Here is a 72,089-nt window from a genome sequence, read left to right as displayed (position 1 = left end):
GTGCTGCCTATTTTTCACGCCAGACTTCACATGAAACTCAAACTTTTGCAACTCTGGATTTATGTGCAGATCTCCCAATAGGAGTGCACACAAGTTGCACACAATCGGGTGAGATTTTCTCTGAGTTTCAGGTTTGCACTTCCACCTGGCATTGTGTCCTTGTGCTTGTTGCTGAAAGGAGGCACACACACACACACCCAATGTGATTGAGTGACAAGACACAAAAGAAATGGATTTGAAATGCCCGCTTAAAATTCTATAGTGTCTTGGTAAAGTGCCGCCTGTAGAAAAAAAAAACACAAATCTGCCTGGTTTTGCAACACACTGATTTCAATCACGTTAAATATTTTTGATAGATCCTACAAAGCACTTCTAAAACTGTTAATAGTATAATTTAGGTATTAAATAACTCTTTCTTCCAAGTTGATTGTAAGTACTTTAAACAATTTATTTTAGGAATGCAAAAAAACAAAACAAATTGCAGCGAGAGTAAAATGAAAAAGAAAATTCTCTCGGGCAACTAGCTCCTTATACAGTTCACATACAAATGTCCATAATTCTAGCTGACTGCAGATACAACCAAAAGCAAGGCCTAAATTAAATTCCGAATGGTGGCCCACCCCTGTACATTGAATGAGGTTATAAACCCAGCCCCTGTTAATTATGGAAATGTCGCAAGCCTTTAAATGATGTACTACTCCACGTGTACACCTCTCTTATTCCACATTTGCCTTGGCAACCGTTCAACTTCCTGCGAGATTTACCATTTGAAAATCATTAAAAAAATGTACAGTAAAGGAAGATGTGGCCTAACGGCTAGAGCGACCGAGTTTGGAGCTGAGAAGCTAAGACTGGGTCACGGGGTCGACTCAACACATTCTGTTTCTGGGTGAATCTGTTAATCGCCGTCTCTAAAAGTAAAGATATTTGGCCTTGTGTAATTTAACTCGGAGCCAATGTTTATCCCTCCAGTGCCGTTCGGTCAAATTTCTGCTATAAAAAACTGCAAAAAATGGTGTACTCCGGCTATTTTGTACCCGCTGTATTTTTACTTTACTTTATTGGGTTAGAGTAAACCATAAAAGTACAACACGATGTGCAAAATAATAATTATATTCTGCAGTCAGAGGGTTCACTTAACAATTACGTGCCAATAAAAACCTTAAGTTCTGATCCACTATGTACAGGAATGTTCAGTGCCACCAATAAAATAGTCTTAAAAGTACAGCATCACACATACAAAAATACAGAGTAATAAATGACAGTTCATAAAAAGATAATAAAAATAGAATATGTTAAAAAAAGTAAAGGATTAGAAATCTAAAACAAGAATGTTTGCTTACACTGGAGAGTGAGTTTAAGAAAAGTAACATCTACTCATATCTATCTCGGGTGTGGGAAGCATCGGCAAATATAGAGGTGCAAGGATATGTCTGGTCAGCAAGTCGCCTCTAACAAGTGGGATTAATAACCTTTTAGAATAACTACGATAAAAGCTACAAAAAAATACAAACTGCCCCAGTGTTTGCAGGGAATGGTGATCATGGGGATAGACAAAAATGGCTTTAGGGTCAAACTGGTAAAAAAACAAGTCTTCCTTTGGTACCTCGATAACAAACTACTCGTATCAATTCACCCAAACCACTAGAATCAAAACCAATCACACTTTTGTAAAAAAGGAACTATAAGCCCAAACAGTGGATCAAAAAAGTGCATAAGTAGTAGGAAATTTACACATTTTATTGGATAAAATGTTCTTGTTTTTACAAGAAACTATTTTATCCAATAAAATGTGTACATTTCCTACTACTTATGCAATTTTGTGATCTACTGTTTAGGGTTATAGTTCCTTTTTTACAAAAGTGTGATTGGTTTTGATTCTAGTGTTTTGGGTGAATTGATACAAGTGGTGTTTATTTTCGAGGTACCAAAGGAAGGCTTATGTTTTACTTGTTGATAGTACCCTATTCCTTTGGTAAGGGAGAGGGGTCCCTCTCTTGATATTTTGATTTAGGGTCAAACTGACCCAAGGGAAATGAGAGCGGACTCCTAATCTGACCAAGCCTAAATCTTATCAATAAAACCATATACAAAGCATTGAGCATAATCTCACGATACGGATCCATCCCTGGTGTATTTTGAATCATCAGGTACTCTATTAGTAGGCTTCCTCAGTTCAGTCAGCTCTCTTTCCCCTCCCATGTGCTCCATAAAAATAGTTTCAACACACCTTTTGTCCCTCAAAGATAAATTGTCAGGCTTGGACAAAATAGAAGGTCTTCCTAACTTGGTACACGTGTCCTTAATATACTTTAACCAGGGGATATGGTGACCCTCATCATATAGGATAAAAGCCATGATAATCTCCTTGTTCAAAGTGGCCTTCAGGGTCTTTTATATAGGATAGTACAAGTACATTGTGGATCGCATACATCAGTGACCTGGGGAAAACACCTATGATGCACCTGTATACTCTATTTATCTCATTTTGTAGACATTTAGGGACTTTATAACCCCACAACAACCTATAGCCTACGTTTAAACAGGTATGCTCTTTCTTTTATAGCTTTCTATAAAAGGGGCAGAGGGATTTTTCCCAATTTTGAAGGCCAGGATGAATAAATAAGTGATTGAGTCACAAAATTCTAGCCTTCTTTCTTTCATGCAAGGGGTTCAAGCCCCCTGAGAGTCTAATGTAACCCCAAGTACGGCTATTGGATGCACTGGAGCATGCAAAATCGCAACTTCAAATTCTTGAAGCCACATGGCATGACAACGTTTTTGGCTAGGTTCCTGGCTAAGCCTAGGCCATCCATGAATCTAACAAAAGCATCTAAAAGAAATTGGCGACTATTAGATGTTCTCAACATTGTAACAGCATTATCTGCATATAAAAGGAAAGGGACAGGCCAGCCATTCAAGGTTGGCATGTCCCTGCCCTTACTAACTAGAGTAAAATCCAACCTGTTAATATATATTTTAAATAAAATAGATGCCAGAACATATCCCTGCCGGACACCTCATACCAGGCCAATCCTCTATGTGCAGTCACCATTGGGCCCACATCTAGCAGTACCTATAGATCTAAATGAAAGGCGTGTCAGAAAGACACCGGGCTGTTTTTGACCCCCATTGATTCTAGCATGTCCCATAATTTGGATCTAACCACACTCTCAACAGGACTATCTTTCACTATTGTAAATTTACTAATTAGCAAATGCAAATTGAGACACTGTTGCTGTGTGCTCAGTCTGGCTCTAACGCCATATTCAGGAGGGAAAATTACTTATAACAACTGGAGCTTGCATGTTCCAGTTTTTTTTGCAAACAGGGGTGATGATGGGCTAGTGCCAAGACTCAGGCAAAGCCACACTTGCAGACTGAATTAGCATAATTTGTTAGAAGGGGTGCCCATAAGTCCACCTCCTATAAATCTATAGGTACCGGATTGGGCCCTGGAGATTTCACGTATGGCTTCCTCCACTTCTTCCACAGTGAATTCGATACCAAGGGGAAACATTGGCACCCCATGCTCCGAGGCATCACTGACTATATCAGATGTTTGGTAAACATTTCTGAAATAAGTCACCCATACATCTGCAATAATGGTGGCACACACCAAATTATAGAAGGCTTTAAAAAGTTTATTATAATTAACAGTGTGCGAAAACATACCAGTATTTCTGGTCCTACGGGAGGTAGCCAAAGTGGTCCATACTTCATCCCTTAGCTCGCCCTCCTTCCTGCTAATAGCAAGCTTGTATACTCTTCTGCAGGTAGCAACTGTCTCGGAGTCCCTTGGAGTAACCCTCAAGGCACTTGGCAGACATCTATGAGCTTCCCTACATGCCTTGTCAAACCATGAGTGATCAGCCATATTGAAACTTGCTTTGGGCATTAAAAAGTAAGATTTAATATTGTGTCCCAGTGACACAATGGTATCAGAACTGCAGGGTCAGCCTGGAGTTGGATGAAGACAGTCATACAACATACAGAAATAATTGGCACAAAGCAGGACATCACTCAGATTAGCAGTCCTTCATACTAGCATTAAGCCGCCTTCCCTAGGGTGCATGTTCACACTACCTACAGAAATGTCCTGAGAGCATTCTAGAGGCATTCTAAGGTAACAGAGAGTGGATTGTAGTCACTATAAATAATGGGACAGATAGCCCTATCATCAATGCAATTAAGAAAATTCCTACTGGAAAAAATGTAATCAATTATTGATGTACCTACCTATTCCATTACAGGTAGAAATCATTAAACATTGTGGTGCAACCAGTTCAAACACAGGGCCTCATTTATGGCATTTTGGCATAGGGCAGCACTGCAAGGCACATTGCTGTACTGCCCTATGCCAAAGTGGAAGGGCCTGAATGCACCTTCTGTAAGCAATGTGGGGCATTCCTGCCCTTTCCGTCTGCGCTGCTTTGGAAACCTGGCACCATGGTGCAAGGGTGCCTCCATTGCAGGCAGGATTCTTTTTGTGCAGGAAGGGGCACCTTCAGGCACAAAAACATCCATTCAAGGCATTTTCCTCATACACATGGAAAGAGGAAAAAACAAGGAGAAATAAACATATTTCTCCACAGTATTCCTTACCTCGGGAGGCATATGGATTTGGCGCTTCCCCAGGTTTACATGTTTGTGTAAATCTGGGACAGCATCAAATTCCATGGGTGTTGCATGGGGCAACCCACAGCAACGCCCATGAAACCCACCCAGGCACAGAGTAAGGTGACGCAGAGATTTGCTCTGCGTTGCCTTAGTCATGATTTATGAGGCCACTCAAAGCCATGCAGGGTGGCTTTGTGTGTCTTCGTAAACCTTTATGTGAAACCTGCGTTACACATGTACACCTTTAGGTGGTGCAGAAGTGATGCAAGGCTCTCATAAATAAGCTCCACATTACAGAGGTCAAACTTAACCAGATAGGGGTTCAACATCATTCCTGTATGGTCCCTAGTACAAACAGGGAGAACCAAGAAGTCAGGTTTGAATATGTTTTCTTATGAGCATTCCGCCTCGTAACCGAGGTTTGCATGAAAATCCCCTGCAAGGATGATATTCATGCCAGTATCCTTATTTGTGAGCCTGTGCTCAAGATCACCAATAAAATCAAAAAGGGAATGCAAACTTAGGGTTCTCATTAGTTGAAAAAATATTGTTATAAAATTAATAAGAAAAAGACTGTAAGCTTTAGGCCATTTGACTTGCAACGCATGGATTAGCCCATTGTTCTTAGGCACGTGCATTATAGTACAATCAAGGGTGGCTTTAAACCAAATGCCTAAGCCTGCATGTGCCCTTCCCACCCAGAGGGTAAGGCAGAGATGAAGACACATATGAATACATCACAAAATATAAAATATATTCTTTGGTGCACGTCCCCTTCCGTATGACTATGTCATATGAAGTGATAAACTCAGCCCAGCTCTTCATTCGGAGTATAGTAGCAAGCCTTGCAATATTTCTCAGCAACTTAATCCTTTCATCTAGATGGGATGATACCAATTGGAGCTATGCTATGGGACAGTTATCTACCTACATAGTCATGGTATTGGCAGAAGGCCTAGTGGTCACCCTGCCAATAGTATTGATCTCACTATTGGTTTCAGCTGTGGGGAATGAGGTTGGGATTTTGTGTCAAACGTTACTGCATTCCTAGCAAAGGACAGAAAAACGATTGTTAGTGGGCATGGAGTTGGACACAGACCTCTTTCCCAAATTTCTATGAAAGCATCCTAATGGTAATTCTTTCACTTAGCTTTGCCCGCTGAGACCCAAGTAAGATGACTTTATCAATTACCCCGCAACAAAAGGGTTGGTAAAATTGACAATTCTACAATCCCCTTCATGTTCCTTTGCCATGGGTTCCACCCATTCTACTTGTGGGGCAAACAAATGTCGGAAAGTAAGCAGTATTTGCATCAGACAGGCTTTGCGTCAGACATTGGAGTGTTACCTATGAGTGAACTTATTCATGAAGTGTTCAGTACTGGAAGTCACCTGGGGTTATAACCTGGGGACGTTAGTTAGAAAAACAATATAAGGGCATACAGTAAGTGATAAATGACACACGGATGAGCTACCCCTAGTACTATCCAGGGCTGGCGTATTCCGATAATCAGGTAGATAATCAAAGGGAGAATGGATCACTTTTACTTGTAGTATCAGGGTCAAGTGTGGTAACGAATTTAAAAACCCTCATTCACATACAGGAGTGGTTGAGCGGTATATCTTGGTTTTCCGCTTCTCTTGGGATGTGTAAGCATCATCATTGGGTCTTCATTTGACAGTATGCTTTCCTCCACCTGGAGGTAGACCAACTGCTAGTATTAGTAGTGATCAGTGATAATAGGAGTAAAATTAGTTAAAATGGTTACGCGCTCCTTCCCCAAACACACTGTATTCAGTTGGAGAGGCAGCAAGGTTAAAAAAGATACGGAGGTGCAATTGTAGAAGCGTTACTATTCTACAGCACTTTATTGTCCAAGTGAAATGTTGACATGTTTCAGAACTTTTCAATGCCCAGGAGGGTCGGAAGGCTTTCTTCAGGACCTCTAGAGAGTGTCAAGATGCTAATTGTAAGCACCCTGTTAAGGTAAGAAATTAACTCACCCTTCTTCTTACTGACAGGTCAAAAGTACCCGTCTTAATCCCAATTAGGGCTTCCTTGGGGGGGGGGGGGGGGCGGGCTGAGTAACCTTGGATTCCAGATTCTCCGGCTTGTGCTCGCTCCTATGATGGTGCCCTGGTGATAATCAGCAGACTATTAGTTAGTATTCAGGACTACTACTCTGAGCCCCTCTTGTTGATGCAGGTAAGTCTATCAGAGTAGTATATAGGGACAGATCAAGGCTGTCAACAGCAAGTAACCACTGTGGCTCCGCGAGCTGTATTTCTTAATTTATGACTCCTACTGCCTGCTCGATGAAGCCATCCTGGGAAATAGTTTGCAACTTTAATTATATTTGATGTCTCCAACTTCTTACACTTAAGTTGATCAAGATCTGGGTGTATGTAGTCACAAATAAACTGTCGCCCCACTAGCTATGATAGTACAAGGCAATGGAAAGCATTATGTGTGAGCTCAACGAGGATACTAATCCCAACATATCAGGTGAAGGATAAACTTATGACATGGCCAAAAGATGCTGAAGCACGAAGGTGGGCCCAACTCCTCCAGTCAATGACGGGTGAAGTCGGGCCCGCGCTTGGTCCTACGCAGCAAGTATACAGAAAGTGCTTATAGCACTGCAGGACACCAAAGCTTTCTCCTTCCACCCTGTCCTTGTGCTCAAGGGTTTCTGGGATCAGTAGTCCCTTGTTGGAGTGCGTTAAGGGCATGCCATGCAGCAGTTAGATAGAAAAACTTTATAGCACTGCAGGACCCTGTGGCCACATCCTTTCACCCCATCCTTGCCCTCAAGGGCTTCTGAGATCAGCTTTCCTTTGCTGTAGTGCGTGATGGGCGTCCCGCACAGCAGGTAGATAGAAAGCACTTTATAGCACTGCAGGCTGCCGGGCCTCCTCCTTCCACCTCCCTCCTTCTCCTCAAGAGTTTCTAGGACCAGTAGTCGCTTGCTGGAGTGCATTATGGCCATCCACTCGTATTTATAATGAGATGAGCAACACTGCATGCATAGCGGGCACATTTTGCATATTCATGCCTTATATGCTACTCCAGTGCATTTTTTTTTCTTTAAATTCTGGGACTTGAAAACCTGTTTTATAATTAATTGAACAAGACTTAAAACAGACTGGTGCAGCACATCACACATGGGCCTGGGAAACTTGGCAGGGTTGTCAACATGTGTTTGCTTATTCTACTGTGGGGGATAGTCTCAAGAACGTGTGATAATCTTCGCAAAGTTAGCCTAACACAACTTTGCACATTGCAGTCTATTGCGGGAAAATAACACCGCGGTAACGTGGTATTCTCAAGCCGGCGGTACCATGCGATAGGCTCACGATAACGCGTCAAATGTCCGCAATAAAGTCAAGGCGACCGCAGGCAACTCCACTCACGACGACGGCTTCAGCCTCGTGGCGGGGTGAGAGGCGCTACCCTGGCAGAGACATTGGGCATTCTGGAAGAGAACCACGCCCAGGGCTACTTCCATTTTATTCACACCTCTCTGCTGGCCTGGCGTACGCAGGGCCAGCCCACTCCGCTCACGCTTACATGGGGGGACGTAACAATCTACATTCCAGCAAACTTCTCCACTGGCTGGGGTGACATGGTGTGTCCACTGTCTACTACACTCCATACACCAGTGGTGTATATCGACATGAATATGGGTGTGGTCTGCATACTGCAGTCTGGCCATCATATCCACGCCACACTTGGCACTGTGTACATTCTCATTCATGGGTCACTTGCCTCCTTCGCACATGCCTGGTTCCACCTCTCCCCACAATCTGCTATTGTGTGTCTGATGTGCCATGCCGTTGAAGGCTCATGTACATGGCTAGCCCAGGTTGCCACAGTGAGTTGTGCTGTTGTGTCTGGTGGGTGGGCATGTTGTTGGACATGTTGTATGTGAGTTTGTAACATGTGCATTCCCAGTGTTGTGAGTTGCATGGTTGTGGAGTTGAGGTGTTTGGTGTGTTCATTTGGTACTTACCAACGAGCAGTGCATTTCCATGGGTGCCATCCTGGTAGCACTGGTTGATGATGGCCTGTTGGTAGAAGTGGAATCATGCACACTGCCTGGGTAGTTGGCGACGACGTTGGTGGCAATTCCCCAGTGGTCAACTGTTGTCTACACATTGATGGAATGCGTGTGCTTTCCGTTGAGGTTATTGTGTGCAGTGTCACCAGGGGGCACAAGTAGGAAATGTATATATGTATGTATGTATTGAAAACTTATATGGCGAGAACTGTCACCCTACGGGTATCCTGGCGCTTAGACTTGAAGATAGCCACCAGAGGAGCAGGCCAGATTATCAATGGGAATGCCTAATGTTCAACCCTTGGGAACAGCCAGGTTTTCATACTCTTCCTAAAGCAGGTCAGGGAATTGGCCTGTCTAATATTCTGGGGCAACTCGTTCCATAGGCGTGCGGCAGACATACCAAAAGCTCTGCCCCCCCATCCTGGATCTCTTAAATCTGGTAATCATTAACAGATTTGCATTAGAGGAGCAAAGCTGCATTTGGGATTATACCAGGTAAACTTCTCCTGCAGTGGAACTGGGCCCAAATCATGTACTGCTCTGTACACAATACAGAGAGATTTAAAACAGACTCTTTCCTTAATAGGCAACCAGTGAAGATCTCTCAGGGCCAGTGTCATAGAAGATCTACGCTGCCTATTTAACGCCAGCTTTGCTGCCATGGACTGGACTCTCTGCAACCCCTGTAAGATATATTGTGGTGCTCCCAAATACAGGGAGTTGCAGTAGTTCAGTCTGCTCAAAATTATACTCCTTACTACAAGAGATTGAGTGTCCTTAGGCAGTAACGGAAGATTCTGCCGTAGCATGTGCAGCAGGGAAAAGCAGACGCTGGCAGTTTTGTTGGCCTGTGACTCCATTTGGAGATTATCATCCACCAAGACCCCCAAATTGTGCACCGTCTTGACTGGAGCCAGGGGTTCATCCTCGGGGGTAAGCTTGAACTCCAAAGGTAGATGTTGGTAGATGTTGAGACATTCTGGTAGTGGAACAGTATGCCACCTCATGTGTGCTGTAGATTGCCCCCAACTTGTGCGTGAATTTAGCTATGGCGTATAAGCCTTGCTTGATCTCTAGCTGTTCCTGCGCATTGTGGGGATGTATAGGTACTGGGGTACCAGGCTGATGATGGCATCCAGGACAGGTGTGAGTGACTTGGAAGGGGCTGGCTGTGAGACTCATCCGACTCTAGTGGTTGCTGGTTGGGAGGTACCAGAAGCCAAGAGGTGCAGCACAACCAGCAGCTTTGTGTGAGGTGGGATGTTGGTTGTCCGCTGTGTTGGTGCCGTCAGCCTGTTGGGCGATGATGGTCAGGATGCGTAGGATTGTTGTCCTTTTGAGCCTGTAGTGGGCAATGACATTGTCTGGTGTTAGGTCTGTGAGGCTGGTGCGTTTCCTGAGGGTCCGCTGTCTTTGTCCGCACTGCCTCTGTGGTGGTCCAGGGAGGGGTCTGTGGGGGTGGCGGTGGTGGAGGTGGGTGTTGTGGCCCTGTTGGGGCTCCAAGCTGCATGATCAGTGGCTCCATGGCATCTGTTGGTCTTCAGGTGTGGCTGTGGTCTGGGCTCCCTTGTGTGGTGCCGGTTGTCGTCTGACTTTGCACCAGTTCAGAGCAGGTGTTAATTTCCTGCTGCTAACGCACCTTATCGCCTGTTTTGTGATCTTATTGCCGATCTGGCTGGTCGTTGACAATGTTGAGGTGTGGTGTTGTCGCGGCTTTTTGCTTGGGGACGCCTTCTCTGCATCTCATTAGCGATAGTTGTCGGGGTCATCTGTGGCGATGTTTTATGAGGAGGCTATCGCCGGAAAACTGGTGATTTTGGCTGTTTGCACCAGCTTGTGAATGGGGCGATAAAGTGCAGATAACTCAGCGAGAGGTCCTTGAGAATATGCCCGTGTGTTTTTTGTTTTTTGTTCTTGTTCTACCTTTAGTAGTTTAACTTCATATTTCAATCTGACACAGTGTGTCATCATATATCAATGTAGCTTTTCCGTCAGGAGCACTCTTTTGTAATGATAATTTGCCTTGAGAGAGCCTTTCAAAGAATGCTGGAAACCAGAAACAACCAGCGAAATGTTTAGCAATGCTGTCAACACTGCAAGTTCTTTGGCATTTGTTGGAAATTACCATAATTTGTGTGACATTTCCCTAGATTTGTGCCTTCTTTCATGGAACCCGTTTTTGGTGGCCCCAGGACTTTACACCAGTTGTAAAAAGCTTGTGCTCTGCCTCTTAAACATGGTAAAATTGGTATACACCTAGTTAGCACAAGAAATGTGCTTATATGTCCATAGTATATAGTACTACGTGTACAAAGGGCCAGTAAATTAAATATTACAAGTGACCTGCAGCACTCATTGTACCACCTGCTAAATTTTCACTGAAAAACTTGTTTCCAGGCCTTCCCTGGCAGCCTGTGTGGGCAGTTTTTAACTGCTGTTTTGACCTAGCAAAATAAACCTTATCACAAGTAGGTAGAAACCTTCCTTTTTGTTACTTATAAGTCACCCCTAAGGTAGGTGCTAAATGTCTACAGGGCAGGGTGCATGGCATCTAAAATGAAGGGGTGGGTGGAATTCAAGCAGTTTGACTCCACAGAATTCCGCAGAGTTACACAAAAGCTCTATGATATTCCATGTAGTTCCCCCAAAGTGGCAGAATTAGGCATGTTGCGCTGCTTGCACTATGATTGAGTCCCAGGAGCACGTTTTGTGCTACTTAAGCTGATTTTGCTGCTGCTCCAGTAGATTCTGTAGTTGAGCAGCAGCTTTCTGACCGTGAAGGGTTTTGACTGCCAGCAACCACCCATGTTAGAAACCTTTTGCCGGATGCCCTCCTAGCAATCGGAAATCGCATTCGAAGACGGCAAATGTCACTCACTAACTTACCGTTCCGGAGATGCGCGTGAGAAACAAATCCACCATGAGGCAATTGGTGGAATTTGACCCGAACTATTGTAAAGTGAAGCACCAAAATTCCACCAATTCTGGCAGAGAAACCTAATATATTCCCCAACCCTATTAAAAAGCAGAGCATGTATAATGAAAGTTTTACATGTCTTGACAGTGAAACCCCATGAAAGTCATTATCACTGTAACAAGGCTGGTTCTCCTATAGGAAAACACTGGGTTACACCATAGCAACTTGTAATGCTTCATTTTTGTTTAGGAGCAGCCAGGCTAATGATTCAAGGACTCCTTTGATAGTAATTTAAATCCAACTTAATGGTAAAGTAGGATTTTATATTACCATTTTGAAAATTACACTTTTAGAAAGTTGAAATCTTCGTGCCTAAGCCAATTGTCCCTTTCTGCCAGTGTCCAGTGTCACCTGATGGACTAATGACTCCCTTATGATACGATGGGTATTGCTGCCAGACAGTGGGCAAAAGGCTTTGGCGAGGAGAGGAGTTTTTCTGCCTTGAGCAGGATGACCTGTGGGGGGTGTGCATAACCTCTTCCTGAGTTTCAAAGAGTGCTTGCCGTGACCCTGGCAGATGTAGCTCACCCCAAGATCTTCATCCCTTTGTTTTCTTAGTCAGCTTGGCTGCAAATGCAGTGGGAGCTGGGATCTGTCCCAGAACTGGTTTTGAGTGATTACATGGGAAGGTTTGCCCATTATTCTAGCCACACCTCTGGGTGTGTGCAGGGAGCTATGACCAGATCAAGAAGTGTTCTGTCGTGTTGGATTTAAATAGAGAGGGTTAGTCTGGGATAGCTTAAAGCACAACACACAGTAAAAGATGCAAAAGTTGGTAGGAATGCTCCTGGGCACTTTTACGCCATTGTTTAGGGAGTGTCCAGGAATTTCCCCCACCTATAGGTTGGCACTGGGCATATATGTGGCATCCTCAGTACCCTCCTCGGAAGACTTCTGGACCTGTGAAGGATCTGAAAATGGACTGCTCTGCTGTCTGAAGAACCTGAAGGAACAATGGGCCTGCTTGCCTTGAACCCAGGACCTCATAAGGGACTCCAAGGGGCAGATGACTGACTTCCCATTTGAGCTACAGGGACACAACAAGCTTCCAGGGGTCTTTCCTGGTGATACCCAGATGACAAGTTTCAACTGTACCTGCCCTGGACCCTTCTGCTGACCTCTGCTGCAGTGATACTTGAACCCCCCCAAGTGCTGTCCCTGGCTGGTGTCAATGTGGACTCCTTCTAAAGTTTCCTGAAACCTTGGACATGGAACCGTTTGCCTGATTTTTGCTCTGAGATGAAAAGGGCGACTGGGACCAACCTCCCCAACCGATCTGATGAAGGTTGTTTCGCCACTGGGACAAAGATTCAGGTTCCTCCCACTATGTTCTTCTATGCTGAGGCAAATCTGATCCTGTGGGGCTCCGCAGAGAAGATGTCCGGCCTTCTGGTGCTTTCTTCAGTAATAGCCTGCAGCCATGCCCCACTGGAAGAATTCAAGCTTGAAAAAAGTGACTAAGTCTAAAGGTCTAAAGGTAAACTCTCCACCAGACAAAGGCTTGAAAAGTGTCCGACTGGCGAGGGACCTTCTCTGAGGGTGAAATTCAAATTTCTCCCACTCTAAGGTTTCCGACCAAATGTCAACGCCTTTACTGAGACCACGGGCGGCGACTATCTGATGATGTAGAGCCCTCTTCTGCCATGGCCTACATCTTGCCCCGCTGAAACATCAGACATTAATCTTTTCACTGGGATAAACCTGCTCCCTGTATCAACCTGTGCTCCATCATGGTCGGTCTTAAATCTTATCCATGCCCTATTGAAGTGCAATCAGAGCACCACAGTTGGTGCTTAGTGCTTTTGTAGCACTATTTTGAACCTTAGACTTTTAAAGATCATAACTCCAGTTCTACTTATTGAATTTTAAATTAAAAATATTCTCTATTTTTATGAGTTGGTTTGGGATTTTTCTAGTGTTGTTTTCTCTTTATTACTGTTTGAGTACTGCATCAATAAGTTACACATTGCCTTTAAGTTAAGCCTGACTGCTTTTGTGCCTAGCTGCCAATGGGTAGAGCGCAGGTTTATTTAGTGACTTTTGTGGCTCACTCGGACAAGGATTGTGATATTATTTGAGGTGGATACTCGCCAACATGAATTTCAATTTCTTACCTCATTCCTCACCTGATAGAGTTCAAGTCTAAGCTAGTGAAATACAAGCCCCAATCCAACTTTTTTCCAGTGGGTGGTGTTTTGTGTTTCATTTGGTCATTGTAGAGAACAGGAAAGTTTCCCTTCTTAACGTGTGAGTAGTTCAACGAGTCTGGGTTTTTCGTTTACATTCTAGTTCTTTTAGTTGCAGTATTTTGGAGAGTGAAGTGATATAAATGGTTTTGCAAATTAATCAGTGCATTTAATGCAGGACTACAAAAGAAGTAGTAAAATAAGCTTTGCCAAAGAATACAACCATTATTAAACAAAGGCATACCTGTTTTAAGAATCATAAAAGTGGTGCGTCATTCGGAAAGAATGACAACCTGGATAAATGTTGCTCAATTCCCATGACAATTGATCCTAGTTCAGAATAACAGAATCCAAAGTCTAAAATGTAAAGATAGAAAATGAGAGATAAACAATCCTATAAATATATATGATTCGATAATAATAATAGAACTATAAAGGTGATATTTTGAATCTGGTGCGAACATAACTGAGATTCACACCCCTCGGCTCTGATTGGCTAAGCAAAGCCCATGAGTAGGAGCTCACGCTTTATGCATATTGATCTCTGAGTCACCCACCTGGAAGATGAAGGCGTTAACATGCAAATGAAAAGTAAGGAGACTGCCTTATCTGTGCTAAATGAAAAAACAAGCAGTGGCAGCACACAGGATTCTTCAGGTACGGTACCAGGACCAGGCTACTTCGCAGAGCTCTGAATAACACGTGTCTTGGACTTCCTGATTTTTGTCTTTCCACCCTGGGGCACTCTACTGCATCACATTCCTAATGCTCCTGATATGGGTGCCAGTAGTTTTGAATTGAAAGACGTGCACAGGTCGTAACATATCAGAATCCTATCGTGAGATGGCCATGCCAACCCGGGCGGTTAATTCGGTGCTGTGCTGCCTAGGTTGTGTCAGGGACCTACCCAATGCTGCTGGGCACACGTGGAGTCACTCTGCACTCACTGGCAGAATGCCACTCCCACCAGATATGAGTAACAGCTAGAGAATTCATCACATAAAGTGAAAAATCAGATACATTCAGCCTGTTGCAACTGACCGGTTTGTTACCCAGGAGAAATCTGGATGCCACTGCGCACTTTTTTATTGGACGAGGCTGTGCACCATTAGTCTCTGAATATTAGGAAAATCATGAATTGTATGCCGGCCGTTATGCTTGCTACTAGGATAATCCATCTGGTATGGCATTTACTTCAAAGTGGTTGGTGATGCTGCAGGTAATGTCAAGAATGGATTAGGAATCGTAAATTCAGATACAGCGCCAGTCAGTTTGAGGAAAACACATCTTGTTTCTAGGCACAAATGTCGTGACAATAAGTGACCATCCGCTCCACAAGCATCTTTTCATTTGTGTGCATCCATTCAGGTTTTAGCCTTCATCTGTTTTTTCTTAGTCTAACCCCTAGCTCAGTCAGTTTAAACAACATGTTTATAGGAACTATAACCCATCAAACATTCAAAAGGAACTTGATTAAATATCAACAATGCAATTACAAATTAATAGAATATCCAATAATCTTAAAGAGCTGATTTTTAAAGAGCATGGTTTTCTCTCCCTCCAGAAATTGCATCTCCACGTATACTGACCAGCCGTACAAGTGTAAGTAAAAGTACCATATCTTAAACATAGTGGAGAAAGTTTACAAGAAACTGACGCATTTTCATACGTCATTTTCTTTGCGCCAGCGTCAAATGTCCTTGCGCTGCCATGTATGCGCTGTATTTACAATACAGTGCTCCATGACGCAAGGATTAACAGATGCGTCAGAAATTTTGACGCATCTGTTGGCCTAAAAGTCACGGATTAATGGAGTTGTGTCATTAGCACAACACAACTTCAGCAATGTATTTTGAGGCCTATACTTACTATTGGGAACGCCGGATTCTTGTTCTATCCAATTATCTACAAGAACCCACTCAGGTCGCCAGGATCTTTTTATTTGCCAAATAGCGTAGAGGGAAGAAACACAATTATCAAATCGTATTTACCGCAATTTGACATTTCAGAAATAAAACTCATAATCTTGGAGGTTGACCTTTTATTATCAGCAAAAACATCTGAATATATAGGCACCTCAATACAAGGCACAAAAGATAAATGGGGCCTAACACAAATGCTACTCTACGAAGTATCCGCATACGACTAAAGATAAACAGGATTACAGCTTCCAAAAGCATCAAGTACCCTATAGCAATCGTGATATCAAAATTTAAAGTCATGAATCAAATCATTTCTGTCCCTACTCTTGTCAGGAGAAACACGAGCGATGCAGGGCTGGTTCCGCACCTTGTGCAAACCCCAGATAAGCGCTCCATTTGCTTTCTTTTATTATAAAAAACCCGCCCCTTTCCCGTGCTCCTGCACCTCATTATTGTGGTTATGTATCTAAAGGTGCATTTAGTTACAGGACTTGTTTTTATTTGCATTGGGGGGCTTGTTAGTATATTTGTGAATGGTAATTGCATGTGTATATTAACGAAGTCCTTCATTCATTTAGATCACATTATGCTGTAGGTTTCGCGTTATATGGCATTGAGGTAAGAGGCTTCTTATCTTTGTAATCACATTGCTCGCGTTGCTTGTTTACTCAGAGATGCTCCCTGTGCGCTCGCATTGCCCGTCTGGGCGTAACGGAGCGTGCAAGCCCAGAGGGTGTGAACGCTTGGGTGCGGTTGCCTATGTAAACCGCACCCAGCGTTCTAGAAGACGCTTTGCCTTCCGCTTGTCATCTGCTAAGGTTCGTGTTGGAGTTCTCCCTACGAGTCATACTTACCCGTCTTCAGTGCAAGTCGTCACAGTCTTCAATCTTCATTCTGGAGAGACGGTCATCAACTCACGATGGAATTCTGGCAGAAAGACAAAAGGAAAGAGATAAGTGAAATTTCAAAGTATGTTCTAGGCGCCCAACGCAAGAAAGGCCACTTGCAATTCTTATGAATACAAAGACAATTTTTGGAACCTTTTTTTTATGTAAAGGACATTACAGTTAAAAAACTTTGCGCTTGAACTTGGTATGTGTTTCTACATAGTAGGACACACAAGGAATAATGTTATCATTGATAATTTGATTTAGTGGATTTCATCATTGTATTTGAAAGTGTATTGTATGTAAACACCTGTTAAATAGCAGAAGAAAGAATGCTGGGACATTTTGGCTGGGGTATAGGAATCTATAAACATCACGCTGCGCAGTAAAGAGTGAGTACTAGAGGGACAGGGAAGTCAATCCTTGTAATTCATGTAAAGCCTGATTTTTTGAATTGTTTCGTTTATTTCTCTGTTAGTAACAGACTTTCATTCAAGACAAAGAAAGAACGCAGGAACTAAACATCACAGCCCAGTCGACTTGCCACACATCTCAACCCAGTCAATCATCCACAAGACAATACTAGGACGTGAGCCAGTCAAGAGTTGATCGCAGGTAGGCATTTCAGCATTAAAAGAAAAGACAAATGAATTAAAAGGCCCAGTGACTGAATGATGTTTTTTACTAAAACATCTGTGTAGTAGATTTAGCAGTTCTGCACTTGTATTTTACAGGTCGACAACGGAACACGTCAGCACGTCCAGTATCCGGCCCTCCTCCCAAAAGGCTGTTTTAAATCTTGTAGTATTTAAATTCATACAAGTTATAAATTAGTTATTAGGGAAGTTGGTCCCTTGCGTCCCTGCAAAATCGTACTAGGTCTCAGAAAACGTCTCAAGGTAAGGAACGACGTAGTGTCTTGACAGAAGGCAAAGCCCACGGAGACTATTTTGCCCGGACGCAATGGACCCTAACACTCAAGTGTCCTTACAGGACATAGCAGCCATATTAAACGATTTAAAAGCAGAAAATGCGGCTTTGCGCAGAGACATTTCTGTTTTACAGAGCGCTGTGCAACAGAAACCTCTGCTTAAACCAGCAACTTTTCAGAAAGCATTTTCTGATTCAGCCTCTTCTTCCTCAAGCATCCCTACACTCAGATTCAAGTGGTCACTCCGGTTCCCATCCCTCTTGCGCAACCCGAGAGATTCTATGGAGATAGCAGTAAATTCGCTATCTTTATGAACCAATGCCATTTGCATTTCTTAGCTAAGTCCACAGCCTTTCCTGATGACTCGCCAAAGGTAGCCTTTGTATTATCATATTTAGGGGGTGATGCTGCCCTTTGGTCTGTTCCTCTTGTAGAAAGTAATGATGCAGTGCTGTATAACTTCAAGAATTTTGAACGTGCAATGAAAAAGATTTTTGCAAAACATGTTTTTGTTCAGTCTGCGGACAATGAACTTTTAAATTTAAAGCAAGGGTCTTCAGATTTGCTTCATTATATTTCTGTATTCCAGAGATTGGTGTTTGAAGCTAAGTGGCCAGAAGAGAAACAAGTCTCCCTCTTTTACAGAGGTTTAAAGGATGATTTAAAGGATATTGTAACTCAAATTTTGGAACCGCCTGAGGATATTCACGAGTTTATAGATCTAGTTGTAAAATTAAACCATAGATTGTCTGAACGAAGAGGTGAGAGGCGAAAGTCTGATCACAAGATGATCCTTTTTAAGGACAAACCTATTGCTTTCAAAGAAACCCCTGCTAAAACAGAGGTTGCGGAACCTATGCAAATAGGCACAATTCGAGGCCCTCTTTCTAGAGAGGAAAAAGAAAAGAGGAGAAAATTGAATCAATGTCTTTATTGCGGCAAAAGCGGACATTTCATTAAAGAATGTCCTAATCGTCCCAATAAACCAAAGACTAAAGGTTCTGAAGTGGACCTAGCTCAAGTACAGTCGGAAAACTAGAACACTCGATAAAAGACGAGGTCACTTTGTCGAGTGATTGCTCTTGTTTGGCCTCTACCATACAGCCTATGGGATATCGTCACCTTTGTATTAAGGTTAAGTTGACCGCTTTATCCCATTCAGATTGTTCTTGGGATATTGATGCTCTCATAGATTCCGGAGCCACTGGAAATTTTATAGACACACTTTTTTTGTCTAAATTAGGCTTTAAATCTGAATACAAGAGTTGTCCAGAAATAGTGAGAGCTGTTGACGGGAAAGAACTCTCGTCCGGCCCTATTTTAAAACAGACTGAATTGTTAGACATGAGGTGTTCCCCTTTACACAAAGAAAGAATCACCTTTGATGTTATTGACGCACCACAGTTTCAGTTAATTTTGGGGATTCCCTGGCTGATTCTTCACAATCCGGTAATTGATTGGGTATTAAAGACCGTCACCTTTAAATCAGCTCAGTGTCATGATCAATGTTTCTCAGAAAGCTGTGAAGAAAACGTGGTGCAAGGATTTGATTTCATTAACAAGTCATCTAACATTTTACTCCTAGAAGGAGTCCCATCTCATTATTCCGACCTCACTGATGTCTTTGATAAGAAAAAAGCAAATACTCTCCCCCCTCACAGGGATTTTGATTGTAGGATTGATCTTCTACCTCAGTGGTTCCCAAACTGGGGTCCGGGGACCCCCAAGGGTCCGTGACACATTCCCAGGGGGTCCGCGGTCAGCAGTTTCAAAAGCACTGCAAAGTTCCTTGTATAATGAGCAGTTTTTGGGCAGCAATAAAAGTGTCATGGTAACTTCAGTGATTAATCTACATGCTTGAGAGAGATGGGGGTTTTGTCCAGTGGCAGCTTTGATTCATCTAAGGAAGTGTAGATGTTTAAAATGCCTGCTGCAAACAATGTCTACCATGCATTAAAATACCAGTATTTTGTTTTGTGCATAGCTCAGTGGGTTCCTGCTTTTGCCACGAAGATTAATTTGTTATTGTGCAGTTCACAAGTTCCAATCATAATCTAGCACAGTGAGCTATAAACTGACGTCAAAGAGCTGCATGCAAACTGCATGGTTCAAGTTAGTAAGTTATGCTTTTTCCCAGTCTTTCATGATCTCGATGCTGCTAAAAAGGTTTGCTTGGGTAGAAAAAAATCATTATTATTAAAGTCAACGCTAACCCCTGTGTTATATTCTGAATCCCGAGTTTGTGCTTCACCAGAGCAAGCACTCTTAAAAATACGCCTACCAGTATGGATGACATGCGAATCCTACACCTTGTAGTCCCCTTAGCCTTATGTAACATTTTCTATTAACTGATCTACACATGTATGATTCATTGTCTCTGTATGTGTGTGATGTAAAGTGCTCTGACACCCTACAGTGGTATGAGAGGTGCTATAAAATAAATTAAATACATGTGCTATGGTGAGATGAGAGGCACTGTTGGAGGGTAGTATTGAGGGAATCATTGAAGATTGTCAATCATTGAAAATTGTCAATCATTGAAGATTGACAAAAGATTGTTGTATCCTGGTGCATAGTAAGGTCATTATTTACTATGCTTTAAAACCTAATACAATTCAATATATAATGACAAATGTCTTGTAAAATGCACCATTTTCCCTCAAATTGTTTATGGGGAGAGCCCCTTTAAGCCCCCTTTGTAGTGGTTAGGCTCACTCGCAGCACTTGGTGTGCACTGTACAGGGACTGGTCTGACAACATTTGCCAGTGCAACGTTAGGTTTCCAGTCCAGCCTTGGCAGGAGGAGCAGTTTCGGGCAGCGAAATAAAACCAAACAATGAAAAGTTAGTCGCTAGATGCAGCACCATCCTTCTCATTAAGATTTTTTTATTTTTGCAAATATTTTTAATATAAAAATACTAAAATCTTTAGTAGTTCAAGTTCAAAACAACTTTATTTCGATTCATAACGAATCATAAAAAGCACGTAGACATAAAAAACATAATTAAGGGGTACAGTTACATCGGGTAGCAGTCACTATAAAAATAGAGCAATTAAAATATTTACAAAATTTTTTAAAAAATGCGGAAATTTATCGATAATTACATCGGGTGTTGTCAAAACTGTTAAGTTATCTATTTCCAGAACGTTTTTTAAGGCGAAAGGCAGCTACCAGAAAGTTAGCAACACTAAACATAGTTAGTGGTGAATCTAACTTTTTAAAATAAAATAGTGCAGGCTTGATTTGCACGAACCCCTTGTTCTTGAGCAATGGAACAATATACTTTTTCCTGGGCAGATCGTATATACCACAGAAGAACAAAAAATGAGCAGTGTCCTGCAGAGAAAAGCCATCACATTTACAGGCCGCTAAGTCCTCTGGCTTGGCCCATACCTTCGAGTCATTTAACAGAAAGTGAATCTGGTTAAGTCTTAGTTTGGTTAATAACCAGCGATGTAATGGAATCGACACTACTGTTAAATACGGTTCAATGGCCGGTGTAGTTTTGGAAATATAATGCTCCCTCACAGTAAATTTCGCAAGCTCACAGCTCTCCCGCTCCATTTCTCTCGCTTGGGAAAAAGTCACTTTGAACCATTCCAGGTCATTCTTAACGATGCAGTCTGGTTTATGAAAGAGATCTGGGCGGCCCAGGGAAGTTAATGTTTTTTTAATATATGCTAGCCACGGGATATTTTTCATATTGTCCAGAAGTAGGCAGTCTCTCATAATTGTGTGGTTCAGAGTTAAATTGGAATTCAGCCATGTTTTTAACCACATCAAGATAGGGGATTGTTTGTTGGTGTCACTAATGTACCCCTGGCCTAGTTCCATATGGACAGAAAAGGTGGCTGTGGATTGAGGTAATCCTAAAAGCATACGTAAAAATCTGTTTTCTTCCGTCTGTATTGGTTCTATATTGTTGGAATAACCCCAAATGGAAGCCCCGTACCTTACTACTGAGATTGATTTTGCTCTGTAGAGTGCCAGCATCGCTTCCGTTGGCTTTCCATCCAGACGACAATGGCGGCTGCTGTTCTTTTCATGGCGTTAGTTTTAATGGATATTTGAGGTGCCCATGTGCCCTTTTTGTCATATACTACCCCCAGGTAGGTGAAAGTTCTCACATAAGAAATAGAAGTATTAGCACAGTAGAAGGTCTTCAAGTCCTTATTTTTTCTGCCGCCTACAGCCATAACATGGGACTTGTCTGTGTTGATTTTTAAGTCAAGGGAGGTCATAAAGACATCGAAGGATGTCAGTAGTCTTTGTAGCCCAAGAGGAGTACGTGCCACGAGTACCGCGTCGTCCGCGTAAAGGAGGACCGGGGTGGTCAGTCCGCCAAAACGCGGGACGTCGAGTGTTGCCAGCTCCAGTGTGGATTCGAGGTGGTTGATATAGAGTGTAAATAGCATTGGGGCGAGAATACACCCCTGTCGCACCCCTCTGGTAGACTTGAATCCAGCTGTGCAGACTCCTTCCGGCATCATCCTAATGGACGCCTCTAGGTCCCGATGAGCCTCAGCCAGAAAATGAACCAAGGTAGGGTCCATCCCCAGTTCCAGGAGGATGTCCCACAGCCTGGACCTATTCACTAGGTCGAAGGCAGTGGACAAGTCCATGAACCCCAAGTAGATTGATCCACTAGATGCCACTGTGTATTTGCCTAGGATCAGATGTAAGTTGAGGCACTGGTCCTCCGTCCCTCTCCCCTTACGAAACCCGTATTGGGCATTTGATAAGATGTTATTGCTGGCAGCCCACTCGTCAATCCTTGCCAGTATCACTTTCCCCAAGATTTTGAAAGACGAGTCGATTAGTGAGATGGGGCGGTAGCACCTCGGGTCTCCCCTCTGGCCTTTCTTGAAGATTGGAATGATGGTGGCATGTGACCAGGAGACAGGCAAGCTATGTTTCATGGCGGCATTGAAGACGTTGGTCAAGATGTTAGCCCAGAAAGAGACATTTGCCTTGAACATATCTGCTGGGACGCCATCTGGGCCTGGCGCTTTCTTCCCTACTGTGTTGGTTATGGCTTTTTCAACTTCTTCCGTATTAAAGGAGAGTGCTGGCTTAGGGGAGTTAGAATTGAGGATAGTAGGTGTTTCGCATATTTGATCACTCCCCTAGATGATTTTGAAATGAGCTAGCCAGTCCTCCTCACTGATGTTGGCCTCTAGGGTATCATTAGCTTCTCCAGAGAACAGGGGATTGTTTATAATGGCCCAGAAGCTGGAGCTATCTCTTAAGGTGGCCTTTTCCATTAGTGAGGACCAGGCATCCTTTTTAAGAACTTCTTTACGTTCATGAATAATATTATAGTATTCTTGTCTTAGTCTGGCAACTTCCCCTCTGTCCCTTGGTGATTTTTTTAGTTCATTCAGGAGGCGAGTGTGTGCTTTCGAGCAGGCTTTGTTGAAACAGCCCTTGGTCAGTTGAGTCTTTTTCCTGGATTTAACTGTAAGTTCATCAGAAATTACAACACACAAAGTATCAAAGGCGGTGATTACATCCTCCCCCTGTTTGGAGTTGTCTTGGCAAATGTCTAATTCATTGCGGGCTTTGCTGCTTAGAGTCTTGAAGAACTCAGTTGGAACTACTTTGGACCACTTCAGCCTTCTACCTTGGTCCGTGGGCCGCACGGCCAGCTCAGGCATTTTGATTGTCCCCTCCTTGAGTAGGCCCGCAGAACTGGCAAGCTCAAGGATGACTGGGTTATGGTCACTAAACGCAGCCACAACTGCATTGTAAAAGACGACCCAACTTAATAATCCAGGGGAAACAAAGATGTAATCAATGATCGATTCGGAATTTCTAGCACTGTATGTCATAACCCTTTCACTGTAGGCGTTAAACCCCGGTTCGTATAGGTCCACGTCCACAAGGAGGTTTTCTAGTGCCAGTCCTTTAGTATTGTGTTCAAAGTGTTGGTAATCGCCTGAGGTAGGGCAGTCAGTGTCTTCAATGTGGCAGGAAAGCCTGCAGAGATGTGTGTTAAAATCCCCCATAATTATAGTGTGCAACAAAGTGGTTTGGCGTTCTTTAAAATTAATCAGAAAAGACTGTAGAGAACAGAGATGCTCAGTGGAGTGTCCGTCTGCTACAGAGTTATAAAAATTTATAAGAATATATTTATGACCATTGGCTAAGCTGATCTCTAGACACAAGAAATTGGGGGAGTTAGTGGTTATTTGTTTAATGGTTCCCGCCAATTGGACAGTAATCAAGATCATAAGGCCCCCTTTGTCCCTTCCACTGGAAGATCCAGTAGCTGGGACAAAGTAAGATGTAAACCCAGGAACCCAGAAATCGCCATTGCAGTCCCAGGTTTCTTGTAGGGCTATAATGTCATGTTGGTTCAGAAGGTTCAGCCAGACACTGTCCTCCCTTTTTGAGCGAAGGCCGGCTATGTTCCAGCTTATGAGTTTAGGCCTTCTGTTGGGAGCTCCTAGAGGGGGACAGTTCCCTGTAGGTTGTCTGGGCATAGGGGTATTGGTGACTGGGCGTCAATCTTGTTCATCCGCCTGAGTCAAGGGCATGAATCTATTATGCAGGGTTAAAGTGCTATTGAGGGACATTGGAATGTGTGTGACCGCCTTATGATTACTCAACCTATTAATCGTGGACCAGCTATAGTCTGGTTCTGGTTGAGTATTATCGAGATGGGAGGGCAAGCTAGGTGTCCTATCGAATCCCCTGCCTTGGTCATAACCCAAGTTCGAAAAAGGGTGAGGTCTAGGTTTGGGATAGAAGAAGCCCAGGGGTACGGCACGGGGCCCAGCAATTAAGCCCTCTAAGGGTGAAGCATCCCAGAGTAATCTACGGGCCTCTCCCGGATTATTGAAGTTGATTATCAAGCAGTCTCCCTCAGTTGTTTTATTGGTTCGCCCGATCCAGCCCACCCGCCGAACAGAGATAATGGCATTGGAAACTTCGTTGTCTCCTGAGCAGGTCGAATTTGCCCAAGATTTAGCCCTGGCTAGCAATTGGGGCAGAGGTTAATAAAAGGTTGACGAACAGGTTTGGGTGGGCTAGGTAGGTTCTGTTGACCTGTAGTAGCAGGAGCTGCAGGCTTATTTGTTACTCCTGTTATACTAGGGATGTCTTTCGTGGTAGTTGCTGGTCTAGAGGACGAGTTGGATGCAACACTCCTGGCAACTGAGAAATCTTCCCTTGGTCTTTTAGTACCAAAGTTTGGTTGAGGACATTTAGAACCTAGGTCCGCCGGTGTATTGCCTTTAAAAACAAAAGTTGCTGGGTCGGCTATTTTGTGGTGTTCGTTTAGTCGTTCACATTTCCTTAAGATGCCATCGACGCACTGATGTAAGACGTCTATGATGTCTGAGGCTATTTTTGTAAGTGTGGGCTCTATCTTGTCAGTGATTGCTTTTTCCACCATGTCTCTGATAGCCTTTTCAAGTGAACCCACTGTGCCCTTTCCTCCCTTGAGATTCTGCGTATTCCTTTTTTTATACTGTCTTTTTGCCTGCTTTGTGCTTGATGTTCTGCGTACTCGAGCTGAGCTAGGAGGTTTGGGGGTAGCCCCATTAGAGTCAGCAGTAGTAGGGTGAGGAGGTAACGCAGACACCTCGGGCGGGGCGATAACAATTTTTGGTTCAAGGGGAACAGATGTGATACCGAGTTGTGGATGGCTTGTACTCTCCTTGCTGTTCAGCGATGGTTCTAGCCCCAATTTGCGTTCGGTTCTTGCAATTTCGGTAGTCAACTTCCCCACCTCCGAGGTTAGAAAAGAGAGAATGCTATTAGATTTCCTGGGGACTTTCTCCTTGGGTGTACCACCCACAGTGGGGGAGGGTAGCTTTCTCTTACCCATTTGAGCCTGAGTCCTGGATCCTGGGCGTAAGGTGGGTGGCCCGTCCCGTCCCTCGTCGTCCCTAGACGGCCACAGATGGCCCGCCCTCTGCCCGGGCTCCGCCCGGCTCCGTCCGCGTGCGTCCGCGACGCGGAGGAAGCTGTTCCCTTTTATGAGCCTCCTGGCGCTTTCCCACAGGAAGAGGAAGCGGTGATGAAGCAGAGCAAGCTGGGAGCTGTAGTCCAGTCACAGCGTCAGGAACCCAGCGGCGCTGCGTGGTTGAGCCTGGCAGGTTAGTGCAGCGTGCAGCATGCAGTGTAGCGTTATGACCCCTCCTGGAGCTGGTATGCGCTAGCGGTGTCCCCCGCTCCTCTGTGGGAGCTGTTCCCTTTTATGAGCCTCCTGGCGCTTTCCCACAGGAAGAGGAAGCGGTGATGAAGCAGAGCAAGCTGGGAGCTGTAGTCCAGTCACAGCGTCAGGAACCCAGCGGCGCTGCGTGGTTGAGCCTGGCAGGTTAGTGCAGCGTGCAGCATGCAGTGTAGCGCTATGACCCCTCCTGGAGCCGGTATGCGCTAGCGGTGTCCCCCGCTCCTCTGTGGGAGCTGTTCCCTTTTATGAGCCTCCTGGCGCTTTCCCACAGGAAGAGAAAGCGGTGATGAAGCAGAGCAAGCTGGGAGCTGTAGTCCAGTCACAGCGTCAGGAACCCAGCGGTGCTGCGTGGTTGAGCCTGGCAGGTTAGTGCAGCGTGCAGCATTTAGTGTAGCGCTATGACCCCTCCTGGAGCCGGTATGCGCTAGCGGTGTCCCCCGCTCCTCTGTGGGAGCTGTTCCCTTTTATGAGCCTCCTGGCGCTTTCCTACAGGAAGAGGAAGCGGTGATGAAGCAGAGCAAGCTGGGAGCTGTAGTCCAGTCACAGCGTCAGGAACCCAGCGGCGCTGCGTGGTTGAGCCTGGCAGGTTAGTGCAGCGTGCAGCATGCAGTGTAGCGCTATGACCCCTCCTGGAGCCGGTATGCGCTAGTCTAGTCTAGTTTTTGTTTGATGTGCACACGTGTGTTTATTTTTTTCGAATTACAGATTTAATGATTGACATTTAAATCATAAAATTGCTTGGGCGTCCCCGGCTTCCAGCAGTGACTCAATGGGGGTCCTCAGGAGTGAAAAGTTTGGGAACCACTGTTCTACCTGGAGCAACTTTACCATGCAGTAGAATTTATGCTCTTACAGAGAAGGAAAACGAACACTTGCGGCAATATCTAGATGAATATTTAGCCAATGGGTTCATTCGCCATTCTAAATCTCCTGTATCTTCAGCTCTATTTTTCATTCTGAAGAAAGGGGGGGAGTTGCGCACGTGCATCGACTATCGAGCACTGAATAACATCACAATTAAGAATCGGTATCCTTTGCCTCTTATTCCTACATTGTTGGATCAAGTAAAACAAGCAACCATTTATACTAAACTGGATTTGCGCGGAGCGTACCATCTTGTAAGAGTTCGAAAGGGCGATGAATGGAAGACTGCGTTTCGCACCAAATTTGGCCTATTTGAATATCAAGTAATGCCCTTCGGACTCTGTAACGCTCCAGCTGCATTCCAGTTTTTTATAAATGAGGTCTTGCATGAGCTTATAGATGTTTGTTGTGTTGTCTACATTGATGACATCCTCATTTATTCTAACTCCACAGAAGAACATGTAAAACAAGTTTGTGCCATTCTCCAAAAATTGCTTGCAAATTCCTTGTATGTAAAGTTGGAAAAGAGTCTGTTCCATGTTTCTAGGGTGGACTTTCTAGGGTATAACATTAGTCCCTCTGGTATCGAAATGGATCCAAAGAAAATTGAGGCAGTATGGTCTTGGCCAAGTCCAACTACGGTTAAACAAGTGCAAAGTTTTTTAGGCTTTGCGAATATTTACCGTAGATTTATTCAGAACTTTTCTCAAATAATCACTCCTATAACAAGATTGTTAAGGAAGGGTGTAACATTTGATTGGTCAGCTTCTGCAGAAGAAGCATTTCAAAGCTTAAAAGAGAAATTTACGTCAGCTCCAATACTAAGTCATCCCGATTCTACACAGCCCTTTATAGTAGAAGCGGATGCTTCCCAGTTTGCTCTTGGAGGAGTGTTGTCCCAACACGATCAAGAATCCGGACAGATGCATCCAATTGCTTATTATTCCAGAAAGCTTGCATCTGCAGAACAAAATTATGCCATAGCTGATAAAGAATTATTGGCAATAAAAGCAGTTTTTGTGGAATGGCGCCATTACTTGTTAGGAGCTCGTCATCCAATCACGATATACTCTGATCATAGAAACTTACAAGCTTTAAGATCTGTAAAAGCTTTGTCTGCTAGACAATTATGATGGTCTCTATTTTTTAATGATTATAACTTTGTAATCACATATCGACCAGGGAAAGAAAATCAGAAAGCTGATGCTTTATCTCGCATCGGTGAAAATGAGATTGAAAACAAGAATGTTGTTAAACCAGTAATACCTACAACCTGTTTTCAGGCTAGTATTGTGGCATGTGACCTAGTTACAGAAGTAAGAAAGGTTTTTGAATCCAAGGAGTTGAAGGAATGGAAGAAAGACTATCCTTTAGCTCAGGAACGTGATAACTTATTGTATGTCCATGATCAACTTGTGGTACCTTCCCCAGATGTTCAACAATCTGTAATGAAGATACATCATGAAACCCTTTTAGCAGCTCATCCTGGAATTGCCAAAACATATGAGCTTATCAAAAGAAAATTTTGGTGGCCTTCCATGTTCAAGGATATACAAACTTTTGTTGAGACATGTAGCGTGTGCTGTCAAAACAAGAGTTCTCATCAAGCTCCAAGTGGACTTTTAAGACCACTACCAATTCCACCCCAACCCTGGCACACTATTTCTTTAGATTTTGTGGTTGAACTTCCTAAAACTAAAGAGGGGTTTTCCATCATTTTAACTATAGTAGACCAGTTTTCTCGTATGGCCCATTTCATTCCTTTGAAGAAATTACCGACGGCAATGGAATTGGCACAAGTGCTTATGTCAAATATAATTCGGCTACATGGAATTCCTTCGGTGGTTATTTCCGATAGGGGGTCCCAATTTATTTCTCACGTCTGGCAGAAGTTAAGTGAGTTCTTGAACATGGAAGTGCGATTATCCTCCAGTTATCACCCTCAAACTGATGGGTTAACTGAACGCACAAATCAAACCATAGAACAACTTCTTCGTTGTACTATAGGTTCTTTTGATGATGACTGGTCAACCCTATTATGTGCTTTAGAATTCGCTTACAACAATACAGAACATTCATCTCTTCAAATGTCTCCATTTTTTTGTACTTACGGTTTCCATCCCAAAAACATTCCTGAAGATATAATCATGTCTGACACTGTACCATCTATTCACGACTATATAACTAAACTAACCTCCATTCATTCGCAAGCTCAGGATCATTTGGCAAGAGCAAAAGAAAGTCAAAAAGAAGCAGCAGATAAACATCGAACTGTTCAACCCTTGTATTCCAAAGGAGATAAAGTTTGGTTGAACACCAGAAACTTGAAACTTAAGGGAAGCAAGAAATTCAATCCAAGATTCATCGGACCCTTTAGTGTGGAAAAAGTACTAAATCCAGTTTGTGTCCGTTTAACACTCCCTTCTTCATACCGTTGTCATCCAGTTTTTCATGTATCCTTAATAAAACCATTTCATCCTGATACCCGAATTATTCGACCTCCTCCTCCTATTGTAGTGGAAGGACATCCAGAATTTGAGGTTAAGACAATTCTAGACTCAAAAAGAGTTCGAGGAAGACTGTTCTATCTGATAGACTGGAAAGGTTATGGCCCAGAAGAACGAACTTGGGAGCCATTCACTCATGTTAAAAATGCTCCAAAAGAAATCAAAGCGTTCCATAGAAGATGTCCTAATAAACCTAAACCAATTGCAAGAGTTTTAGGGGGGCTCTTGAGAGGGGAGTACTGTCAGGAGAAACATGAGCGATGCAGGGCTGGTTCCGCACCTTGTGCAAACCCCAGATAAGCGCTCCATTTGCTTTCTTTTATTATAAAAAACCCGCCCCTTTCCCGTGCTCCTGCACCTCGTTATTGTGGTTATGTATCTAAAGGTGCATTTAGTTACAGGACTTGTTTTTATTTGCATTGGGGGGCTTGTTAGTATATTTGTGAATGGTAATTGCATGTGTATATTAACGAAGGCCTGTATTCATTTAGATCACATTATGTTGTAGGTTTCGCGTTATATGGCATTGAGGTAAGAGGCTTCTTATCTTTGTAATCGCGTTTACTCAGAGATGCTCCCTGTGCGCTCGCATTGCCCGTCTGGGCGTAACGGAGCGTGCAAGCGCAGAGGGTGTGAACGCTTGGGTGCGGTTGCCTATGTAAACCGCACCCAGCGTTCTAGAAGACGCTTTGCCTTCCGCTTGTCATCTGCTAAGGTTCGTGTCGGAGTTCTCCCTACGAGTCATACTTACCCGTCTTCAGTGCAAGTCGTCACAGTCTTCGATCTTCATTCTGGAGAGACGGTCATCAACTCACGATGGAATTCTGGCAGAAAGACAAAAGGAAAGAGATAAGTGAAATTTCAAAGTATGTTCTAGGCGCCCAACGCAAGAAAGGCCACTTGCAATTCTTATGAATACAAAGACAATTTTTGGAACCTTTTTTTTATGTAAAGGACATTACAGTTAAAAAACTTTGCGCTTGAACTTGGTATGTGTTTCTACATAGTAGGACACACAAGGAATAATGTTATCATTGATAATTTGATTTCGTGGATTTCATCATTGTATTTGAAAGTGTATTGTATGTAAACACCTGTTAAATAGCAGAAGAAAGAATGCTGGGACATTTTGGCTGGGGTATAGGAATCTATAAACATCACGCTGCGCAGTAAAGAGTGAGTACTAGAGGGACAGGGAAGTCAATCCTTGTAATTCATGTGAAGCCTGATTTTTTGAATTGTTTCGTTTATTTCTCTGTTAGTAACAGACTTTCATTCAAGACAAAGAAAGAACGCAGGAACTAAACATCACAGCCCAGTCGACTTGCCACACATCTCAACCCAGTCAATCATCCACAAGACAATACTAGGACGTGAGCCAGTCAAGAGTTGATCGCAGGTAGGCATTTCAGCATTAAAAGAAAAGACGAATGAATTAAAAGGCCCAGTGACTGAATGATGTTTTTTAATAAAACATCTGTGTAGTAGATTTAGCAGTTCTGCACTTGTATTTTACAGGTCGACAACTGAACACATCAGCACGTCCAGTATCCGGCCCTCCTCCCAAAAGGCTATTTTAAATCTTGTAGTATTTAAATTCATACAAGTTATAAATTAGTTATTAGGGAAGTTGGTCCCTTGCATCCCTGCAAAATTGTACTACGTCTCAGAAAATGTCTCAAGGTAAGGAACGACGTAGTGTCTTGACAACTCTATTCTAAGGTGACATCCCTACACAACATTCCCTTCCAGGTGAGAATCGCATAAAAAGGTGTCAGCAGTGAAACTTCCTAAGAAGTCTTCACTATATGAGAGCTCGATCTATAGTGCTCCCTTCAGTCCCTCTCCTAAGTCTCGTCTGCCCAACCCACGGAGCTCTGTCCCTAATACAAAACCCCAAAAAGCTGTACACGCCTTCAGCACACCCCTTCAGGCAGATTCTTCCTCCAGTAGATTTCCATTAGGATCCTTTCATCTTCCTTTTCATAAATTCGTCCTTGGGTCCCAGGCCTCTTCTGTACCAGGAGTTGCAACTTCACATTCCAATTCACTCCCTTCCTGTCTACTCCTTCTGTCTCCATTCCATTTGAACAAAGGCTTATTCTAACTAACGAGCTACATGGCCTTGTACCTGTAGCCAAATGATGAACGGAAAAAAACCCTAACATCAGGAAGTTTCACAATTCACTGCAATTTAAGCTTTGCTAAAATCCTGTCGACCTAATAAAACATGGCTAAAATAAGAACGAAGGCCTTCACTTTACATACATGATTAGGCCTCAAACTATACATACTACCATTACTAATTCAATTTATTCGTCTCATACTTGTAAGAGAACTACCTTCTTCATTCTTCTAACATGACCTAATGTCTCTTAATGCATGACATTACTACAAACTAAACATTACACATACACAAATGCATTTCTTAATAACTGGTGGCCTTTTCTCTTCTCTCGAGGCCTGTTCACATTTCTACTTTTCTATTTCAACGAATATATTTCTGTTACTCTTTAAACATTCTTATTTTATGTGCGGGTGCTGACTAACAATGAATATGGTACACCCCTACAATTTTTTGCATCAGTAACGCTCTATCGGTTCCCCCCTTTGATGACAACTTGTCATCACACAAATCCATTTATACAGAAGTGGTAACCATCCTATTCTGTCGGAAACCCTCCATTCTTTTTAGGTCCTGATATTGATTATCTTGCATATGGGCCATTCGTCTTTCATATCCCCTGAGAATCCTCTCAGCTCTGTTTCCTCTGTACCACTTGTACGCTCTTACAAGTCCCCACAAACAGATCACACAAATCACCACAATCAAGATTGGTTTCAGCACATATCCGAAAACTCCTTTCCCTAAATCTGCAAACCAATTTCCCACATGTCCAAATCCTTTTCCAATCTTCTCCCACACATTCTCTTCTGCCAACATTGCAGCCTCTTCGTGAAGCGTGGTAATGTTGACTATATATTTCCTCAGCTCCTTGCTGTTGTCTGGAATATACGTGCAACACTCTTGAACCTTCAACAATTTACAGACTCCGCCCTCTTTTGCCAATAATACGTCTAATGCAAGACGATTTTGTAAAACCATTGTCCTGATCGATAACATTTCTCCATCCACCAACAACAATGACTTCCCCGTGTTCATTGACAACTCATCGACTGCAGTTGCTAGCTTTCGTATTTTCACATCATTCAAAACCACACCCAGACTGGGTATCATTGCTCCAAAGATATCACCAATCACAACTCCTGCACTTGCATCCCTCCGTGCTCTAGAATGGTGTCCTGTTTCTAGCAGAGCCAAATCCTCGGCATGGTATATCTTCGGGAAAATAACAGCCAAATAACAAGTCCCGTACCACTGCTCAGGCAACCTCACGTATGCATTCCTTCCACACACATAATACACTGTCGGGATGACTTGTATCTGACCCTGTAAGAAGTTCCTAGCTGAATCTTCCATAGTAAAGGTATGAGCACATGTGCTATGTCCTACCCAGATTTTGTCCTTGTCCGACTGCGGACGAGCAACACACAGATTTCCCCTCTGTACTTGATCTAAAGCTATGGGTCCATAACTTCCCCTTGACTTATGTAGTTTCTCTTCATCTGTCCAATCTGTTGACTTCTTTCCCCCATCCTTATCTTGGGGTAATTTTCTATATCTGTCTTCAACTTGGCCAATGAATTTCTTTTCAGTGTCTGATAATGAACAAGTCAAATTATGTCTATGTGCATAAGCAGTATCCAAACTTGTAGTCGGTATGAAATAAGTCCGAAGTCTTTCTTCTGACTTATAATAATCATACTTATTCAAATGCTTAAACGCTGGTAGGTCAGGAAGTACTGTGTCATAATTAGAGAAATAATACTCAAACTGTTTCCTTTCGTAAAACAGACTAAGCAATAAACTGCAAGAAATCCCATATGTCAATGGAAGGTGATGGTATCTAATACCCTCATCTACAGAAGCAGGCAACTGCATGCACACATAGCAATCTTTCGCACCCATCGCATCAACGTACTCATACAACAATTTCGCATACGCATTAAGTTTGAAATCACTTCTCGACAAATCTATGTGAAACCTACGGCTTTCTTCTAGCATCATCGCCTTTTTATCTCCTGAAATATCCTTCTTCGTACTGGGAGTGACAGATGTAGGTGTTCCCAGCATCTCCCCCTCCTGCCTGTGGGCCACTGCATAAGAAGTTACGACTACTGCGAATATAACAGCTATAACTACTCCTAAAAGTGTACCTATCACTATCTTCGCCCTACGGTGTGAATTTCTAGCCTCCGCCATCTTTCCTCCGTGCTCAGAATCCAGTTCAATAACAATGGGCGAGAGTCTCTTCCTCTTTCAGGCTTGTATCTCAATGCAACAATTATCCTCTGTAGCTAATGTTTTCTTCTAGCGTTTCAGTTCTCCACTTTATTTCTGATCAGCAAAGGCTTCCTTCCCCCTTTCGATACCTCCAACTGAGATGTCACAAAATTTTTCTTCTTCCATTCGGGCCTAGGTTAACTTCTTTTCGCTCTTATACGACAAAGTTCATCGCTAATCCAAAATAACTGCCGGTCCCAACAACTCTAGGACCCCCTGCAAAATTTCAAGTTTGAGAGTTTTCAGTTCTTGGGGAGAAGGTACAACAGCAAAGGTCGGAAAGGCCAATGTATCCAAGATCAGACCATGAATGTTACTCAGGAGCGGCGGATCTGGAATATGGAGAGTCAATATTCCCTCGATCTCCAATCCTGGAATCTTCAGTAACACTTCCGCCCTCAGAGCCGGAGGACCGCTGACAAGAGTAATCGACCTCAGCCTCCCCGTACTCATCGGTCCTAGCATTCGTCGCTACGTACGTCCACTCAGGGGAAGCATACCTGTGACACGGCACTCTTGCTCTCCTCGACCTTCTCGGAGCTTCCGGATCTTGATCTTCCTCACTCTGTTCTGACTCTGTCACCTCAGATACTGGGGCAAGATCTCTTCTCGGTGTCCCTCTCGAATTTACCCGTTTCTGACTCACGGGCCAAACTCTTTCTGCTTCTGAGACACCCCTGCTCTCCCTTCTGATACCCTGTGCACTGCTTTCTTCCTCAGCAGAATTAGGCTCAACTCCGCCTACTGCACCTTCTTCCGCTTCTGATTCTGTTTCGGAGTTTCTTTCACTTTCGCTTTCAGCTTGTTCCAGTGCACAACCAGCTGCGTCAGTCACCCTTACAGCTTGACTTGCCCTCTCAGATGGCCCTGACACCTCAGCTGGGTTTTCGTTCACGAGAGGGGCTGTATCTTCCAAGGGTGCTGGAACTCTACGGGTATGGGAGGCATGCACCCAGTTCGGTAGTCCCCCACACTTCACTGCCGTATTTGTAACCAGAATAATCTGGTACGGGCCTCTCCAGCGAACATCCAAGCAACTCTTCCTCACGTGTTTTCGTACCAACACCCAGTCCCCTGGGCACAGGTCGTGGCACAGATCACTTGCGGCTGGAACAGCTACCGCCTACACCTGCTGGGACACAGAATGAACCACATCAGCCAGGCCTTTACAGTAGTCGAGAATTACATCATCAGTGATATTTATCAATGCAGAGGCGGGTATTGCTGGCACACGGATCGCTCTCCCCATCAATATTTCATGGGGTGACAATCCAGTTCTCCTATCAGGCACACTCAGGAGACTCATGAGAACCAAAGGTAAGGCATCTGGCCACTTCAGAGGAGTTGAGGAGCACACTTTTGCCATTCGGGCCTTCAATGTTCCATTAACTTGTTTTACTATCCCAGAAGCCTCTGGTCGATAACTGCAATGTAACCTTTGGTCTATGTTCAAGGCAGCACAGAGCAATTTCATTATTTCACTGTGGAAATGCGTTCCTCTGTCCGATTCCAGAGAGGTCGGGAATCCGAACCTCGGGATGAGCCCTCTCAATAGTAACTTAGCTACAGTTAGTGTATCACACCTGCGTGTTGGGTAAGCCTCCACCCATCTAGAAAAGACACACACTACGACTAATATGTACCTCAACCCATTACACTTTGGCATCTCAATGAAATCTAACTGCATCCTGTTGAAAGGGCCACCTGACCTCCCTATGTGACTCATTGTCACAGCTGTTCTCTTCCCTACGTTCATTTGTTGACAAGTGACACATCTTTGACATACAGCTTCGGCTGCTGCCCGAAACTTCGTATTGTACCATGTTTGACGAAACACTCGTACCATCGCATCCCTGCCAAGATGCACAGCACCATGTATCAATCGTGCCATTGGATTCAACAGACATTCCGGTAACACCGCTCTTCCATCACTTGAAACCCAAACATCTACATCTCCCTTCTCACATCCAGCTCGCTCCCAACTATCCCGTTCCTGGTCAGACACCTCGTCTTGCAATTGTTTTAACTCTTCCCATGTATCTGCCATCGCCAGCATCACACTGAGGTCAGTTGTCTCTTCCTTTCCCCCTATATGTCGTTCCGTGAAGTTACATCCCTGTTCTGCACAAGATCGAGCAACCTCATCTGCATAATTATTTCCAAGTGACACAAAATCATTTCCTTTCGTATGGGCAGAACACTTTACCACTGCGATTTCATCTGGGCCTTGCAATGCTTCTAACAATTGTCTCACATAATCCCCATTTCTAATGGGCGACCCAGACGATGTCATGAATCCTCTCTGGGCCCATAACCCAGAGGTCGATGGATCGAAACTATCCTCTGCTACCAACTGGGAACGCCGGATTCTTGTTCTATCCAATTATCTACAAGAACCCACTCAGGTCGCCAGGATCTTATGCTTGCTACTAGGATAATCCATCTGGTATGACATTTACTTCAAAGTGGTTGGTGATGCTGCAGGTAATGTCAAGAATGGATTAGGAATCGTAAATTCAGATACAGCGCCAGTCAGTTTGAGGAAAACACATCTTGTTTCTAGGCACAAATGTCGTGACAATAAGTGACCATCCGCTCCACAAGCATCTTTTCATTTGTGTGCATCCATTCAGGTTTTAGCCTTCATCTGTTTTTTCTTAGTCTAACCCCTAGCTCAGTCAGTTTAAACAACATGTTTATAGGAACTATAACCCATCAAACATTCAAAAGGAACTTGATTAAATATCAACAATACAATTACAAATTAATAGAATATCCAATAATCTTAAAGAGCTGATTTTTAAAGAGCATGGTTTTCTCTCCCTCCAGAAATTGCATCTCCACGTATACTGACCAGCCGTACAAGTGTAAGTAAAAGTACCATATCTTAAACATAGTGGAGAAAGTTTACAAGAAACTGACGCATTTTCATACGTCATTTTCTTTGCGCCAGCGTCAAATGTCCTTGCGCTGCCATGTATGCGCTGTATTTACAATACAGTGCTCCATGGCGCAAGGATTAACAGATGCGTCAGAAATTTTGACGCATCTGTTGGCCTAAAAGTCACGGATTAATGGAGTTGTGTCATTAGCACAACACAACTTCAGCAATGTATTTTGAGGCCTATACTTACTATTGGGAACGCCGGATTCTTGTTCTATCCAATTATCTACAAGAACCCACTCAGGTCGCCAGGATCTTTTTATTTGCCAAATAGCGTAGAGGGAAGAAACACAATTATCAAATCTTATTTACCGCAATTTGACATTTCAGAAATAAAACTCATAATCTTGGAGGTTGACCTTTTATTATCAGCAAAAACATCTGAATATATAGGCACCTCAATACAAGGCACAAAAGATAAATGGGGACTAACACAAATGCTACTCTACGAAGTATCCGCATACGACAAAAGATAAACAGGATTACAGCTTCCAAAAGCATCAAGTGCCCTATAGCAATCGTGATATCAAATTTTTAAGTCATGAATCAAATAATTTCTGTCCCTACTCTATTCTAAGGTGACATCCCTACACAACATTCCCTTCCAGGTGAGAATCGCATAAAAAGGTGTCAGCAGTGAAACTTCCTAAGAAGTCTTCACTATATGAGAGCTCGATCTATAGTGCTCCCTTCAGTCCCTCTCCTAAGTCTCGTCTGCCCAACCCACGGGGCTCTGTCCCTAATACAAAACCCCAAAAAGCTGTACACGCCTTCAGCACACCCCTTCAAGCAGATTCTTCCTCCAGTAGATTTCCATTAGGATCCTTTCATCTTCCTTTTCATAAATTCGATCTTGGGTCCCAGGCCTCTTCTGTACCAGGGGTTGCAACTTCACATTCCAATTCACTCCCTTCCTGTCTACTCCTTCTGTCCCCCTTCCATTTGAACAAAGACGTATTCTAACTAACGAGCTACATGGCCTTGTACCTGTAGCCAAATGATGAACGGAAAAAAACCCTAACATCAGGAAGTTTCACAATTCACTGCAATTTAAGCTTTGCTAAACTCCTGTCGACCTAATAAAACATGGCTAAAATAAGAACGAAGGCCTTCAATTTACATACATGATTAGGCCTCAAACTAAACATACTTCCATTACTAATTCAATTTATTCGTCTCATACTTGTAAGAGAACTACCTTCTTCATTCTTCTAACATGACCTAATGTCTCTTAATGCATGACATTACTACAAACTAAACATTACACATACACAAATGCATTTCTTAATAACTGGTGACCTTTTCTCTTCTCTCGAGGCCTGTTCACATTTCTACTTTTCCATTTCAACGGATATATTTCTGTTACTCTTTAAACATTCTTATTTTATATGTGGGTGCTGACTAACAATGAATATGGTGCACCCCTACAGTTTTTTGCATCAGTAACGCTCTATCACTATACTGCGTCACTCCTTACGCCTGCTTTAAGTTTTTGATGAAGTGGCGTCCCAAAAGTGGCGCAGTAAAATCTTGTCTTTTACTAGGCCTTCCTGCGTTGGAACTCCCACCCTGCATACGCAAGTATAATGTGACGCAAGGCTTTACAGCGTGACGCATCTCCTTGATGCGTCACATTGTAAGCAGGCCGCATTGTTGGCGTCGCCATTGCGTCAAAAAAAGTGACGCAATGGCGGCGCAAGGAGGTGCAAGAGGCTTGTAAATCTGCCCCACTGAACGTAAATTAAAAAAACAATAGACAGGCAATCAACTGATGTATCAAATCATAAATCCTATGTATATTGCAGATCCTGGACACAGATTTCAGTATTTACTGCGAGCAAATTACAAAATGTTGCTTTCGCCCCGAGCTCAGCAATTTCACATCCCACGCTGCTCGCCAAAGCACACTATTATAACTACAGGGATACTCACATAGGAGAGCATGCATAATTGGGTCAAACACAGTAATGGATTGATAAACTATGGAATAAATATCCACCAGCCTCTAGTGTTGAATGGGTGCTGGTTGACATTAAGAAGTAAGGCATTCTTAGTGTATATTTCCTTCATTAAATCGAGTGAAATAATCTTCACTTGCTACAGCATCAATTTCAGAAAATCGACGACTTGTATATATTCAAGGACACTATCAATGGATAAAGTGCAGATTGGCTGTTCTTTGATTCCACATCTAAGTACATTGAAGATACGTCTATATGTCGTCAAGGTACTTAGATGTTTAGTTAAGAATGGTAAATCTATACCTACCTGTAACCTTAAGCTGATGATATGACATTCACTATTCTGCACTCCATGGGCCTGATTGAGATCTCAGCGGACGGGTAACTTCATCACAACAGTGACGGATATCCCATCTGCCAAAATATAAATGCCATAGGATAGCATTGAATTTATATTTCAGTGGACGGGATATCTGTCACTGTTGTGACGGAGTAACCCGTCTGCGGAGATCTAAATCAGGCCCTATATCAGCAGTTCTCACATGCTTTACATTTTGACCCCACTTAAGAAATTTCTACGATTTGAATCTCAAAAAGAATACACAAAAATACAGAAACAAGTTTAAATTAAACAACTCACATACAAAAAATATGCAACAATATGCCTTTGCGAGGCATGGTGGATGCTGGAAGGGGATCTCGTACACATCCATGCTGCTGAACATGGTGTCTATTGTGTGGGGGGCTCTTAAGGTGGAAGCAGCGGACAGCACCTTCCCAACCAGGTATTGAAATGGGTCATAAAGATGCAGTAAATATACTAATGATTGCTGTAATGTGTTTATCATTTGCCTTGTAATATTTTTGAGTTGGTAGGTGTTTACATAACATATGTTTTATAGATATGGTGCATGTGATTTGCATAAACTATAACAATACTTTATAGTATTGAATATACTGCTGCATTAGGTATATGAAAGGGGACTCCCTGAGGTGTTCCTAAATTGTAATTAGGGGTAACAAAATGTGCTTATTTGTCATACATCTTGACAGTCACTTGTTAAGGGGACCCAGGAAGCACTGTGCTTCCTTTGTCACAGTGGGAAGTATCTGTTTCACCTCTAAGTGCCCCTTGAAAAACTGTGTAAGCTACATTCCTTACCAGCAGAATGTAAAACTGGTTCTTTGAACAGGTGTACATCCACAACTGTAATGCAAACATTCTTACCCAGCTATGTTCCTTAAAATCCTGCATGAAAAATTGACCTTCAATGAAACTTTTACTTACTTCCATCCCTTATTTTGTTTAATGCAGCTCTGCTTCCCCTCTACCTGCCTCTTCTTCTGACATGAATCACTCTAAATGTTTTGCCTATCTGTCTAAGCTCTTTTGGAAACCATAACAATATCTATTATTACAACAAGCAATTGCTTCTCACAATAGCTGCCTATTATGATTACATCTATGTCAATAATGTACCACAAATAAACTGGAGATAATGCATGGAATGAGCATACTTCTTTAACCCCAATAACTAATGGACTGACCTCTAACTTTGAGATCCTGGGTAGAGTGCTACTCTCTGTAAAGTGCTTCAAAGCCTCATCAGAGGTAGTAAGCACTATATAAATGCAATTTAAACACTCTTTTACACAATCAACATTTTAACTGTAATATGAAAGTTGGAACTTTTAAAAACAGAGTTTTATTTCTAAAAGACAAAGCAATATGCCACACTTTATCATATCACAGTTATTTTGCTCCTTATGCATGCTCTCTTTATGTCAGACCACATCAGTGTTATAATTGAGGCTACCAATTATCCATACTACCAGGTTATCAGTGGTACTAGCGAGAGGACAGATTGATGGCCACCCCTCAGAGGCTAAACAGACTCAAAGTGCCAAAAGCCACCTCCCTCACCCCTATGCAAGACCCAACTAAAGTAAGAAAACACAGATGGTAGTTTAGTGTAAAGGTAAAAAAAAATCAGTTTCAAGTTGAAAACGTTAAAGTAGGAAAAGTTTTCAGTTGCAAAATTTAGAACTGTTAAGAGTTAACGATTTGTTTTATGAGGAAATATTAAAAGTGTTACATTATAAAAAGTAGAGTGAGAAGTAGGTGTAGATTAGAAGTAAGCATTTCTGGAGGATAGCTAAGCAGCATTAAGCATGACCTGAAATCTCACTGGAACAGGAGACACAATGATGTGGGGCAGGGAGATAGAGGTTGGGGGGAGGTCAAATATTGGTACTCTCACTGAGGAATGAGACAAACACCCAGAATAAGAGACATAGTAACAGTTATAGACAGTTACAAAAGAATAGCCGCAATTGAAAAAGATGTGTTTCTGAATGCCTACATGGCAGTCACATCCTAAAATTGTGGGTGGGCTCAGCGACTACTTGTCAGCTAGTCCCAATCCTGTAAATATGCCAGTTGGGCACTCATCTAACAGTTATCGTAATGACGCCCTCAGGTATTAAAATGTACAACAGTGTTTGGGGTTGGCTTAACTAAACAGAGTGCATTTCCACCCAAAAATAACGTTTGTTAGCAACAATAAGTTAAGGAAAGAGCAGTAAAAAACATAACATTCTAATCTATACCAAGTAGTTTGCTTTCAGCTCATTGATGAAAGGTCATTGGTCACTGTGCTGTATTAGAATTGTAACTTATGAACTTCAAGTAACAAAAGAATCTCTGTGACAAAAGCGGTAAATCTCTGAACTATCCACATAAAATACAGTTCATTGATCTGCAAGATTGGTGCATGTTCTTTGTAGCATGCATGTTAACCTTCTGTGCTGCTTTATGATGTGGTAAATAATTTCATTACCGGGACTTAATTTGATACAGAAACATAATAAAATAGCTCAGTAAATAAGAGGCAGAATCCGTGGTATTAGAGGTTCGGAATGGGCTTTATTCAAATGGTCGATTATAATCGGTTGCTCCAAGTTCCATCACCACGAAGGTTCAGGAAGTGAAGTACATACGTTATTGACAATCAATCACTTTTATACAATAGGCATTACAGTGAAGCAAATACAAGAGGCGTAACAATTGATAGTATGGATAATATATTCGTGCGTAGCAAAAATAGGCGTAACTGGGAGTGATGAAGGAACGTCATTAGATGTGATGTCATAATAGGGTGGTTCTATGAAAGAATTTCGCAATGTCAGCAGAAATACTTGGCAGAAATGCGCGCGCAGCAGCATGACGTGTAATTGACGTGCAACTAGGGGGTGAAGGGGACTTGACATTTAGCTCTACATGTGGTGACAGAAGTCTGGAGGGTCAAGTCAACCTAATCCCAAATCATATCTAACATCCCATGTTTAAAGAACTATGTTATCCAAAAGAGAGGTCTCTTCGAGTAGAATCTTATTCTATACTGACTATACTGACTGTTAGTGCGTGTACAAGCGTCTAAGTGTCTACACTAGATGCGAGGGCGGAAATCTTCCATAGTAATAGGGCTATGAATTACTTGCATAAAGACAGAGAAGCCGGGCCTTTGCTCGGTAGCTGGAAGAATGTTTACTTAAACTACTAGACAGGAATGCATCGGGCAGGGAACGGAGCAGATAATTTCGAAGGTGAAATACAGTTTTTGGCAGAGAATAGGCTGATGTCAGGCTTCGTGAGCCGCGCAGAGAATGAGACAAAGTTCATGGTCACAGATGCAGGCTCAGACTGGAGCTTTCAGAGGCAGAAGGCAAGAAGAGTTCGATGACAAAGTCAGGGCCTACTTGCCTGGACTGTAAAATGGCATAAGTGAACCATATAAAGCCGGTGGCCTTTCATACTTAGGAATGGAATATCCGGCCTATTCATGGCGGGTCTGAAAGAGGACAGGTTGACGGTGGACGCACATGTGTTTGCGTCTTCATAACTGGAACTGGAGGAAACATACATGTACTTGTGATTCATACATGGAACCGTTGGGGTCCAAGATAGGGGACATAACTGATAAGAAAAATCCATATTTCCACATTCCCTCCTTGTCCCCTACTTGCCCGTTAAGAGATATCAATCTTCATCAATCCATTGATCTGTTCATATAGCATCATTTGTTCTTCTTTCTTCTTCCGTGATGAATGAAATCCTGGTGGTGGAATACACGATGTGGCACACAGACCACAGATCGCTGGTCCACATTGTAGACATAGACAGCAACTGAATAGTATGAGAAGGCCAATACCTAGGAAAGATAGGACCTTCCATCCAAAGGTAGATAATACACTCCAAAACCAACCGGACCAAGTCCAGGTGCCTGGGTTCTGGTGTATCTGGCTTACAATCTTATGAAGGCGAGTTATGGCTTTATATACAGATGGCGAATTTTCTGGTATGAAAATGCAACAGCTTGATCCGATGACCCTACAAGCTCCGCCCCTATCGGCCAGGATGACGTCAAGGACAAGACGATTTTGAAGCACAACAATCCGCATAGCAGACTGCTCTTCTGTTAAATTGCCTAAGGCGGAAATAGTTTCGTTCACTACTGCTTCAAGGGTTCTAGTTAATCTACGTATCAGCTTACTATTAGTAACGGTACCTATATAGGGAAAGAGACCTTTATTGAAATCTGTGTATTTTTCCCATGCTGTTTCAGTGTAATCGACTATTGGGAGATCTCTCCTTACTCTATTATATACTAAATGAGTATTTCTGTGATAATCAGGAGGAGCTAGGAAAACAGGTGGCAAAAGGAATCCAATATAGCAAGTACCATCCCAATCTAGAGGCAAACGTACATATGCCGTCTGACCACATATGAAATAGGAATGGCGGGAAGCTCTAAATGTAGACTTGCCTTGATCACTAAATTCTACTACAGTGGTGCATCTACTATGGCCCATATGTATGGAACCATTTTTTCTTACACATAGTTCACCCTTTACTGGAAATATTGACATAGCGGGCAAAATTGGAGTAGCTTCGGATTCGACATTTAGGATCATAACATTAAGCGTAAAATTACCTAATCCATACACTTCATTTTCTAGATCAGTTCCTGTTCTCTGGGGAAGTCCCTCCTTGTTACGGTAGCAGACCTTAAGCAAAACTAAGTTCAAATTTCCCCATACCCAGTTATCTTGATAAACTGCAGAATTCGAATCTAGAGAATTAATTAAACTAAACCATGCTCCACAGGAGCCGTTGTGTGTGAACGGGTATGGAAAGAGAGGTAGAATTCCTTTATAATTCTGATAGGGAGGGAGTCGGCCACATATCCAACAATTTGTAGCATTGCTAACCTGATGGGAATGATGCAACATACTGATAAACGTGTTATTGCGCAGCGCAAATCTATAAGACAACTCAAGCGGAGGTAATTCACTAAAAGAATGTTCAGCAGTAATATTATAAACATGTCTAGAAATAGGATAATATATGTGCAACAATATACTTGCAGTAATTATTAAAAGACTTAAGAAAAACAAAATTAATAACGTCACTATGCAATGACTACGCAGTGATTTACAGTACGCCTGTCGTTTCAACATTTTTCGGGTGTGGTTTCTATTCAGGTCCAAGGGATACATGTCAGAGACAATTCAACCGCTTCACCTTGGAGAGGACTTAAACAATCAAATTGCTTGACTGATTGGACCTGAGCTTTAGTTTATAATGTTCGGAATTACTCTTTTCAACAAAAGGAAGTTTTGAGTCAATGGGTGAAGACACACGAGGTGTGGTATTCACATCCGCTGGTAGTCCATGAAATTTCTTGATATGACTTGAATGAATCCAGCCTTTCCTGCCCTCGATCTTCACGGCTGTCCTTGTGGTGAGCAAAACCAGCTGCGGCGACTTCCACCTAGGATCCAGCTGAGTCTTTCGATCAAAGTTCCTCACTTAGGACCAGGTCGCCTGGAATTACGTCATGGGGCTTCACCTCAGTGTTGTCAGGAAAAGCTGCAGCTACCTGTGAACGACAAGATTGTAGTGCAGACATCAAGGAAGCCAAGTAATCTGTCAGCATATTACAGTCAATATCAGTTATTTTGCGTGGTATAGGCGTCCCCCACATATTTGGTGGTCTGCCGAAGATCACCTCATACGGGGATAGCCCTGTTCGAGAGTGTGCTACCATTCTCGTGTAAAAGAGTGCAACTGGTAATGCTACTACCCAGTCGACACCTTTCTCTCTGCATATTTTGGACAATCTAATTTTCAGGGTCTGATTATGTCTTTCTACGAGACCTGCTGCCTCGGGGTGCCGAACACAGTGGAATTTCCACTGATAGCCTAACAAAAGTGAAACGTGTTTCATTAATTCGGATGAGAACGGCTGGCCGTTATCTGAATAAACAACACGTGGTAAACCGTACCGTGGGAAGAATTCTCGAACCAACTGTTTGGCAGTAGTCGGGGCAGTGTAATCTGAAACCGGGTATGCCTCCGTCCAACGGGAAAGAGCACAAACAACTACGAGAACATATTTGAATCCTCGACATCGTTCCATCTGGATATAATCCATCTGGAGGGCTTCAAAAGGGTGATCAGGAGGCTGAAATCCACCCTGTTCTACGGGAACGCTTTTTCCTGGGTTGAACTGACAACAGATCATACAGGTACGAACTTTTCGTTTAGCTGCTGTTCATAAATGTTTATTGAACCAAATGTGTTGAATGCTATCTAGCATAGCTTTTTCTCCTAGATGTGCTGGACTATGTATAGTGTTAATTATAACTTGGACCATTGAATCAGGAAGGAACCACACAGACTTTTCCTTCATCATCCATCCTTGATCCGTTTGAATCCCTCCTGATTCAGTCCATTTCTTTATTTCGTCTGGTGTAGCATGTGTCTGTATGTCAATTACGTCAAGAGTAGGATCTTTAACCGTCATACAATGTGTTGATGTCGGGACTATTGTCTTTGTCATGTCGGGTGTAAGCTTCCTTTGAGCAGTCTGTTTAGCTGTTCTGTCAGCTAGATCATTGCCTTGAGAAATGATATCAGTAACTTTCGTATGAGCTTTACATTTCATGATTGATATTGCAGTGGGTAGATGTATTGCATCTAATAAGGCATGAATGAGGGGTCCGTGCTGAATGTGGGCACCGTGGGAAGTTAAATAACCTCTCTCTCGCCACAGCACGCCGAAGTCATGTACAACTCCGAATGCATAACGTGAATCCGTGTATATGTTGACTTTTTTATTTGTGGCTTGAATACAGGCTTGTGTCAGAGCGATGAGCTCTGCGGCTTGAGCTGACAAGGTATTTATACAATTTGTTTCAATGATTTCAGTGTCTGTTGTGACTGCGTAAGCGGCCACTAACTCTCCTGTACCTGTTCTCATACATGAACCATCTACATACAACGTCAGGTCTGGGTCTGACAATGGGACATCGGTTAAGTCTTGTCTGGGTTTCGTCGTGATTGTAATGACTTCAATACAGTCATGGGCTAGTGGGTCTGTTCCGATTACTGGCAAAAGTGTGGCAGGATTCAATGTGTTACAACGTCTGATTTCTATATGTGGCTGAAACAATGTTAACTCGTACCCTGTAAGTCGCGCTATAGTCAAGTGTTGTGTTTGCGTTCTATTCACAAGAACCTCTACTGCATGTGGTACTTGAACTGTCAATGGATGTCCTAACACTATGGCATCGCTTTGTCTGATTGCTAAAGCTGTTGCTGCCACTGATTTCAGGCACGCAGGCAAAGCCTGAGCTACGGGATCTAATGTACTAGAAAAATAAGCACATGGTTTGTGTGATCCTGCTTGTTCCTGTGTGAGTACTGACAAGGCAGTACCTTCGCGTTCTGTAACAAAGAGTGTAAACTGTTTACTGTAACATGGCGTTGCTAAGACAGGTGCTTGACATAAAGCTTTCTTTAAGCTTTCAAAAGCTTGTGTATGTTCCTGAGTCCAAGGGAGAACAGTCGATGTGGCTGCCTCCTGTGTTGTCAATTGAATGAGTGGTTTTGCTAGAAATGCATACTGAGGGATCCACTGTCTACAATATGAAGTGAGGCCTATGAAAGCCCGCACCTCCTTTTGTGTCTTTGGTATTGGCATGTTAGCTATTAACTGAATGCGGTCGGGTGTAAGCTGCCTTCCCTCCTTGGACAGCGAGTGTCCAAGATAAACAACTCGCTGGACACAGAATTGCAGCTTAGAAGGGGACACCTTGTGCCCCTTTTCGGCTAGAAATTGTAAAACTGTCAGTGATGCTTTCTCACATTCGGGTTCGCTTCTAGCGGTGATCAGCAGATCATCGACATATTGAAGCAAGGCAGTGTTAACTGGCATGTGGATACTGTCGAGTTCTCGTTTCAGTGCTTGACTATAGATGCTGGGGCTTTCCGTAAATCCTTGAGGTGCGCGTGAGAATTTAAAGCTACGTCCATTTAAACTAAATCCGAACAAATATTGGCTTTCCGGATCTATTGGGACGCTGAAAAAGGCATTCTTGAGATCAATTACAGTAAAGAATGTTGCTTCGGAATCAATAGCTGTCAGTAATGACGAGATATCTGGGACCACAGGGAATTGTGGCACTATGCATTTGTTTAATTCGCGCAGATCAATAACCAATCGATATACTGGCGGGGCCTTCGGATCTGTTCGTTTAAGAATCGGAATTATCGGGGAATTACATACTTTGGAGTCTGTTTCCACAACCACTCCTTGGGCAATGAGTTCGTCAATGATTTGCAGTAAAGCCACTACAGCATCTGGTGGTAACTTGTATTGTCTCATTCGTGGTAGTACCACTCCTGCCTTTAGTGTGACTCGATATGGTGTAATATTCATGCAACCAACGTCAGTAGGGCCTTGTGCCCATAGATGTATAGGTAAAGTCTGCAGTCGGGGATCCATGTCTCTAGACACATAGTGACCTTTAAAATCACGTAAAAACAATCTTACTCCTTCCGGAGAACAACATATTATAGCTCCTAGAGCTTTCAGTGTTTTTATTCCTAACAAGTTTTCTGGACATGATTTAGTAAGCAATAAATCTGTAGTTCGGGTCAAAGGTCCTATCGTAAGTGGAAGAGGTTGTGACACTTCATTAACAATAGGTTTTCCTGAAAAACCAAGGGAAATATTCTGTGAGCCTGAGAGGGGTGCCCCTGGAACTTCACTACGTTTTATAGTTGTTCGACTTGCCCCTGTATCGAGTAAAAATTTTCTGTCTTGGCCTAATAATTCACTATGTACATAAGGTCCTTCTTGGTCTACAGGGACCTCGATAAGGGGTAAGTCTACTTCCCTCTCTAGGCTTGTTCATGCGTATCGTTGATAATCAGGATAGTCGTACTGTGCGGTCTGGTACAGTTGTCGTGTCGTGGTTTGGGTGGCAGCAACAGGCAGCGCTGGTGCAGCCGGCACAAACTGTATAGACTGTGGTGGAGCTGGCATGGACTGTGCATGCTGCGGGGCTCCTTGTTCATTCTGATCCTGTCTAGGTGGCCGTGGTCTTTCTTTTGTATTACCTATGGCGATATTATGTTTCAAAACTGGACAATCGTGTACGTAATGACCTGGCTTTTTACAATAATTGCATGTCCCTTTTACAGGTCCTGTTGAATCACTGGAATGTGTCGTACCCTTTTTATGTCCTTCAGCTGGAACTGTCTGGGAGACTAGCATTTTCATTTTCGTGTCTTTCATGCGTCTTTGTTCATGTTCTTGTTCCTCTCTAATTCTATTGTGATGGTACTGTAACATTTGTAACATTTGTGATGGAGTGTTACCTTGCCAGGTACTCTCGAATTTTAATACTCTGTTCTTCACTTGAGGCAAGGCATTTTCTACTAATTTTGTCACAAACAGATGTGGGTATGATTCGCTACTTGCTTTTATGCCACTATTTATACCAAAACATTTTTCAAATCTGGCATAGAAATCACTAGTGTCTTCATCTTGCTTCTGTTTACAGGCTGAAATTGTACCCCAATCTTCCTTTTTCGTAGTTAATAAACGTGGCAGTACCTGTACTAGTAAACCTGGTAGTGCTTTAGTTTTATCCCCAAGTCCTGCTCCTGCAGTTCGGGCCTTTTCTTCTGCTTCTAATGCTGACCATTCTATCTTTTGGTCTCCTACCTCCCACTCTTTTTCCCTGAGTTTTTCATAAATGCCAGCAGGCATCAATACCTTTAATATTGTCATAATGTCGGGATAGGTATACTCTCCCATGAGTAACATGTCTTTAATTTCTCGGTGAAAACCCGCTGGGTCTTTGTCATGACTGGGTACCACTTTCTTCATTTCTAATAATTCTATTTTTGATATGGGCGTATATACAAATACACGTTTAAACTCATTGTCCTCGCCCTTTATTGGGTGTACTTCTCGTAAGGGATTCTGTCTGTCCATGTAATACGTGGTTCTTTCCTTGATGGGCAATGAGACATGTTCTGGGCCTACAAAAAGAATGTACTGTTTTCTTGATTCTAGTATTTCCTTAATTAATTTGGTACCTGAACCTCTCCATCTATTCATGAGTAATTCAGTCAATATATCAGGCAAGGGACCAGGATCCGAATGCTGGCTCTGATATAGTATAAGGAGTTGTTGAATCATATAAATCCCAGCTAAACGCTGTTCATCTGGGGTGAGATTCAAAAATGTGTGTGCTACTGTATCATCACCATACTTTCCGGGACTGGCAACCCAATGGACGGCTGACCTGGCTAATTCTTGTTCATCCATAGAATCGAGAAAATGATAACCCCTTCGTTCTCGGAGTAATTTGTCAGCGGCTTGGAACGAATGCTCGTTAGACCTTATATTAATTATAGGTGTTTGGAAATTCCTGTTATTATCTGGACATATCGGACGTATCGGGTCAATAAGACATCTAGTACTATTACAAGATCTTCCTCTACCTACATAGGCTATGGTGTCTGACTGTCCTGTGGGCAGTCCTGATCCTTCCTCCTCGCCTTGTTCGAACTGGTCTACCGCTAATCTTTCTTCATGTAAACGTTCTATTTCTTTACGGATCTTTCGGCACATGGCTATTATACAATTTTGCTTATCATGTCTCCCTTCTGATATATTCTGGCTCCATCTGGTAAGAATTTGCATTGCTTCCGGGTCTACCCCCGGTCGGTCTTGATTTCTGATCACACAATTTATGAGGAAACGTAACAGTTCCCCCTGTATCTCCACTTTCTGGTATTCCATAGCTCTGTTAATACATTCAGAATCTCGCCCTGTTTGAACAAAATGATATATATTGTCTAGATGCGTAGTCATTCCTGGTAACTTCCCTAAATACACTGCCGCTCGTCTGATACGTAATGATGCCATGATCATTTCGTCCTCTTTGCCGGGCACAGGGTCATATCTACAATCTATAAGAAGTTCCTTAAGCGTACGGGCATTTATGAGTTTGGGGGTACGTGAATGTGCTGACTCTTGAAAGGTAAGTTTATTTATTCTGGGTGGCGTAGAAAAAATGTTGGTAGCACCTCCCGTAGCCCCGTCTGGGGTATCGGGCGTGAAAGGATTCGTTGAACGCGATACAGCAACTATAGGTGTGGACACGGCTATAGAAGTAGCTGTAGGAACAGATGTAGAAACAGATGTGCTTGCCGGAACTTGTGTCAGGATTTGTTGCTGTAGAGGTACAGATACTGGATCTTGGCGTTGAACCTCCCTGGCAGGCGGTCTATGTGGGGCGGAATTAGCATACTCGGGAGCTGCGTCATCTAAATATGAGGAAAGAAAAACGTCTTCTGCGGTTCTAGGATGCCCCTTAGGATGTGCTTTTATTGGAAACAATGGGGTTGGCAAGTCTTTTGGTATCTCCGGAGTAGCCTTAGGTAATCCTTCGGCCAGAAGGGGATACATACCATTCATAAGGGCATTTCTTTGTCTGTCTACTTGTTCTGATTTCACTCGTGTACCTTCTTCAATTAATAGATTTTCTCGGACTTTATTTGAACTCTCTTTATTTTTCTCTTCCTGTCGGAGTGCCTTTTCTGTACGTCTATGAGATTCTTTACGCCATAACTCAACGGCGTCTTTCTGTGACTGTCTGACTTTCCTTTTCCATAACTCTTCCTCTACTTTCATGATGCACTCTGCATCCCAGGTCCCAGCTGCGGGCCACCTCTGACTTTCTGGTAATTCCTTGGTGTAGTCTACCCATAAATCAAGAAATAATATAGCGTCTAAGCCATGTTTATGATACATGAAGTACCCTGGAGTGTCCCTAGGAGGAATAGGGACGGCTTCTTCGAGTACCCCTTTTCTTGTTGTGATCTGCCTTAATTTCGAAAAGAGCGGCATATTGAGAACTGATCTGATACTTGATTTTGAACAAACTTAATACAGTAAACACGATAATGAACAGTCATTCACACCACAATATGCAGAACGTACTTAAAACATTTAACATTTAACATTTAACTGAGCAACAATAATGATGACGATCTAAGGAAAACTTAATCACTAAACATAATACTCGACATTAACTGAATTATTCTGAATTTATATACTGATATACTAGATATACTGCTAAACAGTACAGATACACTGCTGAAACAGTGCAGACCGGATTTGTGTACCCAAACCCGTCTTGACCGGCACAACCTATGTGCACGTCAGAACGCCTCCCCAGTAATGGTACTCACCGGGTAGCTCGGAAACGGAAGGCCTCGGAAACTGAACTGAACTTGAACCGGACTGGACTTGACTCGAACACTTCGGAAACTGGACTCGACTCGGGACTTCGGAAACTGGTGGGCCTCTGTATACCTCGGATCTTGCTCTCTCAGCTAGGCTCTGGTCGGGATACTTCGCACTTCTCACCGCCTCGTCTGGGTGTTGATCGCAGCCTCAGTCGCCCCCGCTTGACCGGAGGGAGATACAGGAAATCCTGCTGGTACGCGTTGTTGTCCGTCCAGCTGTGGCAGGAGACCGGGCCTGCAACTCACCGCCGGCGCGTGAGATGAGAAAGTGTCCCTATTCGGGCGCCATTCATGTGGTAAATAATTTCATTACCGGGACTTAATTTGATACAGAAACATAATAAAATAGCTCAGTAAATAAGAGGCAGAATCCGTGGTATTAGAGGTTCGGAATGGGCTTTATTCAAATGGTCGATTATAATCGGTTGCTCCAAGTTCCATCACCACGAAGGTTCAGGAAGTGAAGTACATACGTTATTGACAATCAATCACTTTTATACAATAGGCATTACAGTGAAGCAAATACAAGAGGCGTAACAATTGATAGTATGGATAATATATTCGTGCGTAGCAAAAATAGGCGTAACTGGGAGTGATGAAGGAACGTCATTAGATGTGATGTCATAATAGGGTGGTTCTATGAAAGAATTTCGCAATGTCAGCAGAAATACTTGGCAGAAATGCGCGCGCAGCAGCATGACGTGTAATTGACGTGCAACTAGGGGGTGAAGGGGACTTGACATTTAGCTCTACATGTGGCGACAGAAGTCTGGAGGGTCAAGTCAACCTAATCCCAAATCATATCTAACATCCCATGTTTAAAGAACTATGTTATCCAAAAGAGAGGTCTCTTCGAGTAGAATCTTATTCTATACTGACTATACTGACTGTTAGTGCGTGTACAAGCGTCTAAGTGTCTACACTAGATGCGAGGGCGGAAATCTTCCATAGTAATAGGGCTATGAATTACTTGCATAAAGACAGAGAAGCCGGGCCTTTGCTCGGTAGCTGGAAGAATGTTTACTTAAACTACTAGACAGGAATGCATCGGGCAGGGAACGGAGCAGATAATTTCGAAGGTGAAATACAGTTTTTGGCAGAGAATAGGCTGATGTCAGGCTTCGTGAGCCGCGCAGAGAATGAGACAAAGTTCATGGTCACAGATGCAGGCTCAGACTGGAGCTTTCAGAGGCAGAAGGCAAGAAGAGTTCGATGACAAAGTCAGGGCCTACTTGCCTGGACTGTAAAATGGCATAAGTGAACCATATAAAGCCGGTGGCCTTTCATACTTAGGAATGGAATATCCGGCCTATTCATGGCGGATCTGAAAGAGGACAGGTTGACGGTGGACGCACATGTGTTTGCGTCTTCATAACTGGAACTGGAGGAAACATACATGTACTTGTGATTCATACATGGAACCGTTGGGGTCCAGGATAGGGGACATAACTGATCAGAAAAATCCATATTTCCACATTATGATGAGCCAAAACTGCCACGTTTCAAAACTCAGTCTCGTCCTAACAGGCACATTAATCACCAGAGTTATCTTGAAATTTGTACTGTTGCATGAAAACAGCTGGACACACAAGGAACCCTGCAGCAGGTGCTTTTAAACCCATGTTATTTCTAAAGACACCCCCCCCCCCCAGAACTCAATGCCAGATGTGGCTGTATTGGTCACACTGCCCTTAAGCTGGCCCTCCAGTGGCAATCTTTAACATTGCCAGTACGTTTATGGTATCTCGACACGGCTGGTAAAGCAGCACAGGGACAGGTTTGCAATGGTTTTTTTTTAACTTTCAGCTCCACCATATACCTATATGGTCTGGGTTCTCACTTCATTCTCTTTCCTGCGTGGTAGGCAGGATTCAAGTTCACCAAAGGATGAAGGCTTTTGGACATATTCCATAAGTATGATGTTGATTATCTATACAGTAGATAAAAATAATACCTGCTATAATATTACTCAGTAAAATTTGTTTTTATTCTGGACCAATTTTAATTAATTATTGAAGAGAAATCAAGGGAACTAGTGTTCATTTGTAAAAGAATGAGTGACGGTGCATAAAGCTCTGCCCAGAAGCCGCGACTGATGCTATTGAATGTTGGCATGCCATCTACCCAGGCTGTAAATTCAGGAATCCACCTCGTGACTCTTTATACCACTCAGCCTCACCATGCCCCTTTATCCCACACTTGTAGATTCCTGATCATTTCTGTTTTTTCCGCTTTCTTTTCCTTTCCCCTTTGTTTTTCCCTCTCTTGCTCTCGAGAAATGACTGATGAGGGAAAATAAGCACTGGTCCTCAAAAATGAGTGCCGAGGGCCGTATCAGCAACCACCAGCTCAAATTAAGTACTGCAGGGAGTTCCTGAACTTTGGTCATTGTAGCTTCCACTACAATAACAGTCATTGAATATCCAATCCTTACAGTTCCTCGGCAACATTTAGTTATACAGGTTAGTTGGAGTCAGGTGGTTTTGCATTTCCACCTGCTAACAATAGAGACCTGACCTGACCTTACACCAGGGCTGATAGGAGGGTGGGGGGAGTTGAACACGACGATATTGATTATTGTAGTATAATGAACTGAGGTCCTTTTAAAAGGCAGACTGAATTGGACATGCAATAAACCAGCTGTAATGCTCTTTCGCATTTTATAACCCAGTCCGTTCACGGGAGTGGTTTTAGTCGTAGAATTACTCAGTTATTTAATTGGGTGTGATAGAGCGGTGCTGATTCGAAAATTGTAGGGGTGCACCATATCCTTTGTTAGTCAGCACCCACATATATATGAACATGTTACCCAAGTATAATGGAAATGTATTCAAGGGAATAGAAAAGTAGAAATGTAAACAGGCCTCGAGGGAAGAGAAGGGCCTTCAGTTATTTTGATATTGATGTGTATATGTACTCCTTAGTATAAAATGTTGTGCATTAAGTGACATAAAGCCATGTTAGAGGGATGAAGAACGTAAACCTCTTAAGTATAGAACGAATAATTAGAGTTACTAATGATAGAGTGTTTAGTTTGAGGCCTAACCAAGAGTGTAAAGTGAAGGCATCGTTTATTTTAGCCATGTTTATTAAGGTGGCAGGATGCTAGCAGAGCTTAAAATACAGTGCATTGTGAAACCTCATGATGTTAGGGGTTTTTTCTTATTCAGCATTTGGCTGCAGGTACAAGGCCATGTAGCTCGTTAGTTAGAAAGAGCCTTTGTTCAAATGGAATGGAGACAGAAGGAGTACACATGAAGGGAGTGGATTGGAATGTAAAGTTGCAACTCCTGGTACAGAGAAGGCCTGGGACCCAAGGTCGAATTCGTGGAAGGAAGAAGAAAGGACCCAAATGGAAATTTACTGAAGAAAGAGGCTGCTTGAAGGGGTGTGCTGAAGGGCGTGTACCGCTTTTTGGGGTTTTGTATTAGGGACATAGCCCCGTGGGTGGAGCAGACGAGACTTAGGCGAGGGACGGAAAGGAGCAATATAGATCGAGCTCTCATATGGTGAAGAATTCTTAGGAAGCTTCACTGCTGACACCTTTTATGCGATCCTCACCTGGAAGGGAATGTTAAGTAGGTATGTCACCTTAGAGTAGAGTAGGGACAGAAATGATTGATTGATGACTTTAAATTTTGATATCACGATTGCCATAGGGTATTTGATGCTCTTAGAAGCTGTAATCCTGTCCATTTTCAGTCGTATGCGAATACTTCGCAGACTAGCATTTGTATTAATCCCCATATATCTTTTGTGTTTGGTATTGAGGTGCCTATATATTCAGATGTTTTTGCTGATAATAAAAGGTCAACCTCCCAGATTATGAGTCTTCTTTCCTGAGATGTCCAATTGCGGTAAATACGACCTGATAATTGTGTTTCTTCCCTCTACGCTATTCTGCAAGTAAAAAGATCCTGGCGACCTGTGTAGGTTCTTGTAGTTAATTAGGCGAGGTCAAGAACCGGCATTCCCAGTTGGTAGCAAACGAGGATGGTTTCTTTCTGATAGCGAGGGAAGATCAAGAATAGGATAAGTGCTCCTTGAGGCCCATCCATGATAGGTGAGGTTGAATCATCGGAGGGCGAGCGGCAGAAGACCTGGCAGACGGAAGTAGATGGCGAGTAGCAGTGCGACAGCAAGCAGAAGCTCGAAGAGTGAGTATGAACAGGATACGATGTTGTAGATTGCGGTGTTGTATTGTATGACATGTTTTGCGGAGTTGGTGTTAGTGTTGTGTGACTGTGAGATCAGGCTGTGAGCGCGCGCAGCCCGGGAAAGTCTTAGGCGATGAGAAGCCTGAGCAAGAGGGTGTAGAAGACACCCCTGGTAGATTTTGTTGACCACCGATCGTGAGGTACCATCGATCAATAGGACCGAGATAGGGGGAACGAGTGTATGAGTGTGTGGCAACCTGACGCCGGTCGTGGGTTGTAGTATGTGGAATTGAGTAATTGAAACCTATCAGAGGCGATCTGTCTGCCCGAAAGGGACGGACAGTAACCAACCGAGGTCGACAATTTCGAGAGACTGTGGACGGACAGTCAGAGGAGTAATTTGTTTGGGATCAAACGGTTATTTCAGCGTGTGAATAGGACGAATGCAAGGGTGAGACGAGCGGTGTGAAGGAGGGGAACTGCTGCGAGCGGAGGAACTGTGACGCCAGACGGTGTCGCGCTGCGACAGGCTGGTTAGTGTAGTTCGCGCTGTCATTGGCGGACGGAAACCAGGAAGTAAATAGAGGTTGTGTGCGTTTAGTATTTGGTCATGATGAAATGTTTTAAAGTTTTTAGGGAATTGTGCCGGGGGGATGAACCTGTGGTTACTCGGGAGGGTGCGGAGGCCCCTCCGGAGGATTCGCCAGAACACTACATGGCAAGAAATGTAGGGTTGCATACTATAGTTTGGATTGAAAATTGGCACAAGGTGACTCAGGGAGAAGGAGAGTTAGCGTTCCCACGGTATGGTTCATTCAGACTAGCAGTGTTGTATCAGCTAAAAACTGTGATGGCAGCTTTATGACCTATGCCGAGGCCCACACAATTTGAAGCACTACATGCGTGGATACGAGCAGCGCATGATAAAGAGAGAGGTAGAAATCAAGAAAGGGTGAAGAGGTCGGTTCAGGCGTTACAGGATGCTAGATGGGATGCCGCGGAGAAAAGATGGAGAAAGCAGGCCATAGAGGGACATAAATTGTATCCCTTGTTAGAGACGACAGGAAAACCAAAGGAAAAGACAGTAGATGGAGAGGAAGACAGTGACACGGATGATAGCCTGGTAGAAAGGTTGTTATCCGAGAGACCCCCTCCATACAATCCAGATGCCTCAGAAGGCAACGAGACGAAAGAAGAAGAGTGTAGGGGAACGGTACCTCGATCAGAAGTAAGAGTAGAAGGAAAGATCTCTATGGGAACCGAGAATATTAGGTATAAGTCTGTCAGCAGCTCGGAGGTGGAGAAAGGAGTGAGGCTACCAGATGCGTTGAAAATACCAGTTATCATCGGACCTATTGAGTCGATGTATGAGCTTGAGCCGGAAACAGCAGGGAGTTCAGAACGGTCAGAGGGCAGGACAAGAAATGAGATGGAGGCAAGTGGCTCGGTGAGGAGAAGGGAGAGGGCTCCGCAGCCTATAGAATGGAGTACGCCGATGCCAGCTACAGCGGACTCTTCAGGAGGACAGGGAGAATCGAGACCAATTAGACCAAAGTCGTTAGTGGAGTCAAGATCCAACTTGAGAATGTGGACTCCACCAGTGAGAACTCAAAGTCAGGGTGTTTTAGATGCAGAAAGGGATCGAGGAGCGGTTGTAAATCGCTCGATTCCTATGGGCGGATCAGGAGAGAGTAGGTCGCAAGAAAGAGAATGTGGATATAATGACAGGGATGGTACAGCTTGTCGAGAAGTCCTGAGGGGAGCATTGAGAGGAAAAAAGTTGGATGTTGTAAGACTAAAGGCCGAATTGGATGAGATAATAGGTGGAAATCTACCCCTAGAAAGAATACAGACTTACGAACAAGATGAGTTACTCTTTTTAGCGAAAGATGTGACTCGCAAGGCACGCACAGCTCATGAGAAATTGGCGGAGATGGCAAAAAGATATGGGGTGGATCTGTCCAAAACTAAAACGTTGCAAGGTGACCACCGATTACAGTATAGTGATCAGGAACTGGAAGATAAGAGACTCATGGGATTAAGAACCCATGTCAAGGACCTGATTATAGCAATGCGAGCATGGATAATGCTCGATAAATGGGAAGAAAGATGGTCCAAGAAGAAAAGTTCTAGAGGAGTAATGGGAGAGACGCCACCTCGATGGCGATAGGGGGTTTCCATTTAAGGGAAGTACAGAATGGAGGATACGTGCATGTACCCTGGAGTAGAGGGGACTTGGCTGCGTTCACAAATGATTTTCCCAGGCTAAGGGAAAAACCTGTGGAGTGGTACAAACAGGTTGACCGTTTTGTCAAGATCTCGAAAGTATTGTGGATTGATTTGAATACTTTGTTTGACATTGTGATCCCGGGGGATTTGTGGTCGGCATGTAAGGTTGCGATTGAATGGCCGGCCTCAGAGCCCGACAGAGATTTGCTTACACATGGCCCGTCGCCGATACTGATGAAAAAGTTCGAGCAGGTAATCACTTGGTTGAAATCGAAGGTCTCGCCTCAAGATACCGATTGGGTGAAGATAGATAGGACAGTACAGGAGCCCAAGGAGACAGTGCATGAATTCTATGAGAGGCTTTTGCAAGATTTTAAACAGTACAGTGGTTTGGAGGCATTGGATACCAAGGATATGGGGCAGTTTGTGTCTAAGTTTGTGTTGGGATTGAGGCCAGAGGTTAGCCTAATGATACAGCAACATTTGATTTGTTGGCAGAATAAGCCTGTGGATGAGATTCTCCGATATGCTAGATATTGCAGTGATGAAATCGAATCTAAGCACAAGAAATTGAAAGACAATCTGTTATTGGTACAGATGCAGACCGCAGTACAGGGACAGTCTACTGGAGGAACGTTGGGAAGGAGACAGGGAAGTTACCAAGGAGGAGCACAGAATGCTCAAGGACTGGGGAGGCCGAGAGGAGTAGATCCTAAGACCGGAATAGATGTGACAGTATTGAAAAAGACCACAGCTTGTCACCTTTGCCATCAGATTGGACACTGGAGACGCGAGTGTCCGTTTAATCCATTAAATCAGATACAGCAGGAAGAAGAGTTGACCCATGTTCCAGTAGCAGACACACTCCCTGTAGTGACGCCACCTAGAATGACAAAGGGGGGGACGAACGTTCCGCAGGTACAAGTTCCCCGACCGCCTAGAATACAGAATATGCAGCAGGGAGCTCGGACGTATGTACAGATGCCTCTATTCGAAGTGAATGGGGAAGGCGATTCCGATCCAGCCACAAGATCGTACTGGAGAGGAGATGATGACTGTGCGCTTAGAGCAGTCCTAGAAGTAGACCAAAGGGGACCATTTGTAGAAGCAGAGATTGATGGCCACCCTACGACCTTTTTGGTTGATACGGGGGCTACAAGGTCGACTGTAAGGTCTGCAGTGATCCCGTATCTACCCCTCTCTGGTCAAACAATCCAAGTTGTTGGAGTAGCGAACAGGCAATTGACTAGCCCACTGACGGAACCAATCCCGATCAGGATCGGGAACTTCAGTGATAGACACCAGTTCGTGGTGTGCGATTCTAGCCCAGTCTGTTTGTTAGGAAGAGACCTATTGTGTAAACTTAATTGTACCATCTATTGCACCCCGAATGGAGTGGAAGTCCAGACAAGAGATGATGATGCGACCTTTAAGGTTGCGAATCAGCTTTGGTGCGTGGAAATGTATCCTGCACTTACAGTGGAGGAACTCCCCTTAGATCTAAGGGAGTCTGTGTCAGTTGAAGTATGGGACCTTAGTGGGGAAGAGATCGGATTAGTAAAGGGTGTAGATCCAGTGAAAATAAGAGTCAAAACGAATGTGGAATACCCGAGAACTCCCCAGTACAAATTGTCACCGGAAACTATTGAGGGGATCAAACCTGTAATTGAGTCCATGCTGAGGCAGGGGATTCTGAGAGAAATCAGAGGTAGTCCGTGTAATTCGCCCATAATGGGATTGCAGAAGCCGAGTGGGAAGTTTAGGATTGTGCAAGATTTGCGAAGGATTAATGAAATCGTAATCCCATGTTGTCCTGTGGTACCGAATCCATCCGTGATCCTGTTCCAAATCCCATGTGATGCGGAATGGTTCACCGTGATCGACTTGTGTCAAGCTTTTTTCTCAATACCTCTGCATGAGGAGAGCCAATTTCTTTTCGCGTTCAGGCTGGAAAATCGTGTGTTAACATGGTGTCGTATCCCACAGGGGTACACTGAGAGCCCATCTATTTTCAACCAGATTTTGAAAAAGAACCTGGAAGGTCTAGTGCTTCCCCAGGAGTCCGTTCTCGTCCAGTACATAGATGATTTGTTAGTGGCGTCAAAAACTGAGGACGCCTGCAGGATTGATACGGTGGCACTGTTGAATTTCCTGGGAGAGAATGGGCATAAAGTGTCTCCAAATAAATTGCAGTACTGTTTGAGTGAAGTACAGTATTTGGGTCACAGGATCGAGAAGGGCAAGAGGAAAATATCCCCAGATCGCATAGAGGCGATCTTGAGAATGCCCGTCCCTACGACTCAGAGGGCAGTTCGAATGTTTTTGGGAATGGTTGGCTACTGTCGCCAATGGATCCCAAACTTCTCCTTTGAGGCAAAGCCCTTACAGAAGCTGACGCACAAAGATGTGAGTGATCCGGTACCATGGGATGAAGACTGCTTAAGGGCATTTCTGAAGTTAAGAGAAGCCTTGTGCTTTGCACCAGCATTGGGAATGCCTGATTATAAGAAGGCATTCGCATTGTTTTGCTGTGAAAAAGAAGGTTGCGCATTGGCAGTGTTAACTCAGGTCCATGGGAATGTCCGTAGACCAGTTGCTTATTTTTCGGCTACACTAGATCCAGTAGCCTCTGCGTTGCCCGGATGTCTCAGATCCGTTGCTGCAACAGGTGTCAGTATCGAGAGATGTGAGAGCATTGTAATGGGTCATCCGCTTACTGTGCATGTGCCACATTCGGTTGAACTGTTGATGATCAGGACTAAGACACAACACCTCACGAATAATAGATTGACACGTTATGAACAAGTCATACTAGCTGCTGAAAATGTAACATTGAAGAGGTGTTCTGTTTTAAATCCTGCTACACTGTTGCCAATCCCAAATATTGTTGATGAAGATTGTGAGGATCATGACTGCCTCGATGTGACTGAATTGTGCACCAAACCCAGACCTGATATTGTAGATGAACCACTTTCCAAACCTGATGAAATATTCTTTGTAGACGGTTCATGTTTAAGAGACAATATGGGTCAGTTGAAAGCAGCCTTTGCTGTGTGTACCATCACTGGGGTGGTCGAAGCCGCTTGTTTAGAAGGAGTATACTCCGCACAGGTGGCCGAGCTCATTGCTTTAACTCGCGCCTGTGTGGCCGCAACCCAGATCCGTGTAACGATTTATACGGACAGCCAGTACGGGTTTGGTGTTGTTCACGACTTCGGACAGTTATGGTCCCAGAGGGGGTTCATGACATCATCTGGGTCACCCATTAGAAATGGAGAATATGTGAGACAACTGTTGGAGGCGTTGCAAGGCCCCGATGAGATTGCAGTAGTGAAGTGTGCTGCTCATACGAGAGGAAATGATTTTGTATCTCTTGGAAATAGCTATGCCGACGAAGTGGCCCGATTTTGTGCAGAGCAGGGGTGCAATTTTACAGAGCGACACATGAGGGGAAATGAGGAGACCACTGATCTCAGTATGATGTTGGCGATGGCCGATACATGGGAGGAGTTGAAACAGTTGCAAGATGAGGTGTCTGAAGAAGAACGAGATAGTTGGGTATGAGCTGGGTGTGAAAAGGGAGATGTGGATGTTTGGGTTTCAAATGATGGAAGAGCGGTGTTACCAGAATGTTTGTTAAATCCAATGGCGCGATTGATACATGGTGCTGTGCATCTTGGCAGGGACGCGATGGTGCGAGTGTTTCGACAGACATGGTACAATACGAAGTTTCGGGCAGCAGCAGAAGCTGTATGCCAGAGATGTGTCACCTGTCAACAAATGAATGTAGGGAAAAGGACAGCTGTGACGATGAGTCATATAGGGAGGTCAGGTGGCCCTTTCAACAGGATGCAGTTAGATTTCATTGAGATGCCAAGGTGTAATGGGTTGAGGTACATATTAGTCGTGGTGTGTGTCTTTTCCAGGTGGGTGGAGGCTTACCCGACACGCAGGTGTGACACTCTAACTGTAGCTAAGTTGCTGTTGAGAGAGCTCATCCCGAGGTTCGGGGTCCCGACCTCTTTGGAATCGGACAGAGGAACGCATTTCCACAGTGAATTGATGAAGTTGCTATGTGCTGCCTTGAACATAGATCAAAGGTTGCATTGCAGTTATAGACCAGAGGCTTCTGGGATAGTCGAACAAGTTAATGGGACGTTGAAGGCCCGAATGGCAAAAGTGTGCTCCTCTACTCCCCTGAAGTGGCCAGACGCGCTACCCCTGGTACTAATGAGTCTCCGAAGTGTGCCAGATAGGAGGACTGGATTATCGCCCCATGAGATATTGATGGGGAGAGCGATGCGTGTGCCAGCAATACCAGCCTCTGCATTAATAAATATCACTGATGATGTTATTCTGGACTACTGTAAAGGCCTGGCTGATGTGGTTCATTCTGTGTCCCAGCAGGTGCAGGCGGTAGCTGTCCCAGCTGCAAGTGATCTGTGCCACGACCTGTGCCCAGGCGACTGGGTATTAGTGCGGAAACACGTGAGGAAGAGTTGCTTGGATGTTCGCTGGAGAGGTCCCTACCCAATCATCTTAGTCACGAACACTGCAGTGAAGTGTGGGGGACTACCGAACTGGGTGCATGCCTCCCATACCCGTAGAGTTCCAGCACCCTCGGAAGATACAGCCCCTCTTGTAAGTGAAAACCCAGCTGAGGTGGCAGGGCCATCTGAGAGGGCAAGTCAAGCTGTAAGGGTGGCTGACGCAGCTGGTTGTGCACTGGAACAAGCTGTAAGCGAAGAAGAGAGAAATTCTGAATCAGAATCAGAAGAAGGTGCATTCGGCGGGGAAGAGCCAAATCTTCCTGGAGCAAGAGATAGTGCACAGGGTATCGGAAGGGAGAGCAGAGGTGTCTCAGAAGCAGAAAGAGTTTGGCCCGTAAATCGGAGACGGGAAAATTCAAGAGGGACACCGAGAAGAGATCTTGCCCCAGTGTCGGAGGTGCAGGAGTTGGAGCAGAGCGAGGAAGAACAAGATCCTGAAGCCCCAAGGAGGTCAAGGAGAGCCAGAGTACCGTGTCACAGGTACGCTTCGCCTGAGTGGACGTACGTAGCAACGAATGCTAGGACCGATGAGTACAGGGAGGCTGAGATCGATCACGCTTGTCAGTGGTCCACCGAATTTGAGGGCAGAAGTGTTGTTGAAGGTTCCAGGATTGGAAATCGAGGGGGTATTGACTCTTTTCATTCCAGACCCTCCACTCCTGAGTAACATTCGTGTTCTGATTTTGGATACATTGGCCTTCCCGAACTTTGCAGTTGTACCTTCTCCCCAAGAACTGAAAGCACTTCAGCTTGAAATATTGCAAGGGGTCCTGGAGGTGTTGGGACCCGCAGTCATTTTAGATTGAAGTTGACTTTTGCTAGGAGGGAGATAAAGGAAGGGAGCCTTTGCGAATCCGAAAAAGAAGGTAGAGAACTGAACACTTAGATATTAGACTGAATGAGAAGGAGACTCTCGCCCATTGTTATAGAACTAGATTCGGTGTGTGGAGGAAAGATGGCAGAACCTAGAAGTTCACACCGTAGGGCGAAGAAAGTGATAGGTACACTCTTAGGAGTAGTCATAGCTGTTATTTTTGCAGTGGTCATAACTTCATATGTAGTGGCTCACAGAGAGGAGGGAAAGATGTTAGGGACACCTACACCTGTTACCATCAGTACAGAGAAAGATATCTCAGGAGATAAAAGAGCGATGATGATAGAAGAAAGTCGTAGGCTACACATGGATTTGTCGAGAGGTGATTTCAAGCTCAATGCATATGCGAAACTATTGTATGAGTACGTGGACGCGATGAATGCGAAGGATTGCTATGTATGCATGCAGTTACCTGCTTCTGTAGATGAGGGTATTAGATACCATCACCTTCCGTTGACTTATGGGATCTCTTGCAGTCTATTGCTTAGCCTGTTTTATGAAAGGAAGCAGTTTGAGTACTACTTCTCAAATTATGATACAGTACTTCCCGATGTACCAGCGTTCAAGCATTTGAATAAGTATGATTATTATAAGTCGCACGAAAGACTTCGGTCTTATTTTATCCCGACTCAAAGTTTGGATACTGCCTATGCACATAGAAATAATTTGACATGTTCGGTGTCAGACACTGAAAAGAAATTTATTGATCAAGTCGAGGACAGATATAGAAAATTAACCCAAGATAAAGATGGGGGAAAGAAGTCAACTGATTGGACAGAGGAAGAGAGGCTGCATAAGTCAAGGGGAAGTTATGGACCCATAGCTTTAGACCAAGTTCAGAGAGGAAATCTGTGTGTTGCTCGTCCACAGTTGGACAAGGATAAGATCTGGGTGGGACATAGCACATGTTCCCACACCTTTACTATAGAAGATTCAGCTAGGAACTTTTTGCAGGGTCAGATACAGGTAATCCCAACGGTGTATTATGTGTGTGGGAGGAATGCATACGTGAGATTGCTTGAGCAGTGGTACGGGGCTTGTTATTTGGCTGTTATTTTCCCGAAGATATACCATGCCGAGGATTTGACCCTGCTAGAGACAGGACACCACTCCAGAGCACGCAGGGATGCTAGTGCAGGAGCTGTGATTGGTGATATCTTTGGAGCAATCATACCTGGTTTGGGTGTGATTTTAAATGACGTGAAAATACGAAAATTAGCAACTGTGGTGGATGAGTTGTCAATGAACACAGCGAAGTCATTGTTGCTGGTGGATGGAGAGATGTTATCGATCAGGACAATGGTTTTACAAAACCGTCTTGCTTTGGACGTATTGTTAGCCAAAGAGGGCGGAGTCTGTAAGACATTGAAAGTTCAGGAATGTTGCACATATATTCCAGACAACAGCAAAGAGCTGAGGAAATATATAGTCAACATTACCACACTTCATGAAGAAACTGCAATATTAGCAGAAGAGAATGTGTGGGAAAAGATTGGAAAAGGATTTGGGCACGTAGGAAGCTGGTTTGCAGATTTGGGAAAGGGAATTCTTGGATATGTGCTGAAGCCAATTTTGATTGTGGTGGTTTGTGTGGTTTGTCTGTGGGGACTTGTGAGAGCATACAAGTGGCATCGAGGAAACCGAGCTGAGAGGATTCTCAGGGGACATGAAAGACGAATGGCACATATGCAAGATAATCAGTACCAAGAGCTGAAAAGAATGGAAGGTTTCCGACAGAATGGAATGGTTACCACTTCTATGTAGATAGATTTGTGTGATGACAAGTTGTCATCAAAGGGGGGGACTGATAGAGCGGTGCTGATGCGAAAATTGTAGGGGTGCACCATATCCTTTGTTAGTCAGCACCCACATATATATGAACATGTTACCCAAGTATAATGGAAATGTATTCAAGGGAATAGAAAAGTAGAAATGTAAACAGGCCTCGAGGGAAGAGAAGGGCCTTCAGTTATTTTGATATTGATGTGTATATGTAATGCTTAGTATAAAATGTTGTGCATTAAGTGACATAAAGCCATGTTAGAGGGATGAAGAACGTAAACCTCTTAAGTATAGAACGAATAATTAGAGTTACTAATGATAGAGTGTTTAGTTTGAGGCCTAACCAAGAGTGTAAAGTGAAGGCCTCGTTTATTTTAGCCATGTTTATTAAGGTGGCAGGATGCTAGCAGAGCTTAAAATACAGTGCATTGTGAAACCTCATGATGTTAGGGGTTTTTTCTTATTCAGCATTTGGCTGCAGGTACAAGGCCATGTAGCTCGTTAGTTAGAAAGAGCCTTTGTTCAAATGGAATGGAGACAGAAGGAGTAGACATGAAGGGAGTGGATTGGAATGTAAAGTTGCAACTCCTGGTACAGAGAAGGCCTGGGACCCAAGGTCGAATTCGTGGAAGGAAGAAGAAAGGACCCAAATGGAAATTTACTGAAGAAAGAGGCTGCTTGAAGGGGTGTGCTGAAGGGCGTGTACCGCTTTTTGGGGTTTTGTATTAGGGACAGAGCCCCGTGGGTGGAGCAGACGAGACTTAGGCGAGGGACGGAAAGGAGCAATATAGATCGAGCTCTCATATGGTGAAGAATTCTTAGGAAGCTTCACTGCTGACACCTTTTATGCGATCCTCACCTGGAAGGGAATGTTAAGTAGGTATGTCACCTTAGAGTAGAGTAGGGACAGAAATGATTGATTGATGACTTTAAATTTTGATATCACGATTGCCATAGGGTATTTGATGCTCTTAGAAGCTGTAATCCTGTTCATTTTCAGTCGTATGCAAATACTTCGCAGACTAGCATTTGTATTAATCCCCATATATCTTTTGTGTTTGGTATTGAGGTGCCTATATATTCAGATGTTTTTGCTGATAATAAAAGGTCAACCTCCCAGATTATGATTCTTCTTTCCTGAGATGTCCAATTGCGGTAAATACGACCTGAAAATTGTGTTTCTTCCCTCTACGCTATTCTGCAAGTAAAAAGATCCTGGCGACCTGTGTAGGTTCTTGTAGTTAATTAGGCGAGGTCAAGAACCGGCGTTCCCAGGTGCATCCGACGACCGTAGTGACAATTAAACTTACAATAAGTTAAAAATAATGTGCTGCTTAGTTTCTGCTACTTGGACATCCGGGACTTAAGTTCATAACAATATTATGCCTTTCAATATATTTCTTTATTTTAATTAAAATGCACTGCAGATATGGATTCTATTGTATTTAGTTACTGCTACCTTTTGGCATTTATTTGCCTGAACTATGGCCGCGGGCTGTGAACTGCGCCTGACTGCCCACGATAATGAAATAGGAAGACAACACGTGCATAAAACCTCGGAATTGAAGCCATTTCCTCTGCTAATCACATTTTTCTAACTGACATGTGCCGCATTGTCATATCCTATGTGGGATACAGGCACCGGCCTGGGAATAGGCCAGCATCTGCTACCAAGGGCCGTTAAGCAAATGTAGACTTCCGAAAGAACACAGTACACCGTGGAGAACTGCACGCGAGTTGACAGTCTGGCTGCAACCACCTGTCTGGTCATCCTGAACTGTGAGTGAACTGAAGGCTTCAATCCACATGGCATTTAAAGGAAAATGGTCATTTTGAAGTCATGCAATTTTCTACTTATATTGGAACGAATTCACCTATAAAGTGTATTTCTCCAAAAGCACAGAGCAATTTCAAGTATCGATTAGTATAGATGTGAAGTGAAACCCTGTAGCCCATAAGCAGAGGAGTTGTAGTATTTTAAGGTGAACTCTGGCATTTTCATCACAGACTGGACTGCATAGCGCAATGGAAGAGCCCTTGGGGCGCTGCTGAAATAGTCAATAAGGAGGCATTCTTTGCACATACACAACATAGTTTTAAATAATTATTTTCTATTTGACATCTTTCAATGTAATATTAATGAAACATACTTTTCTCTAACAATTTAAGTGCACGGGGGGCAGATTTATGTTCCCTGGCGCATCCCTGCAAATCAGCATGGATGCGCCAGGGAAGATGCGTCACGCAAGTTTGCCCTTGCGCCACCGCAGATGCCCTGCATTTACAATGCAGCGCATCGTGGCGCAAGGACAAGCAGATGCGTGACGCATCTGCCGGCGTAAGGTTGGTGCATTGCTGGAGTTGCGTCGCAACCGCGACGCAGCTCCAGCAAGGCTCGAGGTGCCCCTATCCCTAACATGCTGCGTCAATTCTTACGCCTGCTTCAAGCAGGCGCAGGGTTTTGACGCAGCATGGCCGGAAAAATGACTGAGTGAAATCTTGTAGATTTCACTCAGCCACTTTTTGGAGGCGTTCCTGCGCCGGAACGCCCCCCCCCCCTGTGCAGATAAGCCCACATGTAGCGCAAGCTTTACAACGTGACGCATCTCCCTAGATGCGTCACGTTGTAAATAGCCCGCAGCATGGCGCTTGCTTTGCGCCGTCGCTGCGTCACAAAAGTGACGCAACAGCTGCGCAAAAGTGGCGCACGGGGTTTATAAATCTGCCCCACTGTGTTTAGTGTCACAAAGTAACAGGCGTGCATTCATGTAAATAATGCGAGTAAAAATGGAAAACATAAACAATTCAGTGCTTGTCTGGATTTTAAATTTGGTGGTCATGTGCTATGTGGAGCTTCGTTATCAATTGATGTAAAAGAATGTGAGGAGGATCTTTTAGTAAAGCAAAGGTAGTTTGTGAAATCCCAGATTTCTTACAACTGCAATTAAAATATTTCTTTGCCTTAGCCAGATTAATCAAATAATATACATAATATATCATGATTAATAGCACCATTGAGCAAAATAATGTCATGTGTAACATATCAATATTAGGACATAAAAAACAACTGACCTTCATTGTTCCCTAATCCTGGACAACAAATCAAACTGCACCTCGAGGTTAAGATGCAAGTGTCAGTGCTAACACATCCAAAAGCGTAGATGTAGGTGTGGCGGCTGAATCGGGTCCTCAATAAATTGTATTTTTAAACTAGAGAGTCCTAAATGAGTTATTTTGTATCCATAGTTGGTCGTGGGAAAATTTCATGGCATTTCAGGAACACATTATCCACAAATTGAACACACTGTATGGGAGGATGCCCCATGTTTACATTGTTTCCATTCGAGCTTATCACAACCACTCAGAAAAGAAACCACATCGTTATTGCAATTAGGAGCGGTGAAAAACAAGCTCTTTTTTATTTTTTTTTACTATTTCAGGGTTTTTCTAGAGATAGAAAAGCACGAAACATAGTAATAGAAACTCTGCTGCAAAACATTTGGCAAGACCCAAACATTTGCTTATAGCACCTGGTCTACTGAGGCAAAACGCTCTACTATTCCAAACTCCAGTCAAAGCCTCCTCGAAGAAGATGCTGTACAAATCAAGGCCAGTTTTACTATACTACACTCCAGTCAGAGCCTACTCGGCTAAGGTGCTGGACACTGAAGGGGGCAGATTTACTATTCCTAACTCCATCAAAGACTATTCAAGGAAGACGCTGGACACTGAAGGGGGTCAATTATTCTTCTAAACTCCAGCCGGAGACAACTCGGGAAAGCTGCTCCACTCAGGAGGGGTAGACTTACTATTCCAAACTCCCGTCAAAGCCAACTCAAGGAAGGTGCTGGAGACTCAAGGGGGCAGATTTAATATTCTAAGCTCCAGTCATAGCCAAGTTGGGGAAGGTGCTGGATACAGAAGGGGCCACATTTAGGGCCTCATGTAGGAAGCCAAATACCGGTCGGTAACGGACGAAATTCGGTAAATATCCCGTTACCGACCGGTATTTAGGCATTTGCTATGTAGGGGGCTGATTTCTGGATTCGGTATTTACCGAATCGGAAATTAAGAAATCGGTAAAATACCGATTCGGTAAATACCGAATCCAGAAATCAAATGTAGGGAGCACTCTAAAGAGTGAAAATTAGTATTAGAAATTCGTTATTTACCACCAAATACAGGTTGGTGATACATAACGAATACCTTGCAAAAAGCAATATTTTGCAGATTTAAGAGTGCCATGTGGCAGACATACATGCCCTTAGGGCATGTATGTGTGCCACATGTGCACACATGCAAGATTCAGGGGTGCAACAGGGTGTCAATGTGACACCCTGCCACCCTTGTATATGCTCCCCCCATTACCGAATCGGTATTTACCGAATCGGTAATGAGGCATACCTTCCCATTGATTCCTATGGGCCTCCAGGCCCATAGGAATCAATGGGAAGATATGCCTCATTACCGAATCGCTAAATACCGATTCATAATTTCCGAATTTTTCCGATTCGGTAAACTTTACCGAATCATTACCTACATCACATTTACCGATTCATAAATACCGAATCGGTAAAATTCGGTATTTATGAATCGGTAAATGTGAGGCTACCTACATATGGCCCTTAGTAATTTAAACTTCAGTCAAAATCTACTCAGAGAAGTTGCTGGGCAATGAAAAGAGTCATCAGACGTATTATTCCTAAATCCAGTCAAAGCCTTTTCAAGGAAGGAGCCAGACACTCAAGTGGCAGATTTACTATTCTAAACTCCAATCAGAGCCAACTCAGGAAGGTCGCTGTACACTGAAGGGTGCAGATTTACCATTCTAGACTCCAGTCACAGCCAACTTAGGAAAGGTGCTGGCCCCTAAAGGGGGAAGATTTACTATTCCTAATCGAAGTCTAAGCCTAATTGAGGAAAGCACTGGACACAGGAGGGGGCAGATTTACTATTCTTAACTCCAGTAAAAGCAGAATTGGGGTGGATGCTGTACCCAAGAGGGTTAGGTTTACTATTATAAGAACAAAGGCCCTTATTATACGTTTGGCAGTGTGGCAGCGAACCACCATGCCAGGACCCTGCTGCCACACTGCCAAACTCGTCTACCCATCAGATTACGAGTTCATTCGTGGTGTGGCAGGCAGTGCTTTGGCGGTGTCTTTCAAAGACTCATACCTGAGCCTTAGAAAGGCACTACAATAGGTGCACCAAAGCATGTTCCTGAAGTCCATGCCGTGCAGGAAAAGGGGATGCATACCTGCAGGGGGGCACAACATGTGCCCCCTGCATGCACCCCCAGGCCCTGAGGCAACAGGGGGCACGCAGGCCCCCCTCAGTTTCCTCACCCTCACACTTTTCATTGTGGTCTCACATCCATGAAAACTGTGGCGGTGATAAAACTGGTAATATGCTTGCTGGTGCCACTGTGGCACCCACAGCATATTGCAGCCTCAGACTGCACAATCACAGCGGGATCATGGATCCTGTGGCGGTACTACTGCCCAAGTGAGAATAGGGCGGGTGGACCACCAATCTGGCGGCCCACGAACAGCCACTGTGACTACAGCAGTCCTCTGGATCGCCATAATCGTAAAAAGGCCCCAAATCTTTAAAAAACGTTTTTTCTTCTGAAATGAAATCAGACCAAACCTTTAATTGATTAATGTCTACATACATTTTTGTCTTTATCTTCTAGATGCAAAACTCACTATCCAGAAAAACCAAGAAAATTCCAATCAAGAAAGCAAAACAATATTCTCTAAAAATAGTAATTCTCAAAGCCATCAGGTAAACTTCACTAAAATGACCAACATTGTTTGCATTTAACAGGATGAAGCTGACCATACAAACAGTATATAAACATTTGAACATGTTTTTTTTTGGTATTTTGACTAAATATCTAGTTTTTAATATCAGGAGCCAGAAATATTGGGGGAAAAAATGTGACACAAAAATATTGTGAATCAGAAATATTGTTGTCAAGAATATGGTTTTTTAGATAAGTAATATCGTTGTCAAGAATATCTTTGTTTTTAATATCGTTTTCATTATTATAGTTGATAAAATATCGTTTTTAATTATTTTAATGTGTTTTAGTGCATATATTAATTTTATGTATTATTTTTGTTTGTATAGTTGTTATTCATTTTTTTAAATATAGTTTGTCATGTCAAGTGATTTATATTTTTTAATGTAATTGCTAAATGTACTGTTTATAGTGTCATAGTGGGTTGTTAGGTTTGTGGGGGGCAGGGTGGCAAGTTAATTACAAAATATTATCTTTATACTGGGTGAGTAGGTGTGTCAATGGTGCATGGGTTAGTGATTGTGTATGTCAGAGGCATGTAAAGGTGAGTGATGGGGTGTGTGAGTTGCTGTATGGGTGACTGAGTGGTTGCATCAGTGACTGTATGGGTGAGTGACTGATGTGAGAGTTGCTCTATGGTTAAGTGTGTCATTTTATCAGTGATTATATAGTTGAGTGTGTGCATGTGTTAGTATCTGTATGGGTGAGTGAGTAGGTGTGCGAGTAACTGTATGGGTGAGTAAATGGCTAATCTGACTGACTGTATGGGTGAGTGAGTAGGCATGTGAGTAGCTGTATGGATGACTGACTCAGTGTGCAAGCACTTTTATGGGTTTGTGAGTGGGTGTGTTATTGTCTGTATGTCTACATGACCCGGATGTGTGAGTGACTATTGATGAGTGAGTGGATGCATCAGTGGCTGTATGGGTGAGTTAGTGGTTGTGTGAGTGGATTTGTGAGTGGCTCTATGAATCAGTGAGTGGGTATGTGAGTACTTGTCTGGGTCTGTGAATGGGTTTATGAGTGATTCTGTGGGAGTACATGTATGTGAGGATGTATGGGATGTGAGTGGGTATTTGAGTGGTTCTGTGGATTATGTAATCAGTGATGTAATTTGTGATGTCATCAGTGGTGTCATCAGTGATGTCAACGACTATGAGTAATGTAATGTGTAAGATCTTAAGCAGTGCATGGCAGAGGTGTACCTATAGTTAACTCAGGTAACTATAACTGCTGAATTTTAATCGTTTTGTTTGAGTGAAATCTGAGCCTAACTACAACTTCCCTGTAAACTTAAGTTTTTCAGTTAATTTCTACGTTTCTTTAAAATTCTATTTTCTGACTATAACTTCCAAGTAACCCATGGTATTTTCAGTGAAGGTGAGAGTGAGTGTGTGAGTGAGTGCATGCATGTCTCAGTGGGTCTGTGAGTGAGTGAGTGTATGAGTGACTGAATGGGTGTGTGAGTGGGTGTGTGAGTATCTGAGTGTGCCTGATACAGGCTGTATAAGTGCCTCACTGAGTGTGTGAGTGGGTGCACACACCCTCCTCTTACCTCCAG

Source organism: Triturus cristatus, chromosome 10 (assembly GCF_964204655.1).
Source record: "Triturus cristatus chromosome 10, aTriCri1.1, whole genome shotgun sequence".
Classification (NCBI taxonomy): domain Eukaryota; kingdom Metazoa; phylum Chordata; class Amphibia; order Caudata; family Salamandridae; genus Triturus; species Triturus cristatus.
This window is presented reverse-complemented; position numbering follows the sequence as displayed.